Raw genomic sequence first — 72,089 nt, forward strand, 5'->3', positions numbered from 1 at the left:
TACAAATCGGGGGCACATAAAAATTAAATGGAAATATGAAAAGGGAGAAGAATGTATAACGAATTTATTGATGTATGCATATTCCATGTTTTCTTATGCTTTCGATAAATAATCAGGCGAAGTTTAAGCGAGGTGAGGCAGCCGATGAGAAAAGAGTTGCAAGCCTTCTCTCTTTTTATGTATCAGTCGAAAACGATATATTTAAAAACAGCTTATAGAGACAAAAGAGTTACATTATTGATAACATACAGTGCATATTAGAATACAAAATAGGAAAAAGGTTACTCGACCCCAGATTTAAAAAGAAAAAAAATGGAAAGGGGGGGGTCCATACCCCAAGTGCCTGTGGAGTAAGGTAGGGTCAAATAGACAAACACCGTGCTTTGGTCGACAAACGCGGGAAACTTTAATCGGAATAAGGCTATGTTAAGGTCAAGATCTAGTAAATGAGTTTAGACTGTCTTTTTGGTGCTAGATCCATTATGACGTCATAATTGATGTAAACTTAATTTTTCCCGTACTTTACACTGTTATAGAATTATGTAGGAAATGAAACATTTTCATGGAATTCAATTTGAAATCATGTCAAAATTAACCCCGATACCTGTATTCAAATTAATATCATTTTAAAGAAGAGGTCAAGAAGATATGAAAAACTGTTTTCTGAAAGACTGTAGGCAATATTGATACATTTTCTTTTTCTGAGAAGGAAAAAAAATCTCATATTTATACCTGAGTTCCTTCATTTTTCACTGAAAATAACAGTTTAAAGTATCTTTTTTCGTTGAGTTTACCTAAAAATTATGCCCCGATACACCGAATTTCGCCAAGCTATATTTGTAAAGGATCATTGAAAGAACTTGTTTCTCAAATTTGAGAAATCTGAAGGCACCTTTCATTTACTAGATCTTGACCTTAAAGAAACACTTTGCGCTTTTAGCCGATTAAGGTAAAAAAGGACAAACACTGTGTTCTTTAAGCAATGTGAAGTAATGTTAAATTTCAAAAATACTGCGTTTTTCAGGCGAAATGAAGTAAAGTAAAAAAACAAACAAATAAACATAATAATAAAACAACTAACTTAAAGTACCTTGTGTATAATAAGGTAACGTAAAAGATAAACACAATGTGCTCTAGATGAAGTAATGCCAGGCCAGACAGAAAAAATAAACACAATGTGCTTTAGGTGGAGTAATGCCAGGCCAGACAGAAAAAATAAACTTAATGTGTTTTAGGTGGAGTAATGCCAGGCCAGACAGAAAAAATAAACACAATGTGTTTTAGGTGGAGTAATGCCAGGCCAGACAGAAAAAATAAACACAATGTGCTTTAGGTGGAGTAGTGCCAGGCCAGACAGAAAAAAATAAACACAATGTGCTTTAGGTGGAGTAATGCCAGGCCAGACAGAAAAGATAAACACAATGTGTTTATGATGGAGTAATGCCAGGCCAGACAGAAAAAATAAACACAATGTGCTTTAGGTGGAATAATGCCAGGCCAGACAGAAAAGATAAACACAATGTGTTTTAGGTGGAGTAATGCCAGGCCAGACAGAAAAGATAAACACAATGTGTTTTAGGTGGAGTAATGCCAGGCCAGACAGAAAAGATAAACACAATGTGCTTTAGGTGGAATAATGTCAGGTCAGACAGAAAAGTTATACACAATGTGCTTTAGATGGAGTAATGCCAGGCCAGACAGAAAAGATAAACACAATGTATTTTAGGTGGAGTAATGTCAGGTCAGACAGAAAAACACTTACAAATGGATAAACCATTGCTATTAAAACAAAACATTTTAGAATTAAAACAAAGTTTGAAATATATTCATTTCTTCCAGTCTTTGCAATAAGACATCTTAGTCTGTGGAATGACACCTAGAGTTGTTTTTATATCATACTACATCCACCTCTGTTTGAACACTAACTGGCGTCTCCCCAGAATCGGCAACTGATTCCTCTAGTTGATCAGGCTGATTCTCTTGACACCATGGTAAACATGAGCGTAATTTGGTGATTTGTATACGTATGCGAGTGAGCGTCTCCTTGCGCAGAAGAATGTAGATCCATGAGTCAAATATGGCATTAGTGACAGCTAGGGCCACGGCTGTATTATCCTTTGGGTCTTTTTCTGTCGTCCATTGTGCCGCAAAAGAGAGCATAGTAATCTGGAAAAAAGAAATTAGATATTTGAACAGAAGCACACCATTGGTACAACTTCTTGTGTACAGCAATATCTCCCAGTGTACTTCCCATGTACTGTTTGATTCCTTCCATAAATAATTATGTCTAGAACAGTCAATTACAATGTGTAACCTTTAAAAATTTTTAGCTTCTTCTTTACAAATTTCAAATAAATTTCGTGTATAGTATTTAAGATTAATGCTTCTAAGTTCGTGATAATGTTTTTCCGTTGAATTTTGATTCATTTTCATTACTGGAATGGATATTTAACCATGTCGACCAACGGGCTCCCAAACCTAACATACAGATACTATTATATACTCATATGTCGTACAAGTAATGTGCATTATAAAATACCAAAAATAAAACTGTTGATATTTGTTAGAAGATATTCAGCAAAATTATTAGCTGAACACATTCTTGTCGGTGACGAAAGACCTTGATATTCTTATACAGCGACCAAAAAAAAAAAACACCCTAAAAAAAGGTAAATTTAACAACGCTAGTCATATACATGACTGTAATTGACAATGGGCTTGGCAAATGAGCTGATAAAGATGTATGCTCACCATAACTGGCGCTGTGCAGACGAGAAACAGAGTGACGAGAACTACAAAGTAGACGGCTATGGACACTTGACTGCGAGTGCTCCGTGACAATTTAGTTCGACACAACGTTACTATGACCACACAGTTTGATATCACGATCACCAATATGACAAGAATTCCAAATATGGCAAAGACGAAGGCACTTGCACGATCGAGGACAGACTTGCCCAGATAATTTAAGAAACACCACGTGCCTGGATAAAAGTTAAAATTTGTACCAAATCCGAGCAGATGCAGACAGCTAAAAATAGCCGAAAACGCCCAGACAGACACAAGCATTATGTTCACTCGTTTACATTTTATTTTGAGCTTTATACGCCATTGGGAAAAGCACAGCAACGAATCTATCTAAAGACATCATACAGACAATTAGAGCTGATGACGTAATGGTAAACATCAGCGTAAAGGAGCTAAAGTTACAAAGATCTGGCGGGAAAACGTAGGTAAGGTTTGACGCAAAGCGAACAAGAATGGTGGGGAATATCAATAGTGAGCCTCCAGCATCTGTGATGACCAATCCAAGCACAAGTCTTTGAAATGGAGCCCATTTGTGACCTTTTGAGGACGAAATCAGCACATACAATGCCAAACCATTTCCGATAAATCCCAAAGAAAATATGAAATAAACTGGAATAGTGGTAGCAGCGATTGACTCCCGGAGAATCAGCTGATCACTCGAATTGTCACTCATTTCTTACTGCAGAGTAAATAAAAATATTTTGATTATGCTTAGACAGTTTGTAAAGTTTTCCTGGATCATCAATGTGACAAAAGCATGAAAAGCCCACACATATTTTTAAACTTGTTACATACACTTGACTAAGATGACTATTCAGCATCCTGCTCAATGTTTATTTCCTGTCTCTATCATATATACTACCGTGGTGTCATACTGTGGTGCCATATTACTATGGTATCATACTATCGTGGGGTCATATCACCGTGGTGTCTACCGTACATTCACTTTTTACATTATATTCTGTAAATTATAGGTTGTAAACGAAATACCGTACATTCACTTTTTACATTATATTCTGTAAATTATAGGTTGTAAACGAAATACCCAATCAACCGGGTACTCCTAATCGTTTATTTTTACGAAGGCCCGTGTATAGTGTACCATATTAAATACTCAGTGAGAACCGGTCGCAGTATCCTAGTGGTAGAGCGCTCGCTTCGTGATCGGAAGGTACCAGGTTCGATTGTCGTTCCCGGTACCGCGTCAAACCTAAGACGTAAATTAGACTTCCTGATCTGCGATTTTGAAGTATCTGTTGTATTTTAAGACTTTCTGATCTGTGTTATTGGAATATCTGTAGTATTTTATAATTCCTGATCCGTGTTAATAGAATATCTGTTGTATCATGTATATTCATTACTAGGAAAGGAAGTTATATTCATTTCATAATACTCATTTGACATACTTATAAAAAGTGAAAGTGAATCATTGGAAAACCTTGCAAGTTGTTTCGTTTTATATTATTTACGTGAATTCATAGTACGGTGTAATATGTGACCCACAGAAAAGAGTTATGTATGTTGTACAAATCATTTACACAAAGTCAATTATCTGAAACATTTACTTCTTAAGTTATATGTTAAGTGTACATTTGAGAATTCAGAAAGTGTCAGAATGGATAAAGCGTATTACTTGTATATAAAAAAAAAATAGAACAAAAGATTAATGGAAGTGATAGAAGAATTAGAATTAGACTACATGAACAATATGTGATGCTTCTAGCTGACAATGCTTGTTATAATATAGTCTTTGCTTGTAAGATTCATTATTTTAACTGCATTTTAGCAGAACTTGGCTTTAATTAATTAGTTCCGCATTTGATAAACCCATTTATTTCACAGATGCCTTTCAAAGGATTAATTTCTTTAAAATAACATGCAGTTTGTTTTAACACTCCAGTCAACCGTAGTGGATTTGAGTTACCGTGCCTACACTGGATTTCAAAGTTCATAAATTTCCTTGTAAAGATGATTTGCAGGATCCAATAAATGTTTCACGAAATCCTATCTTTACTCCTCACAAAAGTATTAACTGATGGAAGAACTTTAGACATACTGTGGTACAACATATTCAAGAGATTTTGTCAATCGAATGTGAATTCTCAAAAACTCACATATATTAATGAGCTTTTAAAACATTTAAAATCACATTTCCCCTAAAACTCAATTGCATCAAAACATCTTATAAAAACATTATAACGATAAATTAAAAACCAGACTTAATTCATAATAGACGACTTTTTCTTCAATAAATATGGAACACTCAGAATACTTACAAAGTTACTTTGTCAAAAACTCTGAAGCTGAATTAAAATGATGCTGGAATTCCTCACTAACAATATAAATGTAGGCTTTGGAGACCGTTTCGTCTGACTACCTGTTGGAATTTATATTGGCACTAATTGTGCTCGATCTGTTGTTAACAGACATATTTTGATATTCTTATGAATTGAAATTTATGCAAAAACTTCTGCATGAGTAAAAGGAAACATTTAGCTATGTCGACGAAGTTTTGTCAATTAACAATAGTCATTTCCATTCATATGTCAACTCGATATATCCCAGAGAACTGAAATAAAAGACCAAAAAGTCTATTAATTTGATGTTTTACTGACAATATCGAACTAACAACTAAACTATATGACAGCCGTGATGACCTCAGCATTTCCATCGTCATTTTCCCCTACTTATGTATTAATAATGCATTATCACCTGTATATAGTATCCATATTTCCCTATTGATTCGAGCGCAAGAGCACGGACAATTTTTAAACGGAGGCAGGTTACTGACAGTAAGTTGCTGTTACAGGACTATCATCTATCTCGTTAAAAGATATCATTTGAGAAATTCTGTGGTCGATATAATGACCTTGTTTGTAAATACAACCTATCGCTGGATCGTACTTTGACATTTTTCATTTAAATTGTTAAGCTGTTATTGTATCACCAATTTTACTACGGAGAATTCCGTCATTACATAGGGTTCATGGTGGATGTGTTCGGTCAACAAGGGATGCGTACTCCTCCTAGGCACCTGGCCTCGAGACCATAAACCGAGAACAGACTCAAGTCAAAATTTTGATTTTGAATATCTGAAGTTTTATTTAACATATATACTTAAAAATGTGCAGGTTTGTTTAATATTCCAATGTTAACATATGAAAATTTTGTTCCATTATCAAAATCATTTTAAAAGTTATATTGATTTGAAATTTTGACTTAAGTCTGTTCTCAGTTTATGGTCTTGGGGCCAGATCCCATTTGTGGTGTTTCCAGGGTTCCGTTTTTTTTTGCCCTGTTCACGATTTGTTTTGTTTACAGGATTTATGAGATAATCACTGATCACTGTTGGTTATCTTCATCTGCTTCATAAGCAGTGACACAACAAACTATAGTTTTGTTATGATCGCTGGAAAGTATGCAAACCATAGCAAGTACTTATTTCTAATTAAGAAAGAATTTTTATGTTATTCTATAAAACTTAACTTTAATTGTAAATAGGATTATGAAGACGATCAATCGTTAAATGTTATATCTTAAAATATACAAAACTGTTGTTCCAAACAAAAGTATATATTTTTCCATATTTTGAAATTATCTGACATGTTTTCAATCTGCATGTTAAAAACTCCAGTTTTTGGGTTTTATATGTGCTTTGAAATCTTATTTTCTGAAAAACTAGGAAAAGGAATATACCTAATTAACGACCTCAAAGAGGAAATAGCTTTGGATGAAATTATCCAAAAAATAGAACAAAAAAAGTATCAGAAATGTAACGAAAGTGCTAAGTAGAGAAGTAATGTAAACATGGATCGGATATCAGAAAGAGGTTTGGTAAAGAAAGTCCTAAAGAGAACGGAAAGTAGACGTACATGTATAGCCTCATAGGGACACAGCACTCTAGATAAACCAAACAGATCAATGTATTTGATAATAACACCGAGATTCCTAAAGAGAGGAATGGTTAGATATGGCCTCTTAGAGACACAGAACTCCGGATACTTGTAAAGTATCTTGGCTGATATGCAGGTGACACACCAAGTTTTCCTGTTTTGATAAGAGAAAACCACATTTTAAAAACAAATAAGTCTTCTGTTAAATCGAGTCATCAACGAGATCAATCAATGTTTAATAAGACTTTCAAAAGTAAATAAAACCCTCAGCTGAATGAGCTGTGACATTAGACCCTCAACAAACTAATTCAGAGAATTTGTGTCCCCCGCTTAGGGAAAAAAAAGAGAACATGCGCAGTTCGGAGGGGGGGGGTCAACCTGCCCCCTGTATTTGTAGAATCATTAAATGTATACATGTATATTGAAGCAAATTAAAAAAAATGCCAATATGGATATAAAGATTTGATTGCTTATTCTTTAATATGTGTATAGAAGATTATTTTTAATAACAGAATATTTATCACACTGTAATAATGATTTTATGAGTTTGTACACGCCAGACATCATAACTTTTTAATTTCACATGTAGAATAGCATCATTAAGTAACACCCCCCCCCCCCCCAATAAAAATAAAAAAAGAGAATCGTCCGGGGATTGATCCCGGGCTTCTCGCTTGCTAAGCGAGCAACATACCACTAGACCACGGAGGAACTTGATTAAACAGCAAATTAAATGCAAACATTAAGTCACATATAATGTTTACGTTTGATATTGTCAAAATTTTACACAATAAATGTTGTCTAATTTAGCCTTTACTAAACAGTTCTAAAAGATGTAATTAGAATATGAAGTCCGCCGCCAACCTGTATTATACGTAATAACTCTCCACATGCCCTGTGCTAAAAATAGTGCCAAGCGACTTTTAATACAGTAAATAAACACTTTGAGAGGGGCAAGAGAGGCCACAGGGAGTTATGGTATAAAATTTCATTGCAAAAGCTCAAAACCTCCTTGAGATATCGACCGGGAACGAAAGTTTTACACACAGACGGAATGTATGAATATACAACCTTGAACTTTGACCTTTTGACCTCAAAATCAATAGGGATCTTTCGTAGGCCACAGGGAGTTGTTATGTAAAATTTCATTGCAAAAGCTCAAAGAATTCGCGAGATATCGAAAAATATAACGAAAGTGTTAAAACAGACGGAATTTATGACCTTTGACCTTTTGATCTCAAAATAAATAGGGTTCTTCTTTAGGTCATAGGGAGTTGCTTTGCAAAATTTCATTGCGAAAGCTCAAAGGGTTCTCGAGATATCGCGCGGAAACGAAAGTGTTACAGACAGACAGAAATACAGACGGACGGACGGACGGACGGACTGACTGACGGACGGAGGGTAGGAAAGACAGACCCAAATTAATGTCCCCCACTTTCAGTGAAAGCGGGGGACAATAACATTTTCACTTTCCGACAAACGTTTTTGTACACTTTAGCAGAGAATTAATTTTGAAAGCTCTCAGACAACCTAATGGGAATGAGAAAAATAATAATCATTGAACAGTCCATCTCCAAAACATAACATGAACAAAGCCACTGTTCAAAGACAATGGCAATAAACAAAAATTTAAAAAATTAAAAAAAAGGGCGTGATCATTCTGATTATTTCGAATGATTGATGTTTAAGATATATACATGCATGTGCCAGCAAATACTGGTGAAAACATATCTCGCCAAATAACGTCCTACTTGAAGACATTTTTGTGAAAACATTAATAATCTACACAAGTTGGACATATGACTGAATAGAAAACGATATATAAGTGTTTTATGTACAAAAAATATGCTTTGTACAAGAATATAATCCAGTTTATATATATAGTGTTTATCTATCTATCTATCTATCTATCTATCTATCTATCTATTTATCTATCTATCTATCTATCTATTATATATATATGTTCTCAGTTTATGGTCTTGGAGGCAGGTATCATAAGATATTGACATAAATTTGAAGGTTGACATAGAATCATGTGTTGTACATATATGTGTCTTCTTACACTACATCATTTCTCCATGTTCTCAACACATCAATGTTTCCTATGGTTACCGTTGAACCCGTCTCTGTTACTTTGGTCTGGCAGATACGGCGTTCTCTCTCGCAACGTCGTTCTCTCTCAGAATTTCTACCTATACTGTTGTCATGGATGGATTCATTAACGATGTGAAGTCTACGTTCTAGTCCACGTTGCAGTTTTCTCAGCCCCAAAAGAGTCTCCTTTCTCAGCAATATGTAGATCCAAGGATCAATGATGGAGTTAGTCACCGCAAACCTCAGGACAAGAAGTTCTAGTTTACCATCGCCTCCCTTCTCTGATGCTTTCATTAAGGATGAAGCATGTGCAAAAATCACAACCTACCAAAAAAGAAGTTTTCATTCATTAACTGTCCATTTTGCCTTTTTTCTGACATACAGTCATATCCCTCTATTTTACAACTTTACTCCTCCACCCCTTTGGCAAATCGATAGGTGTTTTCCCAACGGAGACTTCAAGTCTATGTTTTTTTTCTAAAATTCTCCTTGTGTACAAATTGCATTGAAGAATTTGAGCTTGATTGTACGAAAGATTGGAACAGAATGCTCGACGATATCTGCTAAAATGCATGGATACAGGTAAAACTTTACATCTACGATTGGACGGTAATCACATTCTCATTTTTGCAATTGTTTATAAATATCTTTACATATAATCTTATCACATTATATGCTTAAAAGTAACTATGGTTTAATGATGTTTCAAAAAGCGTTAACAAAATTTCAAATTACAATGCTTGCATTTAATTTCTGGTGTATTTAGTTAAAGTCATCAACATGTACAGCATGCAAGACCCGTTGTGTGTAAAGTTACGGAAATTTATTGCAATCTAATATTTTTTACTGAAGGAGTATTTAAATCACCTGCAACAATTTACTTATTTTTTGCCCCCCCCCCCCCTTTAAAAAAAACAAAACTCATACACAATTCTAAAATTTCTTGTCACACAAGTCAAGATAAATAATTTTGTCCTATTTTTACTTCAGAGGTTTTCTGAATAACTTCACTAAAATCTGAATAAACTTAGAAATCAATATTTATTAATTTCCCTTTTTAAATAAAAAATAAAAAATACATGTATACCTACCATTTGTTGAATCCAGCTATTGGTGAAAATGAGAAAACTTCTATTTTTGGAGCCCAGTGTGTGATAAAATGACAAAATATACATACCTTTAGTGGGGCCCAGAATGTGGAAATAAATGACGAAAAGTATATGCCATACTGTACAGGGGAATAATTTCACGGGTTGTAATTTTCACGGTTTTCTCTCCCCTGACACGATCGCGGTTTGTTGAATTCGCGGAATCGGTATATAATAAAAGTTACCTCCCTTGTCTATATCCGTTTTATCCAGAACGACATTATTCACTTTAAAAACAACAGGGTAGGTTTATATAAAATACTTAGATTTAATAATTAATTGACGATAAATTAAAACAAGTGCAGTTAATAAAAGTCCTTTACTATAAACGTCGAATGACTTTCTTATATACTATTACGATGAGTGCATGTACACCCCAAAATCTTCTTTCCGAAGGGATAATACATCGCGGCAAAAAACCACTGGACGGTAAGAAGTGTGTTAATGTAGGTCGAAGAAATAATATCCTTCCACATCTTCAGCAAGTTCAATAGTTATTTGAATGATTTTTTAAAAACAAAATGTCGATAAAAACTAATACGCATGATAATGCAGGTAACAAATACACGTGGTCACATAGTTATGCACGGGTAATCAAAACCCATGACCCACGTGTTTTGATTGATCATGATGCATCGTGGGCTATTAAAACAGCTTTTTAACAAATACGGGTTTATTATCTGCTGATCTAAATTAGAGTAACGCGTGATAATTAAAATAATTGAATGACAAGTGCGACTCGTAATTACTGAAATGACCATGTAATACATGTATATATACCTATCGTAGTCTAATCTCAAATTTCCAAATATAACATGGAGGTTATTGAAAACTTATTCACTGTTTCTTGAATTCACGGATTTATTAACACCGTGAATATAGCGAATATTAACACCGCGAGTTATTTTCCCCCTATACAGTATAAGTAGCGCTCAGCAGGTGGTGAAAATGACAAATAATACTTACCTTTATTAGGGCCCAGTACGTGGTGAAAATGACAAAAAAAAACTTATCATTACTGGGGCCCAGCACGTGGAGAAAATGACAAAAAAAACCTTATCATTACTGGGGCCCAGCACGTGGAGAAAATGACAAAATAAACTTACCATTAGTGGGGCCCAGCACGTGGTGAAAATGTCAAAATATACTTACCATTAGTGGGGCCCAGCACGTAGAGAAAATGACAACGATAACTACCAAGAACAGGATGATGTACACATCACTTCTAACGCGTCGTCTTGAGGACAAGTTATTTTCCCGTCTAATGTTTCTACACACAGTCACAATCACAGAGATGTTTAACGAGATCGTGCAAATCAGAATGAGCAATCCAGAAATGGAGTAAATGAAGGAATTGATGCGGTCTACGGTAGTTCCTCCCACAAAGTTGAGAAAACACCATGACTTGGGATAGTAATTGTATGTAGATCCTAGACCCATTAGATGTAAGGTGGAAAGAATAAGTCCAATGAACCAAATCAATGCAAGAATGCAGTTTGTTCGTCGACCTTTGTTCCCTGAATTGTAATGAAATGGATAGAGAATCGCAAAGAAACGATCAAAGGACATTGCACAAATGATCATTGCAGATGATATCAAAGTAAATGTGTATATAAATGAACTGTAATCACATAGCTCTTTTGGAAATTCAAATGTAAAGTTTGAAGCGTAACGACTCATTACTGTTGGATACACCAGAAGAATACCACCTCCGTCAGTTATAGCCAATCCACACACAAGCCTATAAAACGGTCGCCATTGATGGTTTTTGGAAGACAAAATCAGCACCACGAGAGCAATTGCATTTCCAATCACCCCAAAAGCAAATTGAAGAGCAGGAGGCGTAGGAGATTCCCATATACTTTCGCCAGTTGAATTGCTGGAAATTGATTTGTTCATTTTCAAAACAAAAATTTAGAAAATTTCACGTTAGATACCACCAAAAATTCTTCAGTTTTGTGTATCAAATTTTGCCAAGAATTCAAATAGTCATCTATATGGAGAGATCATAGGAATGTGTACCCTCCCTTTTGAAACAAGCACGTGTCCTCATGTGTTCTCGTAAAAATGTATTTGCTCCGGTTACTTCTGTATAAATAGGTCAACAAGTTAAAAGTAGCCTTTATCAGGGCAAAAAGTTAAATAGCCTTAAAACTTTTAGAGAATAACGTTTATCGTTAATATATTGAAAATGGTTGCTATACACTCCTGTCTGAATCTTGTTGCTGATATAACCTCCTGTCCGTATCTAAGTTAACGTCCCTCTAAGGAAAGTGTAGATAAAAAGTTCATAAATCAAAGAAAAGGAGACAAAATGTTCAAATCCTATTTCAAAAGGTGAAAGGCCACCCTGTATCCTCATTACCACGTTTTCATAATACATTATCTATAAACAAAAGTTTCACAAGGAGGAAAAAATCATCCAAAGAAAGAAATTAATTTCACTACAGGCTTAGCAGGCTTCATAAACGTATTGTATTCGAGGGTTAGTGATCGAATCTAACCTTGGTTTAAGTACTGTTATCAAAATAGTTTGTCCTTAATTCCTCTGGTGTGCACACATATGATTATGATGAGTGATTGTTGACAGAAATAAAATGGCAGAAAGGTGTCTGAGATACACTCAATAAATATGAACACCGAATAAACATAAGAGGCACAGTTGTAGTAATGTTTTAGTAAATAACATTTCTATAAACCATATTTGTTTGTAGTTTGTTTCAAAAGGACATCTTTTTCATCGTTTGAATTTTGACTTCAGGATAGATCTTGTAGAGTGTTAATGACGGTGGGGTACAGATATATGTAAACTGATTATAAAACAAGAAAAAAGAAACAGTGGCACGTCAAATGGAAAAGAAGATTGGCGAAGAAAACTGGCAAAATGCCTATTGTGAGACAATCAAGAAATTAAATATCAATTATAACAAAATATTTTCTTTGTTTTTCATTTAATAATAACAAATACTTTCTGTAAAAACTTCACAAATTGCAACAATCTAATAAAAATTTGAAATTATGCGTCCTTGAAATGGCATATATACACACCAAAGAGGGAAAAATGATCAATTCGTCATACTAAAATATAATTCTTCCATATGAGTGGGTCTTCACTCCATATTTTTTTTTTTGAAAGATTTTACTCAAAGTATGCGTAAAACTATACATTTTATATACATACATATACATAAACAGGCTTTTTGACATCATAGACAGCTGATTTTCCATAAAAATAAAATTTACTTCCTTGTAATTTGTCATTTGCAAAATTATTTTGTTAAAAAGCATTGTACACACAATAACTATGAAGTAGATATTAAAAAATTGTTTGAGTTTCTGATTGACAATATCTATGTAGTTTTTGAAGATCAGGTCTTCCAACAATCTGTTGAATTTCCATGGGTACCCATTCCGCCCCTTAATTATCAGCAAACCTTTATTTGTACTCATATAAAGCAGAGTTTATTTAAAAATTATAAATGAAAGGAAGAGGACCCTTGCTTTGGCCTTCGACTCGACATTTAGATATATATCGACGACATATCAAATAACGATAGTCATATGACTCGATACATCCCAGTGAACTTGAAATAAAAAATTCCAACATTCTTTCAATATCAACTTCACAGTACTATTGTGTAGAATCAGAAGATTTTTAACAAATTTTGTTGATGACCAATCACGAGACACGAAAATTTTCGAGTTCCAATTTTATTAATGAAGCAGCTGTCTATGATACCAAAAAGTCTAGTTTTTAGTTTATAGTGAGGAATAGTTGTATAAAGTGTAGAAAAGTAATGCAAGATGAAATTTATAATCTCCTAGAAATAATAAATGCGCATTTTTTCATTGGTTTATATTTGAAATTGAGAATGTAAAAAAATAAAAGTAATAATAATCATCACGTTCGGAAATGACTAGAATTAAATATAGGAATTGTATCATCGTATAATATACAAGGTAAAATGTTGATACATTCTTTAGATTTATTAAATTCATTTAAACAAATCTTTACGTTTAAATTAGGGCTTTTGATATAGCTTTTAACCGTATCTATAGACTCGTATAACATAGATTTTAACGGTATCTATGGGCTCCTTTGATATAGCTTTTAATGGTATCTATGAGCTCGTTTGATATAGTTTTTATTAGTATTTTTGGGATAGTTTGTTCCATGTAACTTTGTTTAACCTTTGTAAAATTTTGGAAAACGTTTAGAACATGTAAAATGATTCTATAGATTTTTTTATCACATAATACACTATTTTTTTTATATTACTTTTGGTAAAAAAAAATCCAATGTTACTTTAATATTTTAAAAGATCCTTTTATTTCTAAATAAAAACATTTCATCTTTCAATATGGTGTTAGATTTATCAACACTTTTGTCGATCGTTGTTATTTTAGCAATGGCATGTCTCATAAACACATTATAGATATCTATAGAAATTTTACCAAAATACACGAACAAAGGAAAATGTAAACAGTTTTCAATATCATTGCTCTGCTAAAACGATGATATATTGAGTATATCTACAGTATGAAATACATGATATATCTTTTTCACTTACTGCAGAAACCGGATTATCATGAATGTCAAGATACTAAATACTTTAGGGAAAATACAATAGTTATTAAGGAAAAATAATGTTTTGACAACAGTTTTCCGGTTATATCAGATAATACATTTTATGAATTTTTCCTGGCAGTGGTCAGTAAATGTAAGCTAGATATGGACTGAAATACATTAAAGAACATCCACTTCAGTATAAAGAGGTCAACAATGGGCCAACAATTTCTCGTTGTTCAGAATTTGTTCAAGACTATAACTGATAGTAATATGAAGGCATTTGTCTTGTTCTATATATTGCGATCATATTAGAAATGTACCGAGTTTTCAATTCTTTTGCATTGTGCTTTTCATAGAAAAATCTATAAAATCTGTAGTAAGTCATTGTCAAATTTCATTATTAATTCTTTTGTTTCTTAACACAATTTTACGTTGCTTTGAGGAATGAGTTCATATGTCAACATTTTGTTCCTTACTTTCACTTAATCGTAATTCCAGAGGCACGGTTAAAAAAACTAATTCTATCTTGCATGGTGAACATTAAGGAAGTGTATACTTTATTATTGTTTTTTTCTTGAACGATTTTATAACCATCCTATCTCCTTTATTTATTTATCATCCTTCCCTAAATTTTTTTCATTCAAAAAAAAAAAAAAAAAAAAAAAAAAAAAAAAAAAAAAAAAATTCAACCCCAGGTAAACTTTGTTGATATTGTAGCACTGATTTTAAAAAAAGCCCAAAATATTAGGAAATAGTAATCAGACAAATAGAGAGATATATGAGATTTAACGTACATACATAATTATCCACGATTTACAAATTTTGATAAAAAAAATCTCACTATAACCTTTTGTGAGCTAAAACAGTAATCTGCCATACAAATTAACAACTATAGTCATGTATTAAAATTGTGATAGTTGTAACCTTTAAAACCACACTTCGGAAAAAATAATTGATGAGGTACAACCACAGCACAACTCCGTGCTTCTTTGTCCTTTCACTGCAGTCTTTAAGCCTTGAATTAAGAAAGGATGAATTGTATCTTGTTAGAGAGAATGCTCGTTATATGTACCCTTCGTGATTGTAAATACTTTAATTTTCTCCAAAGTATGTGGTCTTGAACTCGGTTCTTCTGTTCTCTTCGAAGTTGTCCTCGACCCAGTTTGCGTTACCACATGATACACTATTTTTTTTTATATTACTTTTGGTAAAAAAAATCCAATGTTACTTTAATATTTTAAAAGCTCCTTTTATTTCTAAATAAAAACATTTCATTTTTCAATATGGTGTTAGATTTATCAACACTTTTGTCGATCGTTGTTATTTTAGCAATGGCATGTCTCATAAACACATTATAGATATCTATAGAAATTTTACCAAAATACACGAACAAAGGAAAATGTAAACAGTTTTCAATATCATTGCTCTGCTAAAACGATGATATATTGAGTATATCTACAGTATGAAATACATGATATATCTTTTTCACTTACTGCAGAAACCGGATTATCATGAATGTCAAGATACTAAAGTGTTCTGTGAATCAATGTCCTTGCATTTTATCGGCAATACCTTTATCACCCCCCCCCCCCAAAAAAAAAAAAAAAAACTATTTTAGGGAAAATACAATAGTTATTTAGGAAAAATAATGTTTTGACAACAGTTTTCCGGTTATATCAGATAATACATTTTATGAATTTTTCCAGGCAGTGGTCAGTAAATGTAAGCTAGAGGTACAACCGCAGCACAACTCCGTGCTTCTTTGTCCTTTCACTGCAGTCTTTAAGCCTTGAATTAAGAAAGGATGTAAAGGATGAATTGTATCTTGTTAGAGAGAATGCTCGTTATATGTACCCTTCGTGATTGTAAATACTTTAATTTTCTCCAAAATATGTGGTCTTGAACTCGGTTCTTCTGTTCTCTTCGAAGTTGTCCTCGACCCAGTTTGCGTTACCTTTGACGGATACCTACGGCGTTCTCTCTCCGAATTTCTGTTAATACTGTTGTCATGGATAGATTCGTTGACAATCTTTATTCTGAGCATCAACCCTCTTTTTAGTTTTCTTAGCCCAACAAGAGTCTCTTTTCTTAGTAATATATAGATCCAAGGATCAATGATAGAATTGGTCACAGCGAATCTCAAAGCGAGAAGTTCTAACTGACCACCTTCTATATCTGATGTTTCCATTAAGGATGCAGCATGTGAAAAGATCACAACCTGAAAGCCAAATAATAATTGAATAATAAATATTAAAATGAAGGCAAAACATTTTAAGAATAAAAAGATAAAACGAACTATTTATGAAAGACGTATTGCAAAACTATGCATAAAAATCCTAAATATCATAAAGAAATTTAATTTAAAAAAAATCCAAATAAAAAGTATGACATTCTTTCCCCTCAATACGTAGTTATTTGTAATCCAAATTTTTATGTATAAAACAGGAGAGGAGAAAAATGTGCCAGACTAGACAGATTTGAATCCGGGCCCCCTGAATCTCTAGTCAGATGCTCTACTAACTGAGCTACAACATGTATCTGGCCACCGTAGACTAAGTGCGTTTGACCGTCACATTCCTCCCTCCTTAAAGGTTTTCGCCCATCGAAAACACCAACTCAGGCTCTTTCATGACAGGTCTTTCACCTGTCCCTTCCAGGGCACGACACGGTACCAAATGATACAGGAGAGGAGAAAAATTCGAGGGACCAGACCGGGATTGGAACCCGGGCCCCCTAAATCTCCAGTCAGGTGCTTTACCAACTGAGCTATCTAGCCCTCGGCGATCGAACCCGTCTGCCCGCCACATGTATGTTATAGAAATATTTTTGTATGTTGTCTTTAAAGGTTTTGGAAATTATTGGTGACTTTAATAGAGCTATCTCCATTAATATTGTGTTTTTATGGCTATTGAAAATTTTTATTTATTTAGCACAAAAATTATACGCTAAGCTCGATGTTCATTCTTGAAATGTTTTTTCAATGTTCAAAGATGATTTCCTTTTTTTAAAAAAAGCATCAGTATAGCTTTTGAAAGATCATCATTCTCTGTGATTTGCAATGAGATATACAGTGAAACTTTGGTATCTCGAACACTGGTATCTCGAATACCATGAATATGTCAAACTGATTTGGAAGTCTAAATCTATACGTCAGTTTTAAATTCAATAACCCATGCTGAAAAAAAAACGTTCCAGAGTTTTAAGGAAAATGAAACCAATTTAGATCATTCAACCCTCTATTATTCTTACTGGTTCATAGATTACTCACTGGGAATAAAAATAAAAAAATGTTACTTTAAAGGAATTTAATTTGTTGCTAGTCTGGACATTAAAACCAGTTATTGTGAATAACATTTTGTAAATTTTTAAAAATTTTGAAACGATTCATTGCTCGCCTTGATAAACGTTTCTTTCTAAGGCTGGATGCTTAACAGATGTATGTCATTGAATATTGTTATTGTAAGCACCTATGATTTCTAATGCTACCTTCAAATTACAGCAATTTTTAAACTAGGATTTTTGAAAAAAAATCGAATTTTCCTACCATGAGCGGAGCCCAGCATGTAGTGAAGATGACGACAATGACCAGTAAAAAGATGATGATGTAGACGTCATTCTTCACGCTTCGTCCTGTTGATATCTGACTGCCTCGTCTAAGTTTTCTGCACACATTCAAAATCACAGATATATTTAGAAAAAGGGTACAAATCAAAATAAGCAATCCAAAAATGGAATATATATAAGAATTGATACGGTCTTCAATGGTTCCTCCTACAAAGTTGAGGAAGCACCAGGAATAGGGATAGTAATTGTAGCTGGACCCCAGACCCATTAGATGTAGGGTGGACAGAAGAAGTCCAATCAACCAAATCAATGCAAGAATGAAGTTTGTTCGACGGCCTTTGTTCCCCGAGTTGTAAAAAAATGGATAGAGAATGGCAAGAAATCGGTCAAAAGACATAGCACAAATGATCATTGCGGATGATATTAACGTAAATGTGTAAATAAACGAACTGTAATCACAAAGCTCTTTTGGAAATGTAAACGTGAAGTTTGACGCGTAACGACTCATTACTGTTGGATACACCAGAAGAATTCCACCTCCGTCAGTTATGGCCAACCCACATACAAGTCGGTAAAATGGCCGCCATTGATGATTTTTTGAAGAGAAAATTAGCACAACAAGAGCAATCGCATTTCCAATCACCCCAAAGGCAAACTGAAGAGCAGGTGGTACTGCAGATTCCCAAATATCCGTAGAGGAGTTACGAAAATTTGACGAGTTCATATTTATAAATCTAGCACACCAATTTAAAAGTTGTTACAAAAATGAAATTGTCAATGCTCCATGACAGAGAATTGGGAAGGCGGAACTTGAATTAAGCAATACTGATAAGACTGCTCTTTGCTACGTTTTGAACAATTTAAAAAAAAAAAATCTTTGCACACCCCTAATCCCAAAGAAACATATTACATGTAAAATAACAAATCACATGCATGTTTTACGTGATAAAATTCAACATGAGATCAAAATAAAAACTTGAAGGTTATCAACAGCAAATCAAACTATTATTATTAATTAACAACTCCGAACTTATAAAATGATTTCAGGTGTCGAGAAACTTGAATGTTCCATAAAAAAGAAAGTTATTTTCATTGTTGATCCTATAAGATCTGTTGCTATAAATGCACACAAATGGCATTTAAGAAAATTAATTGTGTTCCTGCATTGATGCCTTTTGACGTGTCTAGGGGGAAATTGGAACATGATTGTAAGCGTTCTCCAGCAAATTCAGAAAGGTCGATCCTAAGGGATCCAAAAGAATAATTTGACCTGAATTAGTTCATTATTATTTTCAATGAAAAATCTTCTGTGGATAAAACAGACAAAACTGTCCATATGAAATCGCGAGCCGAACTCTTTATTTTCTTCTCTGGTGAATTTTTTAGTCAAATTTATTTGCTACAAATACATTTCAAGCATTCCATTTTTTAGTAACTAAGATTTGAAAAAAGCCATTCAATTCTAGATTATCGTTCTGGTCTTCTTTGGAAAAATTGCAATTCAAAACATTAAAAATGATTTCTTATCTACATTATAGGACATCGTTATGACAAATTAATATATTATGCTCACTTCAACTTTTTAAGCTCAGTGATATCCCTTACAAAAAAAATACTATAGTAAACTATAGTTAACTATAATTTACTAAATTAACTATAGTGATAACTTTGACATTATGAAACTATAGTTAACTATAACGATAACTTTGACACTTTGATTTACTAAAGTGATAACTTTGAAAACTATAGTAATCACTTTGAACACTTTGATTTACTATGGTGATAATTTTGAAAACTTTGATTTACTTAAGTGATAACTTTGAAAACTTTGATTTACTATAATGATAACTATGACACTATAATGATCACTTTGAAAACTTTGATTTACAATAGTGATATCTTTGAAATTTTGATTTACTTTAGTTAACTATAGTAAACTATAGTTTACTATGGTATATTTTTGTTAGGGAAATTATGTTCACTTCACTTTTCATTTCTCTGATATATTATACTTCACTTTTCAAACCTCCGTGATATATTATGCGTCACCTTTCTAACCACTTTGATATGTTATGTTTATACTTCATCTCTCTAACATCTGTGATTTATTATGCTTCACCTTTCTAAAGTCTGTATTATGCTTATACCTTTCTCACCTCCGTGATTTATTATGCTTACTTCAACTTGTAACCTCTGTGATGTTATGCTTCATCTTTAAAACCCCTGTGATATATTATGCTTATACCTTTCTATCCTCTGTGATATATTACGCTTATATCTTGCTAACCTCCGTGATTTATTATGCTTACTTCAACTTGTAACCTCTGTGAAGTTATGCTTCCTCTTTATAACCTCTGTGATATATCATGCTTATACCTTTCTACCCTCTGTGATATATTGTGCCCACTTTACCTTTCTAACCTCTGTGATATATTATGTTGATACCTTTCTAACCACTGTGATATATTATGTTTATACCTTTCTAACCTCTGTGATATAATATGTTGATACCTTTCTACCCTTCTAACCTCTGTGATATATAATGTTTATACCTTTCTAACCTCTGTGATATATAATGTTTATACCTTTCTAACCTCTGTGATATATAATGTTTATAACTTTCTAACCTCTGTGATATATTATGTTTATACCTTTCTAACCTCTGTGATATATTGTGTGTATACCTTTCTAGCCTCTGTGATATATTGTGTTTATACCTTTCTAACCTCTGTGATATATTATGTTTATACCTTTCTAACCTCTGTGATATATTGTGTTTATACCTTTCTAACCTCTGTGATATATTATGTTTATACCTTTCTAACCTCCGTTGATATATTATGCCTCACCTTTCTAACCTCTGTGATATATAATGCTTCACCTTTCTAACCTCTGTAATATATTACGTTTTTACCTTTCTAACCCCCGGGATTTATTATGCTTACTTCAACTTGTAACCTCTGTGATGTTATGCTTCATCTTTATAACCCATGTGATATATTAAGATTATACCTTTATTACCTCTGTGATATGTTGATACCTTTCTAACCTCTGTGATATATTATGTTTATACCTTTCTAATCTCTGTGATATATTGTGTCCACTTTACCTTTCTAACCTCTGTGATATATTATGTTTATACCTTTCTAACCTCTGTGATATATTATGTTTATACCTTTCTAACCTCTGTGATATATTATGTTGATACCCTTCTAACCTCTGTGATATATAATGTTTATACCTTTCTAACCTCTGTGATATATAATGTTTATACCTTTCTAACCTCTGTGATATATAATGTTTATACCTTTCTAACCTCTGTGATATATTATGTTTATACCTTTCTAACCTCTGTGATATATTGTGTGTATACCTTTCTAGCCTCTGTGATATATTGTGTGTATACCTTTCTAGCCTCTGTGATATATTGTGTTTATACCTTTCTAACCTCTGTGATATATTATGTTTATACCTTTCTAACCTCCGTTGATATATTATGCCTCACCTTTCTAACCTCTGTGATATATAATGCTTCACCTTTCTAACCTCTGTAATATATTATGTTTTTACCTTTCTAACCCCCGGGATTTATTATGCTTACTTCAACTTGTAACCTCTGTGATGTTATGCTTCATCTTTATAACCCATGTGATATATTAAGATTATACCTTTATTACCTCTGTGATATGTTGATACCTTTCTAACCTCTGTGATATATTATGTTTATACCTTTCTAATCTCTGTGATATATTACGTTTATACCTTTTTAACCTCTGTGATATATTGTGCTTCACCTTTATAATCTCTGTGATATATTATGTTTATACCTTTCTAACCTCTGTGATATATTATGCTTCACCTTTCTAACCTCTGTGATATATTAAGATTATACCTTTCTAACCTCTGTGATATATTATGCTTCACCTTTCTAATCTCTGTGATATATTGTGCTCCACCTTACCTTTCTATGTGATATATTGTGCCCCACTTTACCTTTCTATGTGATATATCTTGGAGGATTCTGTGATATATTGTGCCCCACTTTACCTTTCTATGTGATATATCTTGGATCAGATGGGGTGTTGCAGTACGAACAACTCAAACGTGAAGTGATTTATATAAGCAATAAGCAATAAAAACATAGACTATAATTTCCACATTTATTAAGTTATTTTGTCATTTATTTTGTCGCATCTGTTCAATAGAAAATTACTCAAAGAAATTATTCTTTGTGGCTTGTATTGGTGTCTTATCGAATATTCATCCTTTTGTATGGCAGAGAACTTTAATAATTTATGTCTAAGCAAAATATAGCTGACAGAAAAATCTTTAAAAACAGGTAAAACATAAATTGATTACAAAAGTTTGTTCAGTATTCCTCTAATTTATATTTGTGCTTCAAAAGCTTACTATTTGGAAAAAATTGTTTCATAATGAAAAAGCTGCAAAACAGTAACAATGCAAATACTGTTACTTTTGAAGGGTGATATGGTAGGTACAATGCACATCTGTTTTATTTTTGTAGGTTATGTTTAGCATCGTGGTGGTGGTGGGGTATAATTCTTACAACATTTTACTACCCTTTTACTACCCTTTTAATCGATAGACCGACTTTTATTTGGTTTTTTACATTTACTGCGACATACATATCTTATCTTAAAAGTGTTTCCCAATTTCACAAGCATGATGGAAATTTGTACCTGAGATAAGTGAAAAACAATTTGACTACCTGTTTTAAAGCACTGTTTATCAGGGGAATAGTTCATGGAATTGCTGAACTATTGCATAATATTACCTTTATCTGAAGTATTCCTATCAAAACAAATTGACACAAATTTCTTTATTGCACACTAAATAAGTCATTTAGTTTACATAACTTCGTATAGACACTGAGAAATGTGTTTAAAAAGCTAGTTCCTTCTGTTTTTATGTGGAATTGTCTCACAGATGCTGGTAAAAATTTCGTTTATCCCAGTCGACAGAATTCGGCCCCAGTTCACTATAGGGCAGTAATTAAATTTTTGACAGGGTCAATAAATGTTATTAAATGAAAGCATAAGCAGGTTTAATTTAGTATCTCATAACTTTTCGTGTATATAAAAGTAAAAATATAGAGTATTTTTCAGTGACCCCCATAAGGCAATGACAGTGAAAATCCCCCTCCCTTCAGGAGGATTCAGGAAGGCACCTCACTGGTTTTGACATCTTAAGTGTTTCTCCTAATGCTTGTAATTTGACTTAGTTGAACAATTTGCAGAAGAACATTGCTTTCTTGTAAGTTTGACTTGATCCAGATTTGAACAATAATATATAGGTTTGACTTGATCCAGATTTGAACAATAATATATAGGTCATAAAAAAAGATTCTAATGACTTATGTTAAACTGCACTAAAACGCAATACAAAAGTTTACTGAATTGGAAATCAAAATACATAAGGAATTTTATATTCCGTCAATAAAGAAAAAAATTGAAAAAAAATCTATTACACAATCAATCCGAAATCTTAAATGCTATCAAAAAACTAATTTTAAAGAAATGGTCTTTCAGTGAACATGGTGAACATTATGAACAATATTAGCTCTGGAGACATATTCCATGACGCCTATTAGGGCGTCATGGTAAATATGCCTGTAGAGCTATAGTTGTTCATAACACCATGTTCACTGATACAACGTTATGACTTATATATGTATATAGAGGAAGAAAAGATAGAGTATGCAAATTTATCTCATACGTGTGGTGGATACTACCCATAAGATAAACCTATGCTTTATCCACTTGTAGGTCTATACTTTATCAATATCATTTCCGGTTTTAAAACAATCCCTCACATCAAGATGTAAATTTATCGAATTTTCTAAAGTTCCTGCATTATCAAATGAATGCTAATGAGCAAAGATTTTCGTCAACATCAAGAAAAGTGAAAACTCGTTTTACCTCAATAAATGCCAGTACTGGCTAATGGAATTACGGATGTTAACCCCCCTCCCCCATCCGCCCAAAATCGTTCTCATAAGAAACGTTAGGCCTAGCAGTGAAGTTTGTGTTGCATGATTCATTAGACCATGCAGAAAAGTCAAGTCAATTTCAATTTCAACAATGTTTTCTTACGTTATACTATATAGCTTACCATGGTTCTACAAGTAGCCTAGCACTGTCGCTGTATACAAAATTACTTCAGAGAAAGATTCGTGAATCCCCAGTCCTTACACAACTGTACAACTTCCAGTCAAAATATTATAAAATGAATCAAGTACAATATATCATTACATCGAATGCTGACTGATGTTTGTAGTACCATTTTTTACACACTGAATTTTTAACGCATTTTTCCATTTGCCCGGGTATGACAAGGACCGGTGACCGGTCGACAGGGGATACTTACTCCTCCGTGCCATCTGATCCCACGTCTGATGTTTTAGAGGTCTGTATTTGCTCTGCTTCTGATTTGTATTGTTTGAAAGAACTTCTGAGATTGAATGCTGTTCGTTATCTCCATATTTTATCTCCAACAGATTATCACATATGTTTCAAAAGATGATGCAGATATACGGGAGTCGTTCAAAAAATACGTAGACAATATCCTTCATCACCATATTAATTTTAAAAGATTTAAGATCAACACATTTTCATTGGTAAAAACATTTATTTTGACGATGTGAAGGGTCATTCAACTTGATTTAATGGACCTCATGTTACTCAATTTTAAGAACAACATGTTTTTTCACCAAGGAGCACGCTTAACAACATTGTAACGCCAAAAACAACATCGAGAAAGTGTCTAAAAATTACTCTACCTTTCGCTTCACACACAGTTTGTAGCGTCTTACCCATTCATAAAAATGTGTCCATAACACTTGACACCTAGTTTGCTAACAATTGTTCGAATAGCTTAAATTAGATTGTCAGTGTTTTCAAATTTTTTACCACCTAACTCTGCTTTTACAAATTCTGCAACAGTGAAGCACACATCACGTTTCATGACGTTTCTAAGTCTTTTGAAGGTTTTTAACTATAACCTGTTTCTTCGTAGACCGTCCATCGTCCAATTAAAAGTCTTTACTACTAAAAAACTTTATTTATATACAAATGTAAGGTTCAATTTTTATATTTTTCATGGTTCCTCCAGCATTTTCATAGCTTGTTTTAGAGGTTTCCATAATGCAAAGCAAAATTTTATCACTACTTGCTGCTCTGTGACGTCCTTGACATCATCGTTTTTTTTTTGTTTTTTTTAATGAAGTCCATCTGTCTTTAAAAATTGATATCTGTTAAACAAAGCAGTGTATTACATTACATTTTAGAATCTGAAGTAATAGAGCAATAATAAATTTGAACATTTAGATTATATTAATTCGTTTAAGCGCTATTTACTAGAGGTATGACTATAGACATTATGAAGTGTATAATTAGTATATCAATCAATTTCGACCCTGCTCCGTGACCCCATTTTTGCTGTCTTAAATCTTTAATAATTTTGATAAATATCAAGATATTTTCAATTTCTGACTCAGATTATTTGAATCTATTGTAAATTATGTACCAAATTTGTTTATAATATGACGTTAAATAAAAAGTTATGACAAAAGTCTACGAACTGTTTGAATGACCCTGGTAATTCCAAGATTTCATATTTTGTATGCACAAATAACTTTCTTTCGGCATGTCAACGTCAACAGTGCAACGTCATCAATTTTTCGCGTTGATTTGAGTAGAATTCAATCAACATCTTGTCACAGGGGTTATCGCAAAGTTTTGTTAAAAGCGAAAATTGTATGATATAAATATAACTATAATTATTTTGTAATTTAATTAATTGCGCAAGCCTTGCGAATATATATACCAGTTCAACACATTGGATAAAGCAAATATCAAATCACACAATATAGATATCCTTTACATAAAAATGTTTAACAATATCAAAATGTTGATCCTTATAAAAAAAGCAATACAAAATCTTCTGATATATAAATATTGCAATACATAATTTTTACAATATCATTATGACAATACAAAATCGTTTGTTCCATTAATTTGACAAGAAATTCTTAACATTTGTTTATGAAATAATACAAACTCTTAAACTTAATCAATAAGTTATATGAAATATTTAAATTCCGTCAATTAGGCAATACAAAGGTTTTTAACCTAGCAATCGGGCAATACAAAACAATGTTTATCTCTATATAAGACAAATAAGAATCTATTGATCTCTCAATGAGGCCATGCAAAATCTTACAAGCAATAAATAATATATAAAATATAATGCTCTATCAATGAGGAAATGAAAGAAATACAATTTTTTAAGATAGCATTCATTTTTTGATAAAAAGTTAAAAATGCAAATATCGAATCTATGAATTAAAGCATAAACTTACATTTCGTTGTTAGAGACCTACATAATATCAAATATCAAACCACCTATTAATAAAACGAAACAAAACTGAATTGAGAATGCAATGTTGAACAACCAATGTTAAACAACGCAAAAATATGAATTGTAATACTGCTAGGAAATGACAATCAACATTGACAGAACAGGTACAATTAATCCCAGTGAACTTGAGGTGTAACATCACAGAGTCTGCCACATTTGTTTCATATTTCGATGTTTTACTGACAAAAGGCGATAAGGGCCAGTTAACAACTAAATTGTATGACAAACGAGATGATTTCAGCTTTTCCATCGTCATCTTCCTTATTTTTGTAGTAATATTCAGTTATAACCTGCATATGGTCTTTACATCTATCAACTTATTCTATACTCAAGGGCACGTTCCGAGTACGATCAATTTTTAAAACGAGGCAGGCGTCTGACAGCTAAGTTGATGTTACATGGATTTCAACAACCTTGATTTAAAGTCAGCAATTCGTAAATTCTATTGTCGTTATAATGACTTTATTAGCAAACATAACCTATCATTGGATCGCATATTGGCTGGCATGTTTCATATCAATTGTTAGGACTTGTTTTATACTGAATTCGATTACGGAATGTTCCGTCTACCTGATCAATACATATGGCTAAGGGTGGGTTTGACCGGTCAACAGGGGTTGCTTACTCCTCCTAGGCACCTGTTCCCCTTCTGGAATTCTTAAGGGGTCTTTTATATCCGTGTTTTGTTTATAGATTTTTTGAGATTGATCATTCTCCGTTATCTTTACATATTGCATTCTCCTCTTTATACAGATATAAAAAAGACATCGCAAATATTCAAACATTTCATGAATAGATCAGTCTAATTATTTAAAGAAGCTCTAAATACTAATAATGTTTTCTGAACTTAAAAAAATCTTAATATTGTAAAGGTGTTCATACTGATCTAGTTCATTTTAAACAAAGGGTACTTGACATATATTCCTAGGAAAAACGTTTTAGTGAAAAGAAATCACTGATGTTTGCATACATTGAGACTATAGATGAAAATATTGTATTCAGCTACTTTATTCTGGTCTAATTTCATGTAAAGAATATTCGATATATTTCAAATGGTTTCATATACTATAGATTTCCGCCTTTTTTTCATTTTACACTAAAGAGCAGATGGCAGCTGCATAAACTACCAAGAACTAAGAACTCTTCAGTAAGCAGTTTTAGAACTTCCTTTATATTTTGCACTACCGTAATTAATTTTTTATGGTGTCGAAATGAAATGACCATAAAATTATTGTACGCTTTGATAATTAGTTATTAAAGACAACGTTGGGTAAACTAATATTTACCTCAGCTGTCTATATTTGACTTAGTTTCCTACACCGTGACAAAATTATTTGTAGCATTCTTTACTGATATATTTGGGGAATGTTATGATTTTGACAAAATGCATTCAGAATGTAGCATTCTCTACCGATATATTTGGAGGATAATTAAATGTTTGTGTTACTAATTTTGACCAGATGCCTATGGATGTAGCATTCTCTACCAATATATTTGGAGGATAATTAAATGTTTGTGTTACTAGTTTTGACCAGATGCCTATAGATGTAGCATTCTCTACTGATATATTTGGAGGATAATCAAAGGTTTGTATTACTAATTTTAACGGAATGACCTTAGACGAAACATTCTTTACTTATATATTTGGGGGATATTTAAGAGTTTGTTCGTTTAATATGAGATGGCTTCAGACGTGATTTTCTCTAATGATAAATGGAGGATTTGTCTATGTTACTGTTTTGGAATGGCTACAGTTATGAATTCTTTGTTGATATATTTGGAGGATAATTAATGGTTTGTCTATGTTCCTGTTTGCTCCCATTGTGACATTTTTTTTGGTACATTCTGAGGATAATTAAAGGTTTGTCTGCGTTACAGTTTTGGATGAGATGGCTCCCGTTTTGACATTCTTTGTTGGTATATTAGGATAATTAAAAATTTGTCTGCGTTACTGTTTTGGATGAGATGGCTCCAGGCGTCTCTGCTATACATTGAGATCGTGACTCGGAAGATAATTTCTTCGACACTGCAATCTTCTTCGGTGATAGACAGAGGCCATACAAGTTCCCTTGGGTAAATTTCAAGAATCGTCTGACAGCTTCCAATGTTTCTTTCCGTATCAGTATATAAATCCAGGGATCTACGATGGAGTTAGAAACGGCTAGCCGGAGAACAAGCAGTTCCCTATTACCCTGTCCCGACATCTCTCCTACAGCGTGGGCTAATATCACAATCTGAAATAAAATGTGATTTATGTCATATAGATATTCCACAACATGAAACTGTCCAAGATTGATATCTTTTATTTTCTAAACATTAGTCTTAGAAAATAAAATATGTTTGGTGGACTGATGTCATGGGAAACCTTTTCACATTTCATTTTTTTTCTATTATGGGAAGATGACGTTATGGGAAACCCCTGATATAATTATCATTGGATATTATGAAGAACCTTTTTTGCGTATTATGAGACGATGACTAAATGGGAAACCATATACATGTTTATTCTTAGAATAAGAAATACGTCACGTCTGATCAAAGTAATATTATCCATATAGTATAATCGATGCCTTACTAAATCATCTACGAAACTCGATGTTGTTTTACTTTTAAATCTGTTTTGATAATCGAACGAATCTAAACTAATTGTATTTATAATATCATCTCATATTTCTCCAATTCATTTTGAATTAATTCCATACTTACGATAAGAGGCGTCCAAAGCAGGCTGATCAGGGTGAGAAGCGTCATTAGAAATACGATGTTCTTCTTCCGGTTCCGGTTTCCTTTATTCTGACAAAGATTTACAATCACAACTATGTTCAAGAGAAATGTTGTAAAAAGCAGAGCAAGGCCTATTAATGAATAAATGCAGGAATTAGCTATATCACCAGGGGACTTTCCGACGAAATCAAAGAAGCACCAGGAACCCGGATAAAAATTATAGGTAGATCCTACGCCAACTAGATGTAACATACAGACGAAGGCACTGGACGAAAAAATGACGATCAAAGTGATGTTAACACGGCGATATTTGTTTCCTGATTTATACGTAAACGGAAAAACTATTGCCATGAATCTATCTAAGGACATGGCAAAAATGAGCATAGCAGAACACAAAATGGTGAAGGAGAAAATGAAAGAACTGTACCCACACAAAGCGTCCGGAAACTTGTAGGAAAAATTACTAGTGTACCGGATCATTACTGTCGGATACACCAAAAGTATTCCTCCGCCGTCAGTGAATGCCAGGGCTGCTACCAAGCGATAAAAAGGCCGCCATTTGTGTTGATGTGTAGAGAGAAAAATCACAGTTAATGCGATTCCATTACCCAGGATCCCTAATGTAAACTGTATAGCAGGGGGAACTATTGACTCCCAAACGCGGGTCTCCGTGGCATTCATTTTAAAGGCATATATCTATTTATATTGGCATCGCGATCGCAGTTGTAGAAAGAAATACAGTCTATGATGCAAGAAATTTGCGTTTGTCTTTTCGTCTGAACGTTTTGCCAATTTCTAGGTAACATCGGGATTTTAAGATAACGGTACCTCTGTAATCATTATAAATGAAGGCAACCCGTTCAAACACTATTGCTTCATTGAAAAGGAGATACTACACAAAACAGGATATCTCGTTTTCAAAAGCAGTGGCCCAGGGGCGAGACAAAGTATGGATACATTGTTTCGGGGGTCGTAGGATGTAAAAGTGTTACAAAAGAATGCATCATCATTATCACGAAAAGACCTGTAGCTCAATCCTACGGAAACGTATTGCTGCCAATTGAAAATATTTTATTCAAAGTTGTACGTACGAGATGATGTATTGTATGTATACGAGATACTACATGTAAGTCGTACGTACGAGATAATAAAACACACGTACGAGATACTAAGCCGTACGTACGAGATACTAAGCCGTCCAATCTTGATGTATATTCCTAAAAATCTATTGTAAAAGATACATTTTACTTCTTTATTATATTGAAATATTATATTTAGATTGAAAATATCATTACAGGTAAACTCATTTGATAACTTTTTGATATTTGTAAATGCTCTATTTAAAATTGAATTATTAATCATGCCCTTTTAGCATAAAAGCATTTCTCTAAGCGACAACACGTCAACTGTTGTTCCAGTTTTGTGACCCTACGTAAGAGGATGTATAAACATACCCAAAGGAAACACTTGAAGGTATCTGAGATTGTACTGTGTGTTGGATATTCGTCCTCAGTTAAACTCAAGCACTATCATTGATCTCACGATATCCTTAAGTTTTTGTAAATATTAGCTTCCAGATAAAAAGTGCTATATTGTCTTCATTTGATTTCCTACAATGTCGATAAAATTATCATGAGTTGGCTCGTTTTTTTATATATAACATATATAACGACATTTTTTAAGAATGTATATTGTGTATTTTTAACACGTATTTATATGGAATAAAGATTTATATGCTCTGGTATACAAAACGCATATTTGTATTTTGTGTTCATTCTGATACGAGCATTAAGAAAACACTTAAGTTGCTGATATTGTAAATATTGATTTCTAGGTAATGAATTTACAAAACTTGCTATATGTCAACAACATCTTCCGGAGTAAAACAATTTGATGTTGTAAATAACTCAGGGTTTAGAACATCTATGAAACAGAATCAGATTAAGATGGGGCTAGAACTCCGTGGTATGAAATTGATAAGAGAATTCCCGCTTAATAAACTCTAAAAAAAAAAAATACCGCCTACAAATGAACTGACATCATTTTTATCCCGGAACATTTGACCCATTGACCCATTTTATACAGGACAATGGCCATTGGAAGTCTCTGGGGAAATCGGATAAAATGACCTCCTCTCATACAAATCCCTCAGAAACATTTTGACAAGATATGTTTACTTGTTCTATATTATCCGCAAAAAAAAACAACCGAAGAAAATAAAATTAATGCAATAGAACAATAATTACACTAAGGGTACATAGTACATATATTCTGTATGTGTATGTTTTTTGAAGGATGGGTGGGGGGGGGGGGGGAGGGGGAGTCACATAGTCACACAGTCACGCAAGGTAATCAAAAGTAACGTTCACAACACTCCAAGTACATATTTCTTCTCCTAATTTCCAAATTATAATTTCTTATTCCAACACCAAAACTTTGAAAACAAATATCATCAATTCACTTTTAAATTAGACCACATTCCCTTTAGATCGTCAGTCACCGAAATCACAAACAAAAAATAAACATCGCTTTATAAATAATTACCTGTAAGCACTAAAGTTTTAACCCTGACGTAAAAGTGCTTCAAGGTTAAACATGTACGTAAGGTCAATAAGTTGGATCTGTTTCACTAAATAAAAAAGTAAAATGAAGGTACATTATATAAACCTACCATCCAGATTTTTCAATTTTTTTTTGGTACAAAAAGTGGGGTTGAAATTATGCACAATTCATGCATCACACTGAAGGGAAAAAACTGAGCATCGTGAAATGGGAGCTTTGTCGTGGATCTCTCTTTTACAAACCATAATTTTACTTGAAATTTACTTCGAAAGCTGGATGTTCTTACGTTCACATTTCACTTGTTTTTGGGTATGATTTGGATGCACTCTCAGAAAACAGTTTTCACCCAAGAGATTCTTGAAATGATTTTTTTTAAATTAATGTAAATTGTTAGTTCTGATCAACACAATATTTACACTGCACTAGTTTTTTGTGAAGGTATTTTACTGTCTCCTTCCGCAGCAGTATATAAATCCATGGATCCACTATGGAGTTAGTTACAGCTAATCTCAAAACAAGAAGTTCTGTTCCCTGATTTTCACTGCTTAATTTCCAGGCAATAGAACATATTCTCCACTGAAAAAAAATTACTATGGAAATAATATTTTATGCTTATCTTTTTTGTGCGATAGACTAGTGAAATTCCCTTGTTTGCATACATGACTATCGTCTTATCGATCAGAGATGATTTTAACATTCTCCGTAAAATGGGTCTATGTAGTAGAGAAATTGGAACAAAACGTCCTTTGGTTAAGGCTAATTAAGCTTATTCAATTGAGGGGTCATGCCTCAATTTCATCTGAGATAATTAAAAATAAAAGAAGGGACAGGGTAGGAATATTTAAAATTGTTTGCAATAGATAAGCAGATTTTTTTTTAAATCAATGCAAGGTCCCAGTTATCAGGATGAAGTAGCAAACAGTGGTACAGAATTTGCATATAAATGAACACTTTACTGGAAGTTTTTTCCGCCGAAATATGACTGAAATATTGCCGACTCGGCGTTAAACAATAAATCAATCTGGAAGTTTTACTAGATATTTTCTCACAAAAGACCATATCTTCCATTGATCAAATTAAAATGTAAGTATTTTGATGAAAAGTAATAAAAAGTAAATCTTAAATGTTCAAGAAGTGGCCCCTGAATGAGAATATTAAGAGATTGGATATTTGCAAAGGAAAACACTTTTAAAATTTCTACATTTTCACTCATATACATCGAAGCTAAGAATTTCATACAAAGGAATTATGCTTCTGTAATGTTGATAAGCCTAAGAGTCAGGATTGCATCTGTTTTAACTTAAAAACTCCAAAGAACTTTTGGAAAATTTGAAATCACAAAATTTTACCAAAATCAATAGCATTAAAACGTACGACTTTTCAAGCCTTTGAACATCATAGAAGCTGCTTTTAAATAAAATGGAACTCGTAAATATACTTACCTTGTCATAGGTCATTTACAAAATTATTTTGTTAAAAAGCACTCTGATTGTACATTCAAGTACTCTGAAGTTAATATTAAAAAGGTTGCTTGAGTTTCTGATTGACAATATCTATGTAGTTTTGGAGATCAGGTCTTCCAAACAATCTGTTGGAATTTCCATGGGTACCAATTGTGCTTCTTATTAGGAGACCTATTTTTGCATTCATATGAAACAGAATTAATTCGAAAACTTCTACATTAGAAGAAAAGAACACTTGCTGTGGCCTTCAACTTGATATTTCGATTTTTCGACGACGTATCATCAATTAACAATAGTTACTTTCATTCATATGTCGACTCGATATATCCCAGTGAGCTTGAAATAAAAGATACCACAGATTCTGACACATCTGTTTCATCTACATATTTTACTAGAGAAAGACGTTAATGGTAACCTAACTACAAAGCTTGATGATAATCAATCAACTTTTCAATCGTCAACTTTCCTTACTTATGTAGCAATATATCCTTTTCACCTGCATATGGGGTTTATGTCTCTCAATTGATTCGATACGCAAGAGCATGCTCTACGTATAAACAATTTCTAAAACGAGGCAAGCTATTGACAAACAAGTTGATGGAACAAGGATATCAACAGTCTCGTTTAAGTCATCTTTTCGCAAGTTTTGCGGTCGATACAATGACCTTGTCAGCTCATACAACCTACCATTGAGTCAAATGCTGATTGACGTTTTTCATACTAATTGTTAGGCCATTATTTATACACTGAACTGTCTACGGATTTTTCCGTTTTTTCCCGATCATGACAAGGAGCACACGGCGTGTGTGACCGTTTGGGGATGCTCACTCCTCCATGGCACCTGATCCCACCTCTAAATTTTGAGTTCAATGTTTGCTCTGCTCCAAATTTGTATCGTTTCATTGGACTTTCGAGATTGAATACTGTTCGTTATCTTCATATTTCATCGAAAAAAAAACCCCAGAATGTCCATACTACTAGAAAACGGACGCCATCTGAAAGAGGAATCATGTTAACAATCATACGTAACTTCCTAAAACGTGGAAAATCTGTTATACATATCACATAATTCATATACTTAATCTGCTATGTTATTGCATGTAATATTATAAAAATATATTTTAGTATCATTCTTTGTTCTCAACTTATATCTAAATAGAGAAATATAGATACTAAGAGTAAATATGCCCATTAATCCTTCATTATATATTTAATAGATCTTTTAAATTTGCATCATGATGCATAAAAGCTAAGTCTCTAATGTTCTTACAATTATTGGTATAACATCTTTGAACTTTTTTAACGTACCATTAATGGAGTCAAGCAAAGTCCCGAGACAAGAACAATAGCAGAAAGAAAAACGATGTTGTAGACATCTTTTTTGACGCGACGGAGATGACCTTCAGTATGATTAAAACCCTTTACAAGCGCCGCTATGACTGAGATGTTCAGGAACACTGTCACGAAGAGTGCCAGTAGTCCCAGACCTGAGTATATAGAGGCGTTCACACGGTCAAAAGTATCGTCACTGACGAAATTCAGGAAACACCAAGAACCCGGATAAAAATAGTAGACTGAGCCCAGTCCCATTAGATGTAGGCTGGAAATCAAGGCTCCACCTGTCCATATGAATAGAAGCGCAAACACAGCGCGCTTTCTGTCACCCTTTTCCACGTTGTACAGGGTGTTTCATAATATATGTTACATTTTGAATCTTCTATTTAACAAACACAAGAAAAAGATACACACAAGTGTTTTTATCAACTTGATGCATATATCCATAAGATTCATTATGTACAATTACCAACTAAAATATTAAAAACTGGACGAAATCTCAAACATTAATGAAAATTAGTGAAATTTCTAAATTACGTCATTTTTGTTACGTTGAATTTCAAAACGTCAAAAGTCCACGTTGCATGTTCTTAATGACCTCCACTATTACACCTACAAATGAAAGTTGCTTCTCGAAATTTGTATAACCTTGTCATAAATTTTTGCTTAGACACTCCTCATTTGAAGGTTTGTTTCTTTTGAGCTCATTCAGTATCTGTTGTCTAGGATTGTAGACCCTGTTCCTAAAGACCCCCCACAGAAAAAAGCCCAAAGATTGTGATTGGTGAATGCAGAGAGCAAACTCTTTTCTTCGGGTATTGCATTATTGAAAATTTGTACGCTGATAACTTCATATCATATTTCAAAGTTCAATATATGATGGAAATGCTGATATTGACAGCATCAATTCCTGAAAACCTCCGTCTGACAGTTTTCTCAGGAGTTAGCTAAACTATCTAAGAGTCTCCACTTCACCAATTAAATCTTCGGTTCTTGAAGTCTTTAGGCTTTCTGGAGTTATTGTGTCATTTATCGCATATTACCCGTCCCTGTCCTTTAACCTTGTCTAGCCTTCTGATATTTTTAGCATCCTAAAGAGCTTCCATTCTTTGGAATATTTCCTTAATCAACTTCTGAATGAATATTGGCGAAACGTATTGAAAAAAAAAACAGCTTTACAATTCAGCAATATGTTGATAAGTTAAGTCCATTTCGAAAAATATTCAAATTATGACATCGGCATTTATGTCACAATTAATCATTGTATTACCATGATTTCTTTAACTTTTTCATATGGAATAAAAATGCAGGATTTGATGTAAAAAATGATATATAGTTTGTAATAGAAATATGATAGGTAAGAAAAATAATTAGATTTAAAAATGTAACATATATTATGAAACACCCTGTAGTAGAAAGGAAAATAGACAGCCATAAAGCGATCTATGGACATAGCACAGACAATCAAAGCAGACGATAAAATAGTGAAAGGAGTAAGAAAAGAATTGTAGGCACACAAATTTTCTGGAAAGTGAAAGGTAAAATCCGTTGCATATCGAGCTAGGATGGGCGGATACATAAGCAGAATGCCCCCGCCATCCGTTAATGCTAGTCCTGCAACAAGTTTGTAGAACGTCTGCCATTTGTGTGTCGTTGATGAACAAACTAATATTAATAAAGCAGTAATGTTTCCAGTTACTCCAAAAGCAAATTGCAACGATGGCGGAACAGCCGATTCCCAGACCATACCAGAGACGTTACTATCGTTCATAATCGTCCGCAATCTGCAGATCTCTAGATCAAAAATCAGTCTCGTCTGAAGTTCTCAATTACATCTTTTATTGGTTTCTTAGATATTACTCTTAAGTGACCGTGTCTCCCAGGGCCTATTGTAATTGCAATAGGCGCTTGATTAAATAAAAAGTTTTACATCCTCAATTTATTGATTGCATCAAGTACAAAAAGGAAAATTTATAAGACGTCATATAACTATTATACAGATGACATTTCATAAATGACAATTCTCCTGCATAAATAACAGTCTTCATGGGTTTCATGAATATTGATTATGTGACAGTGTACTTAAGAACTCATCACAAAAATGCCTGTCCCTGTACCTAAATCTGACAACATTTATCTCTGTTTTAAAGATCGCGAGGTTTCATTATACCCGGTAGTAGAATTCTATAGATGCGAAACAAGATCTTGTTTAAGTTCGGCTTTTTATTCCTGATTTCAAAAATGAAACATGTTAAAGACATAATATCTAATTTAAAGTATATATCCTGTATGATTGAGGCCTTTGGTCTCTTGTTCATGAAAGATAAACATAACAAAAGAAGTCTACATGGCTTTAAAATCTGTCTTTCAAAAAAAAAATAATATAGTAAGTTATGATAGTACAAAAATTGAAATTAATTGAATATGCTTTATCATAATTTTACTGAATCCTGAGGAATAGCCTAAGGGTATCTTGAACGGGCCTTAGTTATATCTTAAAGATGAAATGTAATGATTCCGAACAATAATCAAGCTAAAAATCTAATGAAACAATACTAATTGTGAGCAGAACAAAAACAGATCTGGTTGGATCAAGTGCCATGGGGGAGTAATCATCCCCTTTTGACTGGTTACCAGCTGTGTGCCCTTCGTCCTCATCGGGTAGACGGAGAAATCCGTAGCCTATTTAATATGAAACTAATGGCCTTCCAATTTGTATGAAAGACCTTAGTCAACCTTCGACCTACCGGAAGACTTTGTTTGCAACCAAGGTCATTGTATCGCAATATAGTTGGCGAATATTGACCTTAAACAAGATTGTATCATTCTTCTATCATCAACTATTTTGTCAATAGTTTGCATCGTTTTAGAAATTGTTCGTACGAAGAATATACTTTTTCGTATAGAATCAACTGGGAGACATAGACCTCATATGCCTGCAGATGATAATGGAATTAATATTGTTACTCAAAGGAGGGAAGTACACGATATAAAAGTTTGGTTGTTAGTTTGGTTGAAGTATGGTGGATGCTATTAAAATTTGTTCATTAAATCAGAACGCATGAAGTTAAGCAGTTCAATTTATTCACCAAAACTCAAACCAGTGGAACACGCGGTATCAAAAAACATTTTAGTTCGGATATGAATTGAAGAATGAGATCAGGGGTAGAATGAAATATGGAGATAACGAGCAGTAATCAAGATCAGAAGTCGATTGAAACAATATACAATCGGGAGCAGAGAAAACACGGACTTTTAAAACACATCAGAGGTGGGATCAGATATAAACCCCATATGCAGATGATAAGAGTATATTGTTACATAGGTAAGGGAAGTTCATAAGGTTTTGTTTTAAGGTTACCTTTAACATCTTTTCCTAGACCTAGTAAAATATCCAAATATGAAACAGATGTGTTAGACTATTTCAAGTCCATTGGGATATATCGAGTCGACATGTGAATGGAAGTAACTATCGTCAATTTATAATACGTCGTCGATATATCCAAATGTCGAGTTGAAGTTAATTGTTAAAAATACGTTGCTTTTTTGAAGTCTCAATACTGGAACAAATATGTTTACAGAACTTTTAAAGTGTGTATTTTTTAAAAAAAAAAAGAATTTTTCTTATTTAAAGCTTTTTCATGATATGAATAGAACATGGTAGTGTTCTAACAATAAAATCAAAGTGGGAAAGATAAAAAACATACGGAAAGAAGTATAAATATATGAAATATCATCAATTATCTCTTAAGAAGACTGACGGTATCTCAGTGTAGGACATGGAATGGATTGTGAGCAAAGAGCAAGAACTCTGTTAAATAAACTCTTGTTAAATAAAATAAAAAAAAATTGGCAAGAATATACTACGAAGATTACCAAAAAAATATTTAGGAACAAAGTCACAACATAAAGGATTATTTGCAGGTACAACCCAAAAATACAGTATGAAGCGTTAAAAATCGCGGCACGATCAAAGCAACAACAATTTATACCAGGTTATGTATAAAAAAATGATTAATAGGTTTGTGCATATGTAATTTTGAACAAAATTATATCAATTGATTCGAAAAACTCATGTGTGAGAGAATATGGCATACATAATACAATGAAAACTGGCTATTTTCATCATTTTTCATGACACATTGACTAAATATAAATTTTCCAAATTAGTTTCATTTGAACACCAAGCATTGAGTTACGGCGAGGTTAACGTTTTGGGAGATTATTTTATATGCATGGGTTTCTTGGAGTTATGGAGCACATATGGCCCTGACAGGTATAGCAGGGATATCAGGCCTTAACACTGGTTAGAATGAATGCCGTGTCCCCAACTGGTGCAGCGTGTACCTATGTATATGCAAATCAGTTAAGAATAGTAAATAATTATTTCTACTTTAATTAACATACTAGTAGATTACATTGATTATGGTGCATTTTAATGCAAGAAATTGCTAGGACTATTCGACGACGTTTTCCAAAAAAGTGGTTGCAACGATACCAGTTAAGACCCCCCCCCCCTTAAAACCACATACACACACTACACAGACAAAGCTAGCAATAACAACTTAAGGATCTGGCAAATCAACAACATATTAATTAAGCACTGTGCGCGGTTCAACCAAAATTGAACAGTTATGCATATCTAATACAAGTTCTCACTGATTCTTAAACATTTAATTTAATCAACTGGAGTCAAACGTGCATGTACCTAAATTACCATATTATAGGGTTAACGCACGGGCTTGCGAGTGCATTTGTATAGCCAAAGACAATATAAGTTCGATAACTCCTTTAGTATATAGCTTAAACATTTTCCACTGATTTATATTAATGATTGCAATTAAATAACTCAAAATTAATGAGAATTTTTCAGTAACAGTTTTCAAATTAGAACGGTGCAAGAATTTTTCAGTAACAGTTTTCAAATTAGAACTGTGCAATATCAGCGTCTGTCCTGTAAGTGTTCAATATCACATCATTCCAATGACCCTACTAAACGTTATGGTTTGTTTATTGAGATTTTTATTGAGGCTAATATATACTAAATTATTAATTAATAATTTCAATTTTGTGTGAAAATATACACATCTTACTTAGCTGCCATTACTCTTCATAAAAATTGCGATGAGCGATTGACCACACGTTGTTTTACAACGGAGCGTTCGATATTGAACGCCCGCATTCCGAATGTTTTCTAGACATACTCGTATACGTAATGCAAACTAAGCGTTCAATAAAATGCCAAGATATTGAACGCTAAAATTCTGTAGACTTTTAGTAGTTTTTTTATCATTATAGACTATTCATTAGCTATATAATAATACATATTACCTAGTATGTCTACTAAGATAAAATGAAGACAAAAAACTGAATATTTACAATGAAAAGCTGCCTATCCTAGTAGACATAAATTGTGTAACTATATAAATATCCCCGAAATCAGAGTAAAGGTTTTTTCTTCTCTGGGGGAAAGAGCTGAGAGTAGTGCGTGTTAAAATTAAATAAAGTTTAACTTTAATACCCATAGTCCTAAAACAAACCTAGAGATCTTATTGACAACATGTTCTGTTATGTTTTAGATGTACATTTAAAATATGCGTATATTTATATTAAACAACAAAGAAAAAATATGTGCAACGATATTCGTTATAATGCAATACTAAAATGATTGATTTTTAAATAAATAATCTATATTATTATGGGAAATCTCCCACTAATCCGCATCTCTCTACAAAGAGCACAGGTCTGTATTTATATGTGTTCTACAGTGAACACAGAGTTGTCAGCCTCTCTTCTACTAAACCTCTTCTCCGGATCAGAGGATTCATCTCCATCATAAACTAATAAACAAAAAAGATTTAAATTAAATTGAGTAATCAATTTCTAATGTAAAATTGACAAAATTAGAAACAAACAGAAGAAAAGAGTAATGTCTAAATACCAATGCAATCTATATAGGTAGATTTTGTTGCCACGTCCGGTGAAGTTGAGAGATCTTTGGTGTATTTTTCCTTAGGTTGTTCTATACGAATATTTTCAGAACTATTGTGTGCTACACAACAATTAAAGATCACTGCCTTTATTCTGAGTAGTCCAAGGACTGTCTCCTTCCGCAGCAAAATATAGATCCAAGGGTCCACGATTGAGTTGGTGACTGCTAATCTCAGAACCAAGAGTTCTACCGATCCGTTTGAGTTCATCAAGTGACAAGCATGAGCAAAGATGATACTCTGTAAGAATTATGAAAATTGGATAAGTTTCTCTGTAACAAAGGAAATCTGCTACACACTTTATTGCTTTGATAGGAACAAGTGAGAAAACATAAAGGTAAAGAATGATTTTTTTAATATGTATAGAGCAGATAAAAACAGATTTATTAAGATTAAATGTACCTATTGATAATGTACCTATTGATAATGTACCTATTGATAATATACCTACTGATAATGTACCTATTGATAATATTCCTATTGATAATATACCTATTGATAATATACCTATTGATAATATTCCTATTGATAATATATCTATTGATAATGTACCTATTGATAATGTACCTATTGATAATATACCTATTGATAATGTACCTATTGATAATATACCTATTGATAATATACCTATTGATAATGTACCTATTGATAACATACCTATTGATAATGTACCTATTGATAATGTACCTATTGATAAAATACCTATTGATAATATACCTATTGATAATATACCTATTGATAATGTATCTATTGATAATGTACCTATTGATAATGTACCTATTGATAATATACCTACTATCAATGGTGCCCAACAGGAACTGAATACGATGACAATAACAAGAAGGAAGGATACAATAAAGATGTCGTTTTTCTGCCGCCGTTTGGAACTGCGGATGTCTGATTTCATGTTCCTCACCACTGAGACAATAACCACGGTGTTAACAGATATAGTGACTAGCAGAATGAGAAATCCAAAGACAGAATAGATGTACGAATTAATCCTATCCAGCATATCCATTTCTACGAAGTTAATGAAGCACCATGACTTGGGGTAGTAGTTAAAGCTAGAACCAAGTCCAACCAATTGGAGACCTGCGACAAGGGCCCCTACTGACCAAATGATACCCAACATGATGTTGGCTCGCCGTCCATTTTTATCTGAGTTGTAGGTAAAGGGGTACAAAATGGCGACAAATCTATCAAGTGACATTGCGCACACAATCATTGCTGAGGAAATCAGAGTGAAAGTGTAAACAAAGGAACTGTAGTTGCATAGCTCCTTAGGAAATACGTATGTGAAGTCTGTAGCATAACGGACCATGCCGTTGGGTACACTAAGAGTATACCTCCACCGTCTGTCATCGCCAGACCACCAACAAGGCGATAGAACGGCCGCCATTTGTGCTTCTTTGATGACGTCACTAGTACCACGAGAGCAATGATATTTCCAATGACCCCAAATCCAAACTGTAGCGCAGGAGGAATGGCGGACTCCCACATTTTCTGGTCCGATGTAGAATTCTGTTGAACAGTGTTAGATATATTTTTCTCTAAAGTCATCTCCATTTCAAACCCCGTCTGTTATTCAATTACTCAAATTTTCTCACAGTCTGCCAATAAATTGTTGCTTAAACCTTAAAATTCACTTCTGAAAACTAAACATCATCGATTTAAAATGATAAAAAATCAAGTCACTTCCCGTTATTAATGCTGATCCTGGAAGATTTATCAGGAATATACTCTCGATATGGTCAATATTCATAAATTTGTTTAAATATGAAACAAATTTGATTGGAAAATCGTAAGTAACACATAATTTATAAAATATTGCTTCCAATAAAAATCGAAAGATTAATTATATAATAAGGGCTCTAATCAATAAATCTTTTCTTGGCGAATAATGCATTAGTTTCGTATTTTCAGGTGCTTATATATGTAAGTAGATAATTATTAAGCGAATTGCTAATGAAATATTGAGCAGCTGTTACACGGACACATTTTCAACAAAAAATTGAATATAAAATGTCCAGAAAATCGATAAGCAGTTCGTATAGTGACCATCAAATACTCCAGAAGGTCATGTTAATTACAACTGTCACATATTAATTACCTATCCACCATTTACTGGGATAAACATTCCAGATTGGCGATGGAGAACTATTTAAAAGAAACGTAAATACTCAATTAACGAACTATAATATTCATTAAAGAAGTAATTTCCTGCAGCTTAAGATATTTTCCATAAGAGCTTAGAACTGTTTGAAAACGTGCAAAGGATAAAATGGTTCCAGTATAAAAGTGACTTAAATAGAAAACAAATAATTCTGTTTCATTTCTGAGTTCCATTAGAAAACTTTTCAAAGTTGACTAATACCCTTTATACACAATGGACGGAACAATCGGGACATTTTCATTATCCCTAAGACGTCCATCTATCTGTTATTAAAACTTCACAAACAACACGGAATTGACAATGAATGGGTGAGTAGCATTTTGTATTGACAAAAATGTTTTTATAAACAAAGGGCCCATAGGTTACAATTCTGTACTACATTGCCTTGTCCTGCTGTACTTGAGGAGTCCATTTTCTGATAATTTTCTCTATTTTTTCCCAATGTCAAACCCTAACCATCTATTGTCTCCGTATCCTTGGCGCAGAGTAATTAAGTCACCACACTTGAATCTACGCTACACAGTATGAAAATCATGTTCATGCTGTTCTATAGATGATTTATTTGAGATCTTTACCACCTCTCATTGCCCCACAATTGCTCAAATTGTTATATGTTATATGACCGATATTTGTTCTGTTATCGGTATGGATCTTAAATACTTTCCCCTTTATACTCATGTGTCAAATTGTGTTATTGTTGTTCATACCTATCCTTTAGGGTCGTGATGTAAAAAAAAAAACCCACCTTTAATCTACACTCTATGAAGTTGCTGACCTATCAGTATAATTAATCGTGGCGCTTCTTCAAGAGAAGAATTTAACGATCTTTTCCAAATGTACATGTATTCTCAAGTCAAACTTCGACCCCCTATTTTGACCCAAACATAGGCCTGTGTTTAATGATTTGAATAAATGTGAATATCTGAATTTACCTTTAGTTTTTCAGAGAAGATTTTAAAGATATCTTTTCATATAGTCTGTAAATTTCGATGTAAAACGTTGACTCCCTCCTTTTTTTGTCACACTTACATTCAGGTCTATCATAGTAAAAAATCAGAACATGCAGATAATTGTATAATACGAGGACCTTTGTCCTGCTGATTCTTAGACATTTTGTTATCAATATATTCTAGACTAAGTGTAAAGAGAAAGAGCCACTTAGGGCCTTTTATGGCCCTGAGAATTTCTGAAAAATCGAAACTGCTCAGTTTTGGTTGAAAATGCAGTACATGTATTTATAACTTGGACCCTTGGTGACCGTGTATCTATTGAACAAGACGTAATTCTCTCTCTAGTCAATGCATTATGACGTCATAAAATGCGTCATTTTCCCCATTTCCCCTAAATTCCCTTAAAAATGGCCAAAAGATGAGGTATTTTTTCAATATTTCACATAGAGCACGACCTCTGATCCAAAATATGCAATTGAATAATGAAAGATCTATTTCTGAAGATCACAAAACATGTTTTAATTTTTGGATCCTGGGCTGTGCTCATATTTTAATTCTTTGCTGATGGTAGTCAAATACGCACTGATGTTTTCGGCAAAATTCAAGAACATTGCATTTTCTCAAAGCCTGTTTTCCGATACCTGGATTCTCAAAAAAAATTTGTTATAGGAAATAAAAGCACTAAGTCTCTACTTTATTCTGATATGTGAAATGGGACAGAGGGTGATAGTCAATTAATTGATATAAGGACAGGGCCATTTTATGCATAAAGTGAACCTAGCTCTTTCTGAACTCCTCCTGCTACCCTACTCAATGTTTGGGATCATTTTGTTTCGAAACACACAGAGAAAGAAGGTGGGGGATCAAGGGTGCAAAATACCTATAGCTTGAAATGCATAAAAGTCATATTAAATTTGTGAATTAAGTATTTAATGTAAAGTTCTTTTCAGTGAAAGTTAGGAAATTATGACAAACAAAAATTTTCTGCGAAGAAAGATCGAAGAATTGATCATTGTTTCCCTCTTTGGTGTATGTATCTAATTACATAAATGAATAATTTTGTGAAATTGTTGCGATTTGTGGAGATTTTACATAAAGTATACGTAAATGTTAAATGAAATATTAAAGAAAATTTGCAATAAATGAGATTTAATTTTTCACATTTTAATCTGTCACACAATAGATATTTTGTCCCCCATCTTCTTTTCATGAGTTGTTATGTTTGCCCCAAACAATTTTAAAATGATCCTATGATATGCACAATGTAATAATTATTTCCAAGTAAAAGGGACATAGATCTTTCTTTGAACGCCATTAAACTAAATTTTCTTGAAATTGGATGAATGGATTGACTACGGAAAAACCCCGATCAGAAAAGCTCACTTGTAAAAATAAAAAAAAGAAACTGTTGCCTTTTATACGGGAAAGTGGCAGGTGGCAGCTTTTATTCTTAACAAATCTGCTTTCTGTAATTTGGTTATTTATTTTCTGAAATAGACGTCCCATCTTTGTAACAATTGTGTGCCAATTCCTCGGAATATTTGGTGTGGTTACATCATTATGTTTTCAATGGAAAGATGCCATACCGGGAAGGAAGACTGGTCACGTGATTCACAGCTATCAGTCAATGGGAATCACGTCGTGTTCGAAGGAATGCCTTATAAGAAAAAGTTGTGCTTTTATTAACTTCGACCCAGGCAATCTTTTGTGTGAGCTTATTGGGAAAAACAGCAAAGACAACTCGTTACTTGGAGGACATTTCAAACACATCGATAAGTTTGCAATGGATAGAAAAGTAATGTATTGAAAGCTTTGTATTTGATGCCAAACATTTTAAAAAAATCTGGAAAACTGAAATGTATATTTATTCTTAACTTTTACATATTGCCGATTAATTTTATTTACCGATGCATTAGATATTTTTTTTATCATTGACCGAACCGTTTTCAATGATTATTCGTGAATCTTACCAGCAATGGATGCTCACTCTTTAGAAAAAAACTTCACTTCATGTTTTCTCTATAAATTGTGTTTTATATCGGCAAGGTACCCACGGGAGTCTGTAATGATAAGCTCTGTGCAATTGGTCAGAGATGTACTGTGACTAAACATTCCTACGCATGCGTTCAAACTGGTGAGTATCAATATCAAATGTCAATTCCCAACATGTCTTGGCAATCAAATCAATTTAACGTAGCGGAAAATTATATGCAATTTTTGAAAAATAAAATAAAATAAATAATAATAAATAGAAACCTAAAAAATGGCGTTTAAAAACTTCACTATTTTTAAATATGTAAATAGAACTTGTCATTGTTTCTATTGATAATCAAGTTCAGATCTGTGTCATAAAACAAGTTATATTATACATATGCTATTGCTGTACAGAATGTCCGCAATTCAATTATGGGGGAGTAACACTCCAGGATTCCAGCACATTAAAGATCGGATCAGAGATTAAAATGGTGTGTGAAAATAAAAGAAATATATCCATAGTCATTACCTTGCGGTGTCTGCCGAACGGCAGGTGGGAAAACATGGATTATTCACTTTACAAATGTAGTAAGTTAAGTAACACATACATAGTGGTTCATAGACTTGTGAGAAAGCCTTTTATTCAAATCTTCAGTTAAAAAATACGGATCGTTTCTATTTGCTATTTCTAAGAGATTTATTCATTTTCCCGGCAGTTTATGTTATTCTTGCATGTTCTACTCTAGAAATTGTAAGCAAAATAAATGATTAGATGAAATACCATGGAACACCCTAGAGAGAACATTCTAAATGTTTACGATCGAGGAATACTGTAAAAATTCAAATGAAGTCAATCACAATAAATGAAGTAATAAAACTGGTATATATGTACTACATCACAGCATTCTTCTAAAAGAGTATGACTTCGGAAATTGGTCTTTGAACTACCAAAATGTTTGTCTTATTTAAACCACCCCCCCTCCATCCCAACCCCAAATATTTATTTTACAGTAACATTAAGAGAAAACGTACTGTTGAGCAAATAGATCAAAAGACAAGATTCAATGGTTATTTCCATTCTTATGTCGACACGATATATCCCGGTGAGCTTGAGATAAAAGATACTACAGAGTCTGACACATCTGTTTCATATTTGGATATTTTATTAGAAAAAGACGTTAATGGTAATCGAACAACAAAGCCTTATGGTAAACGTGATGACTTTAACTTCCCTTACTTTTGCAGCAAAATACCCTTATCACCTGCATACGGAGTTTATATCTCTCAGTTGATTCGATACGCCAGAGCATGCTCTGCGTATGAACAATTTCTAAAACGAGGTAAGTTATTGAAGTTGATGAAACAAGAATATCAGCAGTCTCGTTTAAAGTCACCATTTCGTAAGTTCTATGGTCGATACAATGACCTTGTCAGCAAATGCAATTTATCATTGAGTCAAATGCTGACTGACGTTTTTCATACTAACTGTTAGGCCATTATTTAAACACTGAATTGTCGACGGATTTTTCCGTTATTTCCCGATCATGACAAGGAGCACACGGCGGGTGTGACCGGTCGGCAGGGGATGCCCTCTCCTCCATGACACCTGATCCCACCTCTGATGTCTTTGAGGTCCGTGTTTGCTCTGCTCCTGTTTTGTAATGTTTAATGGACTTTTGAGCTTGAACATACTGTTCGTTATCTCCACATATTTCATTCAAAGAATACGAGGAAAAAAAACCCCGCATATCGATCCAATAAACGATGGTTTTGAGTTTGACGAATATAATTCATATACGTCCTTCTCTGTAGAGTGCATTCAGGCCGAAGGATTTCAGATGAGTAACGACACAATGTCCCAAAGCTGCTACAAACCAGTGGATCAGGTACAGTCATGTAGCAAGGCTGATGAATACTGTAAAAACTTCACCTCGGAAGGTCATCTGGCTTTTCCTCTGACACGTTCATCCACGGAAATAGCCTGTAGGCTAATAAATTGTAAGTTGAATTTAATGCCCTGCTATTTGGTCGAATAACATGCATCTAGATTCTATTTATGATGTAATGTAGTTTATGATTTGATGCATGCTCAAAATTAAGAATATATAAATATCAAAAGAAGCTAACACGTTGTTGTCATTGACTTTGCTTCATATTGAATCATGTTTTGGCGCATTTATAGAATTAATCAAACAGTTTATTCTATTGAAAAAATATTTTTAAGCTTCACCAGGAAAAGAAAAGATATTGTGGATTGGTGGTAAATGGGTGGACACTCACACAATTGTAACAACCTCAAGCCTAGGTAACATCTCCGCTTCATCTGTTGCTGGACTGGGCACTTTTCTGGGTGCTGGGTGTCTTGCTCTTAACTGCACGGACTTTACTATGGCCGTCCAGAACTGTAACATTCCATTACCCTTTGTCTGTGAAAAAGAGATTATGGAAATCAATTGACGTAAAAGACAGTGGTACAAACTGAATCAACAAAAAGTCAATTAAGTCATTAAGGGAATGCATACCTATACTTATAAATTAATAAATGTTGCACTTAAACTTTTTAACATCAGTAAATAAAATTTATTCATTATCAAAGAATTACATGTGATTTTTTCCTCTGTGAATCTATTGGGGATATATGCGCAATGAAGGTCATGTAACTCTGCAAAGAGGGAAGGAGTGAGCTTTCTTCGACAAACAATGATTGCATATACTTTAAATTATTACTTACAGACGAATGCTAGCTACTCCAAAAATTAAAAATTTCTGTTTAACTGATCCAAGTATTTACCCTTCCCTAATCACTGACGAGAACGTCCCTCAAGTAGTTCTTTTTAATATTTATGAACATATATTACCAACAGTAATCAAGCTCAAAAATCCTTTGAAACATACAAATCGGGAGCTGAGCAAGCACGACCTCTAAAAACATGAGAGGTGGCCATAGGATCAGGTGCCATGGAGGAAAACCCACCGAGTGCTCCTTGTCATGATCGGGCAAACAGAAAAACCAGTCGACAATTTAGTGTATAAATAATGGCCTAACAACAAGTATGAAAAACGTCAGTCAGCATTCGACTTAATGATAGATTGTATTTGCTACAAGGTTATTGTATCGACCATAGAATTGTAAAATGAAGATTTTAAACAAGACTTGATATTCTTGTTTCATCAACTTGTTTGTCAATAGCTTGCCTCATTTTAGAATTGTTTGTACGTAGATCATGCTCCTGCATATCGAATCAACTGGGAGACATAAACCCCATATGCAGGTGATAAGGTTATATTTGTACATAAGTAAAGAAAGTTGATAATAGAAAAGTTCAAGTCATCATGTTTATCATAAAGTTTTTTTTAGGTTACCATTTATGTCTTTTTTTAGTGAAATATCCAAATATGAAACAGTATGGTATCTTTAATTTCAAGTTCACTGAAATATTTTGAGTAAACATATGAATGGAAGTAACTATTGTGAATTATAAAACGTCTTTGATATATCTGAATGTCCAAGTGAAGGCCATACCCGTGTTTTCTCCAAAGTACCAAGAGAGATGATAGATACTACACTCTAGATACTGTGTCACTCATGTTTAATGAAATATCTGATCAAAACGTATGAATACGTTATAATATATATTATCAAATGATTTCATATTTGGCAAAGCTTTTTTCGGGCCCGCAAAATAAAATTGTATTACGGTATACAAAGATATTTTTGAACTAAATTGTGATAGAAATTTTACAAATCGATAGTTAGATTGTATACAGAAAATCTTTATTTAGTGTGGTATATCAAATATATGGCATGAACAGGGTGTCAATACAAGTTATAAACAGGTAACTACGATTGTAAAACAAATATTAGAAGATCAGTTTATTCAAAAATGGTCCAGTGATGTAAATAATTCCTCAAACGGACAATCTTACAAAATGTTCAAGCAAAATTTTGGAATTGAAAAGTATATAGATAAGTTATCTCTCAAATTTTGAAAAATACTTTTAAAATTTCGTACTGCATATCATCATCTATTAGTAGAAACTGGAAGATGGTATGGTATACCACTTTCCGACAGAATCCGTATACGCTGTTATAATTCTCAAATTGCTGACGAATTTCATTATATCCTAGAATGTAGAGCTTTAGATAATATAAGGAAAATATACCTAAGCTATTATTATTCTTGCAGGCCAAATGTTGTTAAATTCATGGAAATAATGTCAACTAAGAACGAAAAAAAAATAATTCTAAAAATTTCTGATGATGTCTGTCCTCCTTGATTTATTTCTTCCTCTCTATTGTCTTTTTAATATTAATACTTATATTATTTTCTGTCATCTTTTTATATAGTGTACGTGTATGTACCTCTGACCAATTTGTATTGGGGGTGACCTCATGATTCGTTTTATTTACAGGATTTGTTCGACTGATCTCTGTTCATTATCTTCATCTTTTACATTAAATGATCCCAGCTGTTACCGTGGTCGTTAATCAATATAAATGTAACATGATATTAAATCCTCCTCACAAATTACAGCAAAATAGATTATTGTATCAATTACACAAATAATCTTCGTTAAATTTGAAATAATTCTAATTTATAATCATCCATAGTTTTCTTTTTCCAAATAATGAATGAAAATTATCACCTACACTGCATTTTTTTTTTATCAATTAGCTTATGAATTAAAACTGCCTATCTTAAAACAACCTTATGGCACAGTTTTTGTTGGTTTCAATAAAAACAGAACTCTCAAGGGTTAATTTCCTACCGTAAAACAACGTTATGGCACAGTTTTTGTTGTTTCAGTAAAAACGGAACTCTCAAGGGTTAATTTCCTACCGTAAATGTAAACAATCTTATCGACTGATATTCTGATATCACTTTTAGAATACAAGTATTGTATTCATGGAAAGATTAAACAAGGTTTCCCGAAATTTATTTTAACGTAATCCTATACAAATAACAGCATATGATATGTTATTTCAATAGGAATGTAAATTTTCTCAATCATTTCACTGTTTCAACCAGGCTATTAAGACGACGGAAATGCAGACGAAGACTTTCAGCATAACATCTTTGTGTATTGTCATTGGTGTGGGTAAGTTTAAAAGTGTCATCATTTAATGATTATCAACGAATACACGCCTGATTTGTGAAAGTGTTTCATATTTATTTTTATGTTTTTTTTTCTTCAAGTTCCCGGTCATAACTAGTGGAATGCCTTATTTTGACCTATAATTGTTTGAAATCTTCTTCATCTTTAAATTCCTCTATGATATGCCTTGGAATATAAGAAATTCCAAAACTGGGATATTTTACAAAAAAGGTAGTGGTATAGTGTAATATAATAATACATGGTATAATATGTAGTTGATATAATAGGCCATGAATTTCATAAATCCAGAAAAGAATCATAAACAGGGAAAACACGGAGCCCTGCAAACTCCAGAGGAGAGGAATAGAGGTATAGGAGAAGTAATCATCCCCTATCGATCGCTTACCTCCCCTTGAGCCCTCTTTATTGATCAGATAATCGGAGTAATCCTTCGACAAAAACGGTATAAAACAATTATATGACATGCTATAATATGCTATGATTAAGGGACAAATTGGGTCTTTATTAATGTAGATTAAGTCATAATCATTATAAAAAAAAATAATTTGATATAAATGTTGAAAGAAATACATCATGAAAAAATATATATGCACAATTTAATTTAAAATCTAACACGTAGACTAGATAAAGAACAAGGATAGCAAGTGTAGTGTAGTGTGGCATATCCAGATTCAAACTTCAAAGTCATGGAATCATATCTGATTCCTTGATCTGATGCTTTTGCGTGTCTAAAAGGGTTTCCCTCACCTAATTAATTTTTTCCGGCAAAGTATTATTGGAGTCTGTATATAACTCTTTTCCATACATTGCAAACAACGTTAAAAGTCAGAGAGACACCTGGTATTCATATATAATGGGATGGTATGCTATAATTTGCAAATATGTACCAAATGGTATCAAATTGTAAGGTTTCCTCATAATTTTCTTGTGTTATGCTATAATACGATGTCTCTTGTAGAAGATAAGCGTTATTTTATGTAAATTATATACCTTTTGGTTTTTACCAGTTGCAGTGCTCTTTAGTGTATGCAGCCAGAAGTCGTCAGAAAAATGTTTTCCACTTGATCGCTATCGTGAAGGACGACTTTTAGGGTGTGTTCTCCGCAGACTTGACAGGGTAGGCCCTTTTACTTGTATAAGGGAGTGTCTCCTGAGACGAAGCTGCTTCTCTGTCAATTATAATAGAGAGGACTTAATCTGTGAAATTAATTACGCTAATATAGGATCCTGTGGCTACACTCTCAAAGATAGCTATGGATATCAATATCTCGAGAAACGGGACATGCAGCACATGGTAAGTCTTAAAACTGATTATTAGACAAAGGAAACATTGTAATAAACATAAGGTTTCATGCAGCTTTTAAATAAATATCACATAAGCGGTTTCTCGGAGACTGTTGAATAGACTTACATGACAATTTCAGTAATTGAACTTTCTTACTTTAAAACACTTCTTAGTGCTAAAGTACACTTTATCAATAAACTGGTATATTTGATTTTAATTAAATATAATTTTGATTAAAAGGGTATGTGTTTTATACCTCCAATTTTTGACATTTACCTTTCTGCAATTTTGTATATGTACAAACAAATTGTGAGAGCACGAAGTGTGCACTGCCAGTGTAAAATGTACATGTTAATGTATATTTTAAATGTACAAATTTCAATACTAGTGAAAATATCAAAAAATCCTGTCCCACTCGTGAAATAAATTCCACATTCATCTACAAAACATTGAATATCCTCTATATCTTCACTCATGTGCATATTAAGAATACCATATACAGAGTACATTTATACATACATAGATATACATTTACACACATACACTTATGTGAAAGTTGGTTTAATAAGGAAGAAGAGAAAGAAGAAAAAAGAAATAGAGGAAAAGGAGGGAGAAAGTAAAAAAAGGAAAAAAAAATAATGATAAAGAAGGGGGCATAGTATTTTTTTTTACATTAAGGTGGTAATGAGCAACATTCATTCCTTTATATACATATAAATTACAACATTTCACATATTCTCTGCCAGTTATTTTCAAACTCTGTACATTTACATTGTTTCAATAGTAAACATTTCTCAATCGAGATTCTTTCCACAATAATTGTTTTAGAGTCATTGTACTTATAAGTGGATGGTTTTTATATTTACTTGAAAAAATATGATTTTTAATTATCAGAGTAATTAAATTTTGCACTTTATGTGTATCCCTGTTCTTATATTTACCAAATAATATTGTTGGTCTGTCAAAAACTACAGATATGTTAAACTTAGACAGAAACCACTCTTCAATATCATTCCAAAGCTCTTTTACTAAACAACATTCAACAAAAAGATGTTCAATTGACTCAATGTCAGTCTTACAGAAACTGCAAGCTGGGGACTCCTTTATCTTAAGTTTAAAAAGATATGAATTTGTTGGAACTATTCTATGTAAAATTTGAAATTGTAACCAATGAAGTTTTGATTCTTGTGTAACTTAAAATGGGAGTTCAAAAATTTTACTCCATTCAGGCAAAGTGAATAAATATCCATCTTCATTCCATTTTAAAATTGAAGTACTTGTTTCTTTCTTTCTATTAATAAGAATGTTATACATATCATTACATCCTTTCACATTAATATAAAACATCTTCACAGAATTGGGTATATTTGGGCCATAAGAAATCAACACATTCATTAAAGAAATAAACAACAATGTTAAAAAGTTCTCTGGGAAATGAACTTGGTTGGTCACGTGATCAAATCCTGTGAAGCCCGAAGGGCTTCTCAGAAGATTTGATCACGTACCAACCAAGTTCATTTCCCAGTGAACTTTTTAACATTGTTGTTTATTACTTTTATTTACATTTGAGACGAAAATACTGAAAAGAACTGCATTTATTACACGAACGGCCCGCCGTATTGCTATGTTGTGACGCGCAATGACCTAGAAGCTGTTTGGTCGTGAGAGTTCGCCTCGCTCCAAGATTTGAATACTTACATTGATGTTCAGCAGTCCAGTTCAGGAAATATCTGTTCATAATGAAAAAAACCATGATTGCTACTGAGAATAATCTTAAGTTACATTTATTGTATGAGTTCTAAATATATGAAGTCAAAAGCGGTGGTATCGTCTTCAGTTTACATACCTTCAAAGGAATTTCGGGTTAAAAAGGTAAGCGTGATTTTAGGCTAATTAAACACATTCTTCACACCGAAGAAAGAACTAATGATCATTTGTTGAAAGAAAAAAACATATATGTTTCAATAATTTTATCTTTTTCATCGCTTTAACGGCTTAGAAGTTCCGAAACTAGTGTCACCGTGACAGAAATATGTAGACAAGATATCATCTCGCTGTGTTATTCGGTCACGCCATGACCTCTGACCCCCTAATAAGTTCATACAGAATTGAACATATTTTCTTTTCAATAGGTTCATTTAAGAAAAATATTTGCAAATGTAAATAATTGGTTTTGTTCACAAATCTGTCTAACACTGCCTGTTTCAAACCAGAATATTCAACAAAATTTGTTTTTACACCGAGATCTTTAAGGGTGTCGAGGCTTAAAAAATTATTATCAAAGTCAAACAAGTCATTGATGAAAACAAAACCAGCATTAAAATAACTTTTAAGGAAGATAGAAGACTCTCCCATGATGATTTTTGGATTATACCATATGTGGTCTTGGAATAAATTTGTATCTTTCTGTTGTTCTACAAGACATATCTTAAGCCAGCTTTTACAGACTTCTATCCAGAAAGTGTTTGTTATTTTCTTACATAATTTAGCAGTAAAATCTGGACCCATTAACCAAAGATTTTTAATCTCTGTATGTAGTTGTGCTTGAAGTAATTTTACCCATTTGGAATCTGAATGGATTAATCTTCTTATCCAACTTGATTTTAATGCTATCATAAACTCTGAATAATCTACCATTCTAAGGCCACCATCTCTATAGTCTTGAATGATAGTATTTCTTTTTATTTTATGGACTTTACTTCCCCAAAGAAAAGAATGAATTTCATCCTCAAATACTTTTACAATTTCTAATGATGAATTAGGTAGAGTAAGTATCAAGTGATTTAATTTAGGGATAAATTCAAAACATTAATGAAGCAGAAAAAGAAAACAGGCTATAAAAATTTACATATTACTGTGCATTCTAAGGAAGAAAACTTTTTCACCTTACATTTTTTCTTTTCTTGCAAAATATATATCCAAGATATCTAGAGGGGGTTCCCTCTACTGAGGATTCTCGATGTTATTAAATTTAATAAATAAATACCAAAAATGACCTTTGACCCCCTCCTTAAGAAACAAAAATCCCAAGAAAGAGTTGGTCAGGAGAGTCAAATAGATGAAGCGCCAAGAAGCAGCTTGTTCAAACATCATCCCCACCACCGACAGAACTGGTTTTACGATTTGGTAAAGTTGCTGGCTGCTTCTTTGCCAGTTTTGATAATGTGTCTTTTAAATGAACTGCTATATTAAATATTAAATGTTCCTTATTGAGCATATTCTTATATACATGTACATGTTATTTCTTAAGATAGGAATATCTCCTTGCAAAACTTCAACGTGTGGAGAAAATCAGCGGTGTGAAAACCTGGCTAGTGGTTTATTTTTTTGCAGCATAACAGGTATATAAAGTAAGAACGAGTAAACACCATCAAATAATAATACAGAGATTGGAGCTATAGAACATTTGCTTTAGTTGAAATTCAATCATTCTTTACTGTATTTTCAAAATTGAACCGAAAAATGGTGAAGATAGCGAACAGTGATCGATCTTATAAAAACTTCAAACAATACAAATCTGTGAACAGGACTTGGATTCCCAGAGATGGGATCAGGTGCCTAGGAAGTGTAAGCATCCTCTGTTGGGGTATCTTCTAGACTTATATGACTATATCAATTATATATTCACAGCACTGTTCGAAATATTCATATTTGTTAGACATTTTCTTTCCTTAGAATGCAGTGCTGAAAAAATGAATAGTCATAAGGCACGCAGAAAAATTAGCCACCAAACCTTGTCTGTCGGAGAGCAATTTTCCTATCACTGTGATCCGAACCGGAGACTGAAAGTTATTTACCAATGTCAACAGGATGGTACATGGGGAAGCTTCAACAATTCACTACAAAGATGTGGTAACTGAAAACAGTTATACCCTAAAAACAGATTTTAACGTAAAGTCAAAACAGAGCTTTCATAGTGATCATATAGCCGAAGTCCTGAAGAAAAAAAATCTGTTACAGACATATTTGCAGTAAAATCATTACACTATTTTAGAATGCATGAGAAATGAAGGTTATATCTATAGCGATAGAGAAAATGGATGCTACAAATTTTTTAAAGAACAAAAAACCCACAATGAAGCCGTGAAGTATTGTAATTCAACATTGTCTAATAGCCATTTGTTTCTTGGAGAATCGTCAGAGAAAATTCGAGCTGTCATTGATGACATCATACGTAAGTAAATTTTTCTGTTTACTTTCACACTTTTTAAAAGATATTAATTATTTTGTTGTTATCAGTAAATATTCAAAATATCAAATTTCAGATAAATTCCAATTTCAAAAAATAAAGATTGACAAATATTGACTTCTTTCGTCAGGGGTCAATGAAGAATTTTTTTCTTTAATGTTAACTGAGTAACACATGGATATATCACCCTTTTGAACATGCATTCACAATCCGAGTAGAATTCTCTGCTGTGTTTTGTTGATCTTTTGTTAAACTTTTACTTCGCATGTCTTTTTTTTTAGCAAATTATTATGAGCAACAGTTTGTTTGGATTGACGGCTTTTATAACAAAACAAACAAAAACATCTGGACTTATAAAGGTCATTTGGGAGTCAGACAACTTGAGGAGATTCAAGAATACAAGAGCGTTGATTTCCAACATACAGAAGGATGCCTTTCATTATTTCCTCACAAGCTTCCTGGGCATCACGAAATTTTTGTTCAAACTGAATGCAACAGTAAATTTTATTTTGTGTGTGAAATAGAAATGGTTTAAGGACCAAAATTAAACTTAAAACACACTAGAATCATGATTTGAAATTTTTGTAACATTTGATATAATTTTGTACATTTTGTTAAGTAAAATTTGGATATTCAAAATCAAAACCAAAAATTTTGACTGTCTTAGTTCAATGTCTTGATGCCTAGATACATTGAAAATGTAATAGAGGTGATGAGCAATGCTATTGATATTATTTGGAAATAATACAAAAGGGTAATAAAAGGGCATAGTCATTTTTTGTATATAATTGTTGTTTATGTTATCAAATTCATACAAAATATGAATATTTTTTCATTTGTTTAGTGACACAAAAGTGTCTAAAAAGACATTAATGCATTAAAATAAAGGGTAAGCAGTGATATGAAGTTTCATTCTTTATATCTGAAAAAAAGATAATAGAAAAAAATGGGAATCAAAGATTTAAAAATCTTTAAAGTTGAATTGATAAATTAATATGGCTTAACTTTATGTATCTAGTATATTGGTTTGTTCTTAGCAGAGACCATTTTAAATAGTTTTCAGCTCAGTGTAGTGACAATGCTTACTTTAAAAGTGAATTTCCTTGCGAAGTCTGAAGGAGAAAGCTTGCGGTCTTAGGTGATTTTGAGTTCCTAAATAGTACTTCTAGACTTGGAAAAAATAAAATTAAGTGTCTCTGCATTTATTAGGATAAACTGTGTGTTACATTACTTATTTATTTAACGACCCTCGTCAATGTAAAGAAAAAGTGTTAATTGTATAACATCTTAATGTTGACTTGAATGTCATATCCTTTAAATTTCAAGTTTAAAATACTAGTCCCTTTTCAATAGAATTGTCCGTTTACAAGTTACATATGTCGACTTGATACATCCTAATGAACTCGAAATAAAAGACACAACAGAGTTTGACAAATCTGTTTCATATTTATAGACGATAATGGACAACTAAAAACTAAAGTGCATGACAAACGGGGTGACTCCAGCTTTCCATTCATCATATTTCCTTATTTATTTAGTGATATTCCTACATCACCTGTATGTAGTGTTTATATGTTCCCTAGCTGATTCGATAGCATGCTCTGAGTACGATCAATTTTTCAACCAAAGGTTGTTCTAATGACCGTGTTTGTTAAAACAATTTATCGCTAAGTCTTTTTTGGTCTGACATGTTTCATACCATTAGGTCATTGCTTTTATACTAAATTTGACTACGGAATCCTCCGTATTCCTGATCAATGCATAGCGGGTATGACCGGTCGACAGGGGATGCCTACTCTTGCTAAGCAGCTGATACTACCTCTATTTTTTTTCCAAGGGCCCTTGTAATTGCTCAGTTCCCGATTCGTTTTGTTTATTGGTTTTATCCTGTTCACTGTTAACTATTTTCTCATTTTACATTTGTCTAGACCTGTACAATCAGAATGACGCTTTACACCGTTCATAAATTATGACACCTATGTGGGTTCAATTTTTATTGAAAAAGCAGTTTTCTATGATGTCAAAAGGTATTGCCTTTAATCCGTCGACAATTCAGTTTGTAAATAATGGCCTAACAATTAGTATTAAAAAATCAGTCAGCATTCGACTTAATGATAGGCGGTATTTGCTGACAAAGACAATTTATCGACCATGAAACTTGCAAAATGATGACGTCAAATGAAAATGTTGATATCTTTGTTTCATCATTTTTTTTGTCAATAGCTTGCCTCAATTTAGAAATTATTTATACGTAGAGCATATTCTTGCGTATCGAATCAACTGGGAGACAAAAACCCATATGCAGGTGATAAGGGTATATTGCTCCATAAGTAAGGGAAGCTGACGATTGAAAAATTGAAGTCATCACGTTTTTTTCACATTTATTTCCCAGACCTATGACATTAAAGATGATATATAAGGGCAGCTACCAGGGATGGGGCCCTGACTAAGCTCCCTCTATAACAAAATATAATATTAGCCCTACAGCACCACGCAGGGTGCTTTATATCTAAATATCTATATCTAAATACAATGTCTCACATAATTTATTCATATGATACATTCAGCATGTATATTAATTAAATTGTATAAGAACAAAGAATATCCATCCGGATTCAATTTTGGTTCTAAATTTCTTGTATGCATTTGCAATCCGGTGCGATTTCATCACGTTAATCATAAAGCTTTGTTGTTAGGCTACCATTAAAGTCCTTTTCTAGTAATATACGCAGCTCTGTTAAGGCTGCATAAAGGGGGCGGGGCCTAATTTATACGGGAAAAGTTTACTGTGACATCACACAAGCATAGTAATTCCTCACAATTACAGAAAATGAAATAATTTGCAAATCTAAACTGCATAAGAGTAATGAACTACATCAAAACTTACCACTGCATTCATTTTTGTCGCTAGTTAAATCCCACACAGCAAGATATAAACAAGTCACTGATCGCAATGCACTTGTCGACATGACGTCATCATTGTAAAGTTTGACGCATTTTATGTGCAGTGAGAGGCGGATCAAGTAATTTTTCACAGTGAAAAATGCATTTTATTATTGAACAGAATATTATTTGCAAATCTTAGGTAGACCATTAATACAAATCTGAAACCTTTGTTTAGTGCCATTATTTAAAAAATATCGATAGAATGTATTGAATTAATTCTACCGTGTTTTTGTCTACAGGGTGTGCATGTTTCACGCTGAGGTGCCACATTAAATCGCCTTTTCGCAAGGGCATACACTTAATAGATCTTGACCATTTTTTGAATACACATAACGGACATATTCCTTAACTTGAAAAGTGCTGCTGCTTTCCTGAAATCGATAGCATAACTTAATAAATACATAAAATAATTGGTAAAGGTCACACATATTTCGACATTAGTTAGATAACTTGAAATTTAATCTAATAAAATGCGAATTCTATTTAAAGCAGCAGCACTTTCCATAAACTACAAGTTATGTAGAAACAATCTATTACTTTAATTTTTAATTTTAACTAGGGTATGCCCTTGCGATATTGAAATTTGTTGGTGACCTACATACAGTACACATTACATGCATTTATCACGTGACTATCAAATAACGTGACCAAACCAAATTCAGTACAGAGCGGGGTAAACAATTTTATTTCAAAAAATATTAAAGTCATTAGATAATATAGTACCTTTACAAAAATAAATTCAGCTGAAAAAGGTATGTATTTATGCATGTTTATATTCCGTTGATTTCTTCGAAGTACGCCTTAACAGTGCTGCGTATCCAAATATGAAACAGATGTATCAAACTCTGTAGTATCTTTAATTTCAATCTCACTGGAGTATACCGAGTCAACATATGAGTGGAAGTAACTGTTGTAAATTGATAATACGTCGTCGATTATCTAAATATCGAGCTAATGGCCACAGCAAGTGTGTAGAAGTTTTTAAATAATTTCTGCTTCGTATGAACACTAAAATAGCTCTGCAAATAAGGGGGCGCAATTGGTACCCATGGAAATTCCAACAATTTGTTGTTATGAAAAAACTACATAGATATTGTCCATCTGAAATTCAAGCATCTTTTAATATCAACTTCAAAGTACTTGTGTGTACAATCAGAATGTTTTAACAAAATTATTTTGCAAACGACCAATGACAAGGTAAGAATATTTAAGAGTTCCATTTTTATTGAAAAAGCAGCTCTCTATGATGTCAAAAAAGCTTGGACTTTAATTATCAATGGGGAATGGTCGTATAAAGTGTTTAAAAATCGTAAGTTTTGATGTTATTGACTTTGGTTAAAATTTTTGATTTCAAATTTTCTAAAAGTTCCTTTGAGTTTTTAAGTATCCACATCTGATTTACACAACTTCTGGAATATACTGCTGTGCAGTACTCCTGAGGTTTCTCCTTCATTGCTGTAAATATTTTAGTGAGGAGTAGAGAAAGGGACTTCAGTTGGTAGAACATTTACTGGAACCCGCTATGTATCTTTGTTTATGAGTATTTCTATGGAGGTTTGGAATCCAGTATAGGTATGGTAATCTAAATTCATTTTGAATGTTAGGAATATAAAAAAAAATAAAAGTGACATATGGTTTTGAAGAATTTCCTCCTCAGGAAGGGAGACATCAGATTAGAACAATGCCATATTGGGAAAATTTCATGTGTATGGGGAAGAAAAGAATTTATTTCGAAGTGTACGAGGGGCGTTCAAAAAATACGCAGACTTATTGCATAGAATAAAAAAACATTTTGACGACAAAAACACAAAAAGTCAAACCTATTATTATCTACCAAGCCTCTTTCTTTACTCCTCACAAAAATATTAACAATAATGAAGGAGAAACTTCAGGAGTACTGTGCAACAATATATTTGAGAAGTGGTGTAAATCAGATGTGGATACTTAAAAATTCCAAGGAACTTTTGGAAAATTTAAAATCACGAAATTTTACCAAAATCAACAACATAAAAACTTACGACTTTTAAACTCTATATACAACCATTCCCCACGATAAATTAAAGTCCAGGCTTTTTTGAAATCAATGACAGCTGCTTTTTCAATAAAAATGGAACGTTAATTTACTTACCTTGTCATTGGTCATTTGCAAAATTATTTTTTTTTAAAAAAAATTCTGATTCTACAAGTACTCTCAGGTTGATATTAAAAGATGCTTGAGTTTCTGATTTACAATGTCTATGTGGTTTTTGGAGACCAGGTCTTCCAACAATCTATTGGAATTTCCATGGGTACCAATTGCACCCACTATTTTTGTATTCATATGAAGCACAATTTGTCCAAAATCTTGTTCGTGAAAAGAAGAAAACACTTGTTATTGCCTTCCGCTTAAATATAATGACGACGTAATATCAATAACTGATACCACAGAGTCTGACACTTTTGTTTCATATTTGGATATTTTACTAGAAAAAGACGTTAATGATAATCTACCTACAAAGCTTTATGATAAACGTGACGACTTTAACCTTTTAATCATCAACTCCCCTTACTTATGCAGTAATCTACCTTCATCACCTGCATACGGGGTTTATATCTCTCAGTTGATTCGATACGCAATTGCAAGAGCATGCTCTATGTATGAACAATTTCAAAAAGGAGGTAAGTTATTGACAAACAAGTTGATGAAACAAGAATATCAGCAAGTCTCGTTTAAAGTCGTCATTTCGTAAGTTCTGTGGTCGATACAATGACCATGTCAGCAAATACAGTTTATCATTAAGTCAAATGCTGACTGACGTTTTTCATACTAATTGTTAAGCCATTATTTACCCACTGAATTATCGACGGATTTTTCCGTTATAACCCGATCATGACAAGGAGCACACGGCGGGTGTGACCGGTCGGCAGGGGATGCTCACTCCTCTATGGCATCTGATCCCACCTCTGATGTTTTAGATGTCCGTGTTTGCTCTGCTCCAAAAGTTGTGTTGTTTAATGGACTTTTGAGCTTGAATACTCTTCGTTATCTCCATACATTTATTGAGATAATCTTTACTTTAGTGGTCAACAAAATTTCATTGCAATATATTGAAAATAAATATCAATTTTAAGTGATTATTTAAGATCAATCATGAAATCACGACACAGTTAAAGTGAAATGTGCGACGTCACGACATTGTATAAAATATGCGATCTCATTTTCTTAAATAGTATTCTCCTTTCTGTTTGATACACAGTTTGTGTCATTTTATCCACTCATCAAAACATCTATATATCATTTCTAGACCAGCTTGAAAACTATAAAACTAGTAGAGTATTTTAAATCTTGTTTGTTTTAAACTCCAAAATCGCCACTTTTGAAATATTGTGTGACGTCGGTCACTCTTTAAAACAGTAACTGCCCAGATCAAGTTTTCGTCGATGATCTTCTTCCGTGCCCTCTAAGAACGTTTTTACTGAGATCCTACCGTCTGAAATTTTCTCTTCCATTAGAAACACTTTCTTGTAAAATTAATTTTCCTCGTCTTCGGAAATGCCCCCCAAAAAATCCGATTTGATTCAATAACCATAAAAAACTTGAGTCGAAAATCGAAAAATATGTAGGACTTATTTACAATTGCTTTAATAAAGGTGAAATGCTAATTTCCTCAATATTGTATACAGAGAGTCGTTCAGAAGATCAAGAGAGATTTTAGATATCAATTTTTCAACGTTCCAGTTTCCTTTATACAGCTTTTCCTAGGATGACAGAAAGAAACATAATCTTTTCCCAAATAAATCCATATGCCTTTGAAAATTGCTAATCAATTTTTGTGGTTTTTAAACATTAGCCTTCCAGCCACATATTGTAGCTTTTAGTGTAAAAGTGGACAAGTGTAATATCCAGTGGACATTATTATGCATTGCTTCTTCTATTCGTAAGTCTATTCGCATCATCAATATTTATCAAAATAACACAGAGAAGTCTGGAAAAAAGTTTATTTCTATTTTAAAGATAAATTGAATGTTGCTTTTCTCTTCCTTAAAATATATATTTTGCTTGAAAAATCATGAGATTAGTTTTTTTTTTTGTAAATGATTTGTAGATTTGGTAGACATATATGGTTGAAGTTTGTGCAAATATAGTTTTTGAAGTGAAATCAAATGCAATATACAAATATTTCATAAAACAGATTAAAAACGATTTATATAACTGCAATAGCTTCAAAAACCACACGTTTTCCATTTATAGCCAACCAAATCTATTTCTTGATGTTCTTCTGAACAATTGATTAAATTCTATTTATGTGTGGGAACTAATCCTGCAGCATTTTAATTAAATTAATTCCCCCATTTACTATCAACTAAGTAATGAAAACATAGTTTACTATTCAGTATTAAAAAAAATACACACACATTAAAGAAGAGATTCCTTTTGGACTGTTTTAATTTTAATTTAATGTCAAGAGATTTGTAATATTTTCATTTTAAGCCTTGTCATTGCTTCATTCTACCTATCATGTCGGGCATCTCCGTTGTCTGGTAGGTGCTACCCAATACAAAATCTTCGCCAAGGACGGCTGCCTGGAGCTTTTCTTCGCAGGCTTCCACGAACAGGCCCTCTAACTTGTGTCAGAGAATGTCTACTGCGAAGGAACTGTTTATCTGTCAATTACAACAATCAACTCCTTGTTTGTGAATTGAACCACGCAAAACTAGGATCTGGTGGCTACACACTGAGCCCTGAGGACGGATTTAAGTACATAGAGAAAACAGAGATGAAGGGAATGGCAAGTAGAATATTATATAAGAACTATATGTTCGAAAACTAACAGATAAGAAAGATATAGGACTAAAATAAATGAAAGAAACTGAACATTATATTGTCATATCATTACTTTGCAGGCACGTGGTATGGGGGGAGAGGAAAGGGGGACTTGGCCCCCCACCTTTTTCAAACATTACCTTTTATTGTTGAAAATGTCCATTGAAAAGCTGGCTGTTTCCCTCCTCACTTAAATTTTTGTTGCAGTACAGTCAAATCGGGGTAATGTAGTAATGTGTAAACAAAATTTGGTTGAAGTCCCCCCATACCCTCCCCCCAACACCAACACACACAGAAAAAGGATTTTCGAGTTTGGTTGTTGTTCCTATTTTTCAAACTTTTTATTATTTTCTTTCTTTCTTTTTTTGCTTGTCAAACTTTTTTCAGGTAATTTGTCATTTTTTTCCTGGCTGGCACCAACTTTCAAAAGCGATCTTACGTGCCTGCTTTGCAAGCTGTGTCCTTGACAATTTTATTTATATGAAAATGATTAATGAAAAATGCATATAGGCAATTCGATTCTAATGATCCAAACATTTTTTTTAAGATAGATATATCTCCATGTACTGAGAAAACATGTGCAGCATACGAGCGATGTGACACTTTATTCAATGGCTCAATTATATGCAGTACTACAGGTAATAACGCAGAGAAATAATGTCCTGACAAATGAACATGTACATGTTAAAATATTGAACTCTTCTTCGCATCGGCTAGCTTACGTCAATGATTGCAAACGCATGGAGAGGTTTGTAAATCAATATGAAATGACTTATTGTATTCCTGCTGTTCTCGAGAAATAAGATTTTCCTACATGGCTTTATACAACCTCGACCCTCCATTGAGACCTAACACTAGCTATAGGTCACAGTTTAAGCGTATTTGAATTTGACCGTTATAAAGCTGCTGACATACTTAGACCTAACGGTTCCCCTAGTAGGAAAACCATGGTGTAGCAACTTGGGTGAAATAGGCCAGTAATTCAGGTCATATTGATTACTATAACGACAAATTGTAAAGGCAAGATAGAAGATCTAGGTATATTCTTAACATACCCGCCAGACCACGAGTTAAATAATGGCAGCTTAAAATAGAATTTCACTTCCGGCTTTCAATCTTAATATATCATCTCCCCAGGGGGATGAATATAAAATATCAATATAACCTGCATTCGAACATTTTACAGAATGCAGGCCTCAAGGGACAATGACAGGTTTTCAGCCACATAGAGGACGATGGAGTAACACGCTATCTGTAGGACAGTCTGTCTACTTTAACTGTGAGAAAAACATGAACGTGAAAGTCACTCACAAATGTCATCTAGATGGAACTTGGAAAAGCACGGACAAATCTCTACAAAGATGTAGTATGTCAAATTAAGTAATTTTATTGAACTGGTTGTTGTATGCTTCAGTTTAAGAAAAGGGCTATAATGTATATAAAAATGAAATGAACATACACAGCGTTTGATGTCCGAAATTTATAGTTTTATTTATAAAATGTTAACCATTAAACTAAAAATCTTTAAGAATATGTGTCTAATTTTCAGTTTAGCATTAAAATTATATGTTTTGAAATTTTAGAATGCACAGGAAACAAAGGGTTTTCCTACGACAACAAAACAAATGGCTGCTACAGATTTGTAAATGAGAGTAAAAGCCACTCTGAAGCCAAAAAATATTGTAGATCTGTCTTACCAGGCGGCCATTTATTTCTTGCGGATTCATCAGAGAAAATTAAAGCTGTGATTAATTGTGTTATACGTATGTATTTCAATATTGAATTAGTTGATCACATAGCTCTGATCTGTACATGTGTATCTGTTAATTTTTTTTAGCATAGCATTTAAATTTGTTCATCTGACTCTTCTTAGAAAACAAAGCATACGTATACCTGTAATATTTTTTCCAAATTAAGTTAAAACAAAATGACATACCTTATACTAAGGCTTGGTTTTCATTGGGAAAATTACAGTTTTAAATTTGGTTTACTTAATTTATTTTCTTTGGCAATTACTATTCATTGTTACCTTAAGTGCACAGATATTCTGTTATAGATTGACTGTACATTAAAGAATTTTATATTTTCAGCACAATCGTACGTCCAATTTGTTTGGATTGATGGTGTCATTAATAAAACAGTTGGGGATGTTGTAACATGGCGAGGTGTAGAAGTCAACCAACTTCGGAGAATTCCAGAATATGCAGAGGCAAATTTTCATCAGTCACAAGGATGTTTGAAAATGTTTCCAATGCCAACTCTACGTGAAATTCGTGTGGAAAGTGAATGCCGGGAGAGAAATGCCTTTGTGTGTGAAATTGACTTGAGTCTCTAGAATATAAAAAATTCGTAAAGTAGGCGTATAAAAGTTATTGAATATTACTTTTTCTTTAAGAAAAAAAGGGGGGTTTTCAGAAAGCGAAATTAGTAAAATATAAAACTGATAAGTAATTAAGTATAAATCTTTAATTTTCATTTTTGTTACATCATTAGCCACTGGCACCAAAATTGGATATTTTTATATCATTATACCATTAAAATACAAAACTATGCTGAAAAGACTTCATCTTGATTTCATATAGAACCCCTAGCCCCCTACTTCCCTCACGTACATACCGGAACTGTTGGACATCTTATAGAAAAAATTACAATGAAATATTTTCTTTTGAGGAAAAAAATGACCTGAAATAATTTTTCTTACAATAATGAGTGGAAACAGTCAAGACGTATGCACCGGGTGCGGGATTCTACAAGCTTCTGTGCTATTTTAAAATTTCTCGTGATAATTATTGCCTGGATTAAATCTTCTTTAAGGTATGTACAAAATTAATAGAAGTTGCATATTCATCGTTCGGTTTATCATGGTCAAAGTCAAAAACAGTTAAAGCTGTAGCGGCTTAGAGCAAAATTTCACGCAAATATTTTACTTGTGGAGACAAGCATGAAATTTGGCGCAATTATCTGTCAGATGATACCGTTTCTAAAATCATCGTTGGTCATTGCAAACTCCGCCATTTTCAAGATGGCTGCTGCTTAAATAAAATGGCGACATTTCTATACTCCTTGGACTTACAGACGATCGGTTTACTGTAACATTTAATTTACTTTGGCCGTTTTGTGATATATTTTCGTTATAACTAAGCTTTGTTAAAGATTTCTTAAACATCACATTGTAAAATAAAAGCTAAAAGAAGTTTTATAACGCAATTCAATTCCGCAATACATGTATATTGTTTCTATATTGTAATTAAAGGAATGCAAAGATAATCAATTGAGAAAAAACAGAGGGAAAGCAATAGGAATGCATGGTGTATCTGCATTATGCATCTTGGAACATGAATACAAAAGAACTTCTGGCTGAATTCCGAGAAATAAATGCTTTTTTTTAAATTTGTTATCGGAGGCTCCATATTTCCTCATATGAATATCTAAAAGAAAAAAAAAAGACATGGGAGTCGCAAGATTTTCCCAAAAAGTATTGAAATTCTAACAGAAAAAGATATTAAATGAAAGAATTGATGTTGCTAAAACAATTGACAGGAAGCATAGAAAAAAAGCAATCCAAGGACGCATAAACAAGATTGCAAAGACGTTAGCTCCAAACTAAATATCAGGAGCTAGAAAAAGGGGTCCTTCACAACTGCAGGCAAGTACAAAAACCCTTTATTAATGAGCTTGCTAAGCTGGTAGCCCATACAGGAGATTTGAAGGTACAAAATATGACATAACATCAGAAAAACTCTCTAAAACGATTTGGTATAGCCAACCCGGTAAAAAAATATTTGTAAAGCTAGACCTAGAGAAAAAACTAAATAGATGAAAGAAACACATCAGAGAAGTACTAAATAGACCAAACTCTAGAGGACCAATACTATTTACCTTTGGGAAGACCTGAATGCATATATAACTAGAAAAAAATGACACAACAACTAGATTTAAGTCTTTTCAATTTGGAAAAAGTAGCATGAATTGACGAAATAGTAACTAAGATATTTAGGACTGTATGTTAAGAAAAAATAGGAATATATTTATAAACTGTTTAACATAATAAAAAGCAGAGAAAATCCTTAATTAGGGGAAAAGGTAGATCTTAATCTCTGCAAAAATTGAAGATGCCTCATATTGCTTTTTGTACCAAGCAAAGTCTGCCGTCTGCTTAAGATTTAAAGAGTGTTATTTAAAATAGATTGAAGAAGGCAATAGACAAAGTATTAAGAGATGAAGAAACCAGATTTCGATTGATCAGAATTTGCACAGACCAAAAAGCTGCACCACGAATTCTTATACAGCAATATGCAGATAGTAGAATGGCAATAATCACTTTATATCAACTTCAACAATTTTGAAAAAAAGCTTTTGATATCATCAATGGAGAGAGTTTCAGGGCATATGAAAATTGGACGTAGGCATTTAGATTAGACACTATGAAAAGAAAATACTTGACATGATGTTTTTCTTTCAAAGACGAATAATATGTTTAAGAATCACTATGCAAATCCGAGTGACTTTTAGGATTCTAAACAGGTCATAAAAAGGTTAACCGCATGTAAGTGAATTCAGCGAAGAGATTCAAAATTAAAATACCTTTTAATTAGAAAACGTAGAGCACAAGGTTCTTCAACAAAGATATTTTCACTCAACCTTTACACAGTCATATAATATACACATTATATTCCAAACTCGACTGTGGACAAACCTGTGTTCGGTGTTTACGAAAGCTTTGAAGTGGTTACCTGTCACTGATTTCTTTTGATATTCATGAAAATATAAGAACCCCACTTTCAATACGCAGCTTCGTATGCTGCCTATATCTATTGTTTGACTTTTTTTTTATGAGGACTCAAATAATAAAGACATTAGTTAATAATTAAATTTCATTTTTAAGGTTTTTAACAAACGTTCGAAATTCGATGAGCAACCGGGGACCACAAATAAGCCTTATTGAGTCCTATTCTTTTACCTTTACCTTTAATGTAATATATGAAAGAATTGTTTGGTTTGGTTTCCATACGGAACATTTTGGCACCAATAACAGTCTCATGCCAAGAAGTCCTTGAAAAGGTATAGAATTACTTGTTTGGGTAACTGTAAATGTTTTAGATAGAAATATTTTGTGTTGCTCTATGCAGCTGTAACTACTCCAGCAATAACCTGTACTTATGCGAATGCTCACTGGATATATACATGTAATAACACTTTATTCGTCTTAGTTTGACCAAATTTTGATTGAATATTTCAAAGATTTTTAAAATGTTTGACAAATAAATGGAAATGCTAAATATGTTATATAAGAATTAACGCCATTTTGAAAATCATGGCGACCACTTTGAAAATGGCAGAAACTTGAATGGCCAACAATATTTTCTATTCAGGTACTTGACAAGAGACCTCCATGCCAGATTTGGAGCTTGTCTCAGCAAGTGAACTATTTTTTATCCGCTCCACTATATGAATTTTATTAAGTTCCCTTTACTAAACGTATATCACAAAACGAATCTGATAGATTTTCAACAATTTATGTTAGAAGAATTAGAAAGACTACCTGAACAATATGCTATGGTTCCAGTAGACAAGGCTTGTAATAACCCCGTCTTTAATTGTAAAGCTCATTATTAAAACTGTATTTTAGAAGAACTTGGTTTTAATTCCACGCCTGGAAATCCAACTTATACTCACAGTTCACTTCATAAGGATGGAATTCATTAAATCACAATTCACTCTATATTACCTTAAACATTCCAGTCAACCAAGGTAAGTTGGATCTTCCTTACATAAATTGAAATCCTAAAATTCATAAAAATCCGTACAAAGATATATTGCCGGGTCCGGCAAATGCTCTACCAAACCCCTCTCTTTATTCCTCACAAAAGCACTAATTGTTGTGAAGGAAACATTTCATACTTGCTGTGCTACAGCATATTCTAAATCAATTGTGGAATCTCAAATACTCCAGAAAGCTTTTACAAAATTTAAAATCAACAAATTTTTCAAAAGTCAGTAATATCAAGTGGCAGGACTTTTCTTTATTTTGTACAACCATTCTTCTCTATAAATAAAAAAAACTAGGCTTTTTGATATAATAGACAACTGCTTCTTCAATAAAAACGGAAGTCTAAAATTTCCGTGTCTTGTGATTGGTCATCAACAAAATCACTTACTTAAAATTCACTCTGATTCTACACTCATGTACTCTAAAAAATGATACTAAAAAGAAGCAGGAGTTCCTCAATGACATCTTTGTAGTCTTTGGAGACAGAGTCTATTAACAAAATATTGCAGTTGCGATGGGGACGAAATGTGCTCTTTTATTAGCCGACGTTTTTATGTTCCTATGAAGCAGAATTTATTTAAAAAATTCTACATGAGAAGAAGAAAACACTGGCTGTTGTCTTCAACATCACATTCAGCTATATCGACGACGTTTTGTCAGTTAAGGTATCCGACCCATGATAGCCTCAAATTAAATGAAATTGAATGCATAATATATATATATATATGGGTTGAATACTCAGTATACGAGGGGTGATCAAGAAGATCGCAAACTAATCGAATTACTTCCATAAAAGAAATAAAATTAGGTTTCAGTGTTCATTTTTTTAAAGTAGTCCTCTCCAATTTTAATGCACATCTGAAACCGTTCAGCCCATGATCCAGGCGGTCACGTGGCATTCTCCGTAGCTTTCTGTTCACAGAAGCTGAGAGATTTTTCCTAGTCTTATATTTCTTATCATGCAAGTAATTTTTTTAAAACAAAAACAGTCCATTTGTCAGAAATGGCCAAATCCTGTCAAAAGGATGGGTTGATAAGGATATCCTTTCCCAGAACGAGCATGGTGACCATCACAACCCGAGTCATCTATCTTTAAAACGTCATTTATCCAGTGTGGATAAAGTATGGGCGCCTTCTTTTTATCATATCTGATATGTTTAAAGTCTAAAGCAAACGTTGTTTTAGGGATTTAATATTTATATTATTGTTAAGATATTCAACTATTTTTCTAACTATAACTTCGCGATCTTTCATAACAAATCGCTCAACTAAGGCCACATCTCCTCCCCAGCGTGCTCTCACTGGGCAACAAAACAAACGTCATTTTTAACCGTCTCCCTTCATTCATTTAAACAATCAATCCAATTAATGATTGAACTTCTGGCAAGTTTTTTGTCTTCGTAAACTTTGTACAAATTTTTATTTGCTACTGTAAAGGGATTTCCAAGATATATTGATTGATTGATTGTATATTGTTTAACGTCCCTCTCGAGAATTTTTCACTCATATGGAGACGCCCCCTCTTGCCGGTGGAGAGCTGCAAATTTTGTCCTGTACTCGGCACTTACGGCCATTGAGCAGTGAGGGATCTTTTTCGTGCCAGCACCTACTGCGACACGGGACCTCGGTTTATACGGTCTCATCCGAAGGACCGGTCTCCACGTCCCACAGTGGGATTCGAACCCGTTCCAAGATATACGTTAAACTTTTGCAGCCGTTCGTTGCTCGAGTACGACTGAGCCAACCATTTTTTGTCACAAGTCATCTAAATATTGACGTCATTTTCACATTGTGACGTCACAAAAATGGAGCAAAACATTACATATGATATGCTTTGTTTAGAACATGTGTATGACTCTATGTATGCCAAATGTTATTCTGGTCTGATATATAGAGATAGTTCGCGAACTTTTTGATCACCCTTCGTGTTTAGACATAATCATCATGTTTTTGTATCAGTGTGTAGCAATACAATGTGTCCTAATCTATGACCTTGTCCTGTCCTTGAAGAGTTATCCATCTTTGCTTTAAATAAGTAAAAATCAATTCAAACAAGTTTTTGGTCGAATTTCTATTTCTTATAAATTAATACATCTTTCCACCAGAGTATTTATTAATATTTTTAGTATTTAAAATGGTATTCTCAAAAATGTGCTGACCCCCATAGACTTCAATGCAACCTTCATTGATTAATTATTGCTTAGGAAATTACATTTTTAAAATTTTATCTTGGTAAATCCCTTTCTACTCTAAAATGTTTGGAATTAACATCAGAGTATTTCATACACGA

The 72,089-nt window shown here is 33.1% G+C and overlaps 5 protein-coding genes and 1 pseudogene across 5 annotated transcripts; all 6 read right to left on the reverse strand.

Moving 5' to 3' along the window:
• Nucleotides 1-1,528: 1,528 nt before the first annotated feature.
• Nucleotides 1,529-3,528, reverse strand: LOC133175378 (thromboxane A2 receptor-like). The gene is made up of 2 exons (XM_061310475.1): nucleotides 2,752-3,528; nucleotides 1,529-2,166 (listed from the first exon to the last, which is right to left on the reverse strand). Exons 1-2 carry the CDS (start codon nucleotides 3,067-3,069, stop codon nucleotides 1,894-1,896), a joined length of 591 nt encoding a protein of 196 aa, XP_061166459.1. The 5' UTR covers nucleotides 3,070-3,528; the 3' UTR covers nucleotides 1,529-1,893.
• Nucleotides 3,529-8,759: 5,231 nt separating this feature from the next.
• Nucleotides 8,760-11,852, reverse strand: LOC133175256 (prostaglandin E2 receptor EP4 subtype-like). Its single transcript, XM_061310358.1, has 2 exons — nucleotides 11,096-11,852; nucleotides 8,760-9,119 (listed from the first exon to the last, which is right to left on the reverse strand). The coding sequence occupies exons 1-2, from the start codon at nucleotides 11,840-11,842 to the stop codon at nucleotides 8,760-8,762; spliced, it is 1,107 nt and encodes a 368-aa protein (XP_061166342.1). The 5' UTR covers nucleotides 11,843-11,852.
• Nucleotides 11,853-16,341: 4,489 nt separating this feature from the next.
• LOC133175257 (prostaglandin E2 receptor EP4 subtype-like) lies at nucleotides 16,342-25,121 on the reverse strand. Its single transcript, XM_061310359.1, has 3 exons — nucleotides 25,099-25,121; nucleotides 18,058-18,811; nucleotides 16,342-16,731 (listed from the first exon to the last, which is right to left on the reverse strand). Exons 1-3 carry the CDS (start codon nucleotides 25,119-25,121, stop codon nucleotides 16,342-16,344), a joined length of 1,167 nt encoding a protein of 388 aa, XP_061166343.1.
• A 3,326-nt stretch (nucleotides 25,122-28,447) lies between these two features.
• Nucleotides 28,448-29,921, reverse strand: LOC133175258 (uncharacterized). The gene is made up of 3 exons (XM_061310360.1): nucleotides 29,575-29,921; nucleotides 29,150-29,153; nucleotides 28,448-28,750 (listed from the first exon to the last, which is right to left on the reverse strand). Exons 1-3 carry the CDS (start codon nucleotides 29,919-29,921, stop codon nucleotides 28,448-28,450), a joined length of 654 nt encoding a protein of 217 aa, XP_061166344.1.
• Nucleotides 29,922-32,192: 2,271 nt separating this feature from the next.
• Nucleotides 32,193-36,371, reverse strand: LOC133175260 (prostaglandin E2 receptor EP4 subtype-like). The gene is made up of 3 exons (XM_061310361.1): nucleotides 36,006-36,371; nucleotides 34,574-34,930; nucleotides 32,193-32,378 (listed from the first exon to the last, which is right to left on the reverse strand). Exons 1-3 carry the CDS (start codon nucleotides 36,369-36,371, stop codon nucleotides 32,193-32,195), a joined length of 909 nt encoding a protein of 302 aa, XP_061166345.1.
• A 3,980-nt stretch (nucleotides 36,372-40,351) lies between these two features.
• Nucleotides 40,352-42,156, reverse strand: LOC133175261 (prostaglandin E2 receptor EP4 subtype-like; annotated as a pseudogene).
• Between the last annotated feature and the right edge of the window lie 29,933 nt (nucleotides 42,157-72,089).

Source organism: Saccostrea echinata, unplaced genomic scaffold (assembly GCF_033153115.1).
Source record: "Saccostrea echinata isolate AGI-Se365-2 ecotype Australia unplaced genomic scaffold, CSIRO_AGI_Sech_v1 ptg000062l, whole genome shotgun sequence".
NCBI lineage: Eukaryota > Metazoa > Mollusca > Bivalvia > Ostreida > Ostreidae > Saccostrea > Saccostrea echinata.

Excerpts from the sequence above, each read along its gene's own strand:
- LOC133175378 (XM_061310475.1), bottom strand. The coding sequence starts at position 3,069 with ATGCTTGTGTCTGTCTGGGCGTTTTCGGCTATTTTTAGCTGTCTGCAT. Across the intron at positions 2,167-2,751 it reads TCTGCACAGCGCCAGTTATG|ATTACTATGCTCTCTTTTGC; the intron begins GTGAGCATACAT and ends TCTTTTTTCCAG.
- LOC133175256 (XM_061310358.1), bottom strand. The coding sequence starts at position 11,842 with ATGAACAAATCAATTTCCAGCAATTCAACTGGCGAAAGTATATGGGAA. Across the intron at positions 9,120-11,095 it reads CGTGCTGGGCCCCACTAATG|GTTGTGATTTTTGCACATGC; the intron begins GTAAGTATATTT and ends CTTTTTTGGTAG.
- LOC133175257 (XM_061310359.1), bottom strand. The coding sequence starts at position 25,121 with ATGGACGGTCTACGAAGAAACAG. Across the intron at positions 18,812-25,098 it reads GACGGTCTACGAAGAAACAG|ATTTATAAATATGAACTCGT; the intron begins GTTATAGTTAAA and ends TTGGTGTGCTAG. Across the intron at positions 16,732-18,057 it reads CATGCTGGGCTCCGCTCATG|GTTGTGATCTTTTCACATGC; the intron begins GTAGGAAAATTC and ends TTTGGCTTTCAG.
- LOC133175258 (XM_061310360.1), bottom strand. The coding sequence starts at position 29,921 with ATGAATGCCACGGAGACCCGCGTTTGGGAGTCAATAGTTCCCCCTGCT.
- LOC133175260 (XM_061310361.1), bottom strand. The coding sequence starts at position 36,371 with ATGAACGATAGTAACGTCTCTGGTATGGTCTGGGAATCGGCTGTTCCG. Across the intron at positions 34,931-36,005 it reads ATTTTCCTTTCTACTACAGG|GGTGACAGAAAGCGCGCTGT; the intron begins GTGTTTCATAAT and ends AACGTGGAAAAG. Across the intron at positions 32,379-34,573 it reads TTTGCTTGACTCCATTAATG|TGGAGAATATGTTCTATTGC; the intron begins GTACGTTAAAAA and ends ATTTTTTTTCAG.